Source organism: Schistocerca americana, chromosome 2 (genome assembly GCF_021461395.2).
Source record: "Schistocerca americana isolate TAMUIC-IGC-003095 chromosome 2, iqSchAmer2.1, whole genome shotgun sequence".
Lineage (NCBI taxonomy): Eukaryota > Metazoa > Arthropoda > Insecta > Orthoptera > Acrididae > Schistocerca > Schistocerca americana.
Window position 1 is genome coordinate 668,430,933 of NC_060120.1, and position 72,089 is coordinate 668,503,021.

The 72,089-nt window shown below is 42.0% G+C and overlaps 1 protein-coding gene across 1 annotated transcript; it reads left to right on the forward strand.

The window, feature by feature from the left end:
- The first annotated feature begins 48,606 nt into the window (after positions 1–48,606).
- On the forward strand, positions 48,607–54,274 carry LOC124594318. The gene is made up of 4 exons (XM_047132680.1): positions 48,607–48,871; positions 49,027–49,138; positions 49,246–50,859; positions 54,255–54,274. Exons 1-4 carry the CDS (start codon positions 48,719–48,721, stop codon positions 54,272–54,274), a joined length of 1,899 nt encoding a protein of 632 aa, XP_046988636.1. The 5' UTR covers positions 48,607–48,718.
- Positions 54,275–72,089: the final 17,815 nt, after the last annotated feature.

A 72,089-nucleotide genomic window follows, 5' to 3' on the forward strand; every position in this document is an offset into this window, starting at 1 on the left:
GTCGATGTGCCGCTTGGACTAGAAGCAGCTTATAGACCAAGGTCAAAGATATTGTGCCTACGCAAGGGTCCAGGTTTGCCACATCTAGGCATCTAGGCATATCTCACAAAACGATCGTGCAGATAAAGGTAGAGAGAATCTAACCGACACGGAGGCTTCCCGTGAACAATTCGCAACTGAAACAGGAAAGAAGTACACAACATACCCACCGTCACACACCGCAAGGTGTCTTAGGGAGAAAGGATGCTGAAAATGAAGTGGACTAATAAAATAAGAAACGTGGAGATTCTCCATACAATCAACATGTGAGATAGATTTGACAACAAGAAGGGATAGGTTGGTAGGAAGTGTGTTGTCAAGGAGTAACTTCAATAGTATTGGAGGCCTCTGTACAGGGTAAAATAAGTTGCGGAAGAGATTCGAGTATATCTGACAAATAACTGAAAACGTTGGGTGCAATTGTTACTCTGAGGTGAAGAGGTTGGCAGGCGAAGACTGGCGTAGAGGAGGTTAAAGCATTTATAATAGTGAATGAGCATAGCCATCCGCTAGGGGTATGGGAAGGGAGGAGGCGGAAAGAGAGGGCAGTTGCCTCCTCTCGAAATAGGTGGTACAGACTTATTTCAGAAATGTAGAAGTGACTGTGATTTTAGAAGAAACAGATTTAGCACAGACGAACGCCAAGGGAACATTGTGACTTTAGCGATCAATTTGTTACTGGGCTATGTTCGGTTGTATTCACGGGCAGCTAGACCGTGTCCTCGGTGCGGCGGCGGTAACGGCGCTTCCCAGAGGTTTGCCGCTTGTTCGCACAGCCCTTGTTGACCCAAAATCCCACGGTGAGACCCGTAACCAATGCTGCGCAACTTAATCACAATGGTTCTTACCTTTTGTCCGTGGACACAAGAAACCCTTTTCTGAGTCCACATTCAGTGCAGAGAAATTGTTGTAGACCTGAAAAAATGACTGTTATACTGTAGATCTATCCATCTACACTCCTGGAAATGGAAAAAAGAACACATTGACACCGGTGTGTCAGACCCACCATACCTGCTCCGGACACTGCGAGAGGTGTTGGCCGTCGAATGGCGCTAGCTGCGCAGCATTTGTGCACCGCCGCCGTCAGTGTCAGCCAGTTTGCCGTGGCATACGGAGCTCCATCGCAGTCTTTAACACTGGTAGCATGCCGCGACAGCGTGGACATGAACCGTATGTGCAGTTGACGGACTTTGAGCGAGGGCGTATATTGGGCATGCGGGAGGCCGGGTGGACGTACCGCCGAATTGCTCAACACGTGGGGCGTGAGGTCTCCACAGTACATCGATGTTGTCGCCAGTGGTCGGCGGAAGGTGCACGTGCCCGTCGACCTGGGGCCGGACCGCAGCGACGCACGGATGCACGCCAAGACCGTAGGATCCTACGCAGTGCCGTAGGGGACCGCACCGCCACTTCCCAGCAAATTAGGGACACTGTTGCTCCTGGGGTATCGGCGAGGACCATTCGCAACCGTCTCCATGAAGCTGGGCTACGGTCCCGCACACCGTTGGGCCGTCTTCCGCTCACGCCCCAACATCGTGCAGCCCGCCTCCAGTGGTGTCGCGACAGGCGTGAATGGAGGGACGAATGGAGACGTGTCGTCTTCAGCGATGAGAGTCGCTTCTGCCTTGGTGCCAATGATGGTCGTATGCGTGTTTGGCGCCGTGCAGGTGAGCGCCACAATCAGGACTGCATACGACCGAGGCACACAGGGCCAACACCCGGCATCATGGTGTGGGGAGCGATCTCCTACACTGGCCGTACACCACTGGTGATCGTCGAGGGGACACTGAATAGTGCACGGTACATCCAAACCGTCATCGAACCCATCGTTCTACCATTCCTAGACCGGCAAGGGAACTTGCTGTTCCAACAGGACAATGCACGTCCGCATGTATCCCGTGCCACCCAACGTGCTTTAGAAGGTGTAAGTCAACTACCCTGGCCAGCAAGATCTCCGGATCTGTCCCCCATTGAGCATGTTTGGGACTGGATGAAGCGTCGTCTCACGCGGTCTGCACGTCCAGCACGAACGCTGGTCCAACTGAGGCGCCAGGTGGAAATGGCATGGCAAGCCGTTCCACAGGACTACATCCAGCATCTCTACGATCGTCTCCATGGGAGAATAGCAGCCTGCATTGCTGCGTAAGGTGGATATACACTGTACTAGTGCCGACGTTGTGCATGCTCTGTTGCCTGTGTCTATGTGCCTGTGGTTCTGTCAGTGTGATCATGTGACGTATCTGACCCCAGGAATGTGTCAATAAAGTTTCCCCTTCCTGGGACAATGAATTCACGGTGTTCTTATTTCAATTTCCAGGAGTGTATATTTCTCTTGTGATCAAAACCGCAGAAGTTAGAAAGAGAAAAATGTCATTTTCTGGGTTCGAAAAGAGGAGAAAATGCGAGAAGTGTTAAGGTAAAGTAGATATTCTCTCCAGATGTGATACATTCTAGATCTCTACGGGATGTAACGCAGTGCAGCAAGCAAAGTTAAAATTCAGCAACCCAGCGTGGCTGAAAAATTATGCGTCGAACTGGCGAGATCTCAGATACATCCTGCCCTGTTAAGTTCTCTTCCTATCCTGTGCCAAACTTTTCATCTCCGAGTAGCACTTGCAGCTTACACCCTCAATGCCTTCTATTATTTGCTGGATGTATTCCAATTTCTGTCTGTCTCAACAGTTTTTACCCTTTACAATTGCGTCTAGTGCCGTGGAAGTTACTGTCTGACGTTTTAACAGACGTGACATCATCATGCTCCTTCTTCTTTTCAGTGTTTTCGATACATGTCTTTCCTCACAGATTCTGCGAAGAACCTCCACTTCCTTACCTTATCAGTCCACATAATTTCAACATTCTTCGGTAGCACAATATCTCAAATGCTTCGATTCTCTCCCGTTCTGGTTTTACCACAGTCCATGTCTCACTACCATACAATATTGTGCTGAAAGTACATTCTCAGAAATTACTTCCTGAAACTGAGGCCTATGTTTGATACTTGTATACTTCTCTTGGAGAGGAATGGCCCTTTTTGCCAGTGCTAGTCTGCTTTTTCAATCGTCCTTGCTCAGATCATTATGGGTCATTTTGCTAGCGCTACAGCTATGAAATTTTCGCTGCTGTTTTATGACAGCATAACCATCATAAAAACAAGAGTACAACTTGGGAAAGATGTTCCTACTGAGATAGCCACGTCTCAAACAAACATTTATAACTATTCCTACTGCAGTTCCATCACAAACAAGACGCGTAGACAACAACTGCGCTTCAGAATTCGTCTGATTGTTGCCACCTGGGAGTTGTCAGGGAACGAAACTGGCTAATTTTGCCTCAGAATTTATAGGGGAAAAAAGTTTGTTTAAGAGGAGACCAAGCGAGTAGGAACTTTTCTCCCACCTTGTATTATTGCTTTTATGATTTCTATGAAGTAATAAAGAAGCATTTAAAATTCGTACCTCATGGTCAAGCATTTTTAAAGAAAAAAAACATTCTAGAGCAAAAGAAGGAGTTTTGACGCTATTTATAAGAGAAATATCCTTAAATCTCGTAAAGTATTAAAGCCAGAGGTGGAATTTTAATAATAAACTCGCGGTTCAGATGTCTAATAACGTCACGTAAAACAGTAAGTAAGGTATTGTAACTTTAAAGACACATGCTGATTCAACTAAATTTATATGTGTCCCTAAACTTTCTACGAACACTGTATTGACACATTTGTCGAACTACAACAAGTATTTCGATGTAGATATGTCTGCAATACTCGACTCTTTCACTCAGAAGATGAAATCGACAGCGTTGATTCAAACATTGTGACTGATTCCAGAGACAATACAGAAGCATTTTTTTCTTTTTTTTCGAGTCATCGGTCTTCTGATTGGTTTGATGGACCCGCCACGAATTCCTCTCCTGTGCCAACTTCTTAATTTCGGAGTAGCACTTGCAATATACTTCCCAAATTGTTTGCTGGATGTATTCCAATCACTGTCTTCCTTTACAATAATTACTCTCTACAGGTCCCTCTAGTACCATGGAAGTTATTCCCTATGTCTTAGCATATGTCCTACTATCATGTCCCTTCTCCTTGTCAGTGTTCTCCATACGTTCACTTCCTCACTGATTCTGCGGAGAATATCATCATTCCTTGCCTTACCACTCCACCCAATTTTGCGTTCCAAACCTACATTCTCAGAAACTTCTTCCTGAATTAAGGTCTGTGTTTCATACTAGTGGAGATGTCTTGGCCAGGAGTGCATTTTTTAACGGTGCTAGTGTGCTTTTTCTGTTCTCCTTGCTCCGTCTTCCGTGGGTTATTCTGCTGCCTAGGAAGGAGAACTCCTTAACTTCATCTACTTCTTTATCACCAATCATGATGTTTCGTTTCTCGTTGTTCTTATTTCCACTGCTTCTCATTACTTTCGTCTTTCTTCGGTTTACTGTCTGTCCATATTCTGTACTCATTAAACCGATTATTACATTCAACAGGCCACGTAATACTTCACTTTCGCTGACGACAGCAATGTCATTAATCTATCTTAACAATGATATCATTTCAGCTTCAAGTTTAATCACGCTCTTGATGCGTTTCTTAATTTTAATCATTTCTTCGACATGTATTTTGAATAGCAGGGGCGAAAGGCTATATCCCTGTTTTACGCTCCTCCGAATGCGTGCAGTTCATTCTTTGTCCCAGTCTCTTGGTTTGTTGTACATATTGTATATTACCCGTCATTCTCTATAACACACCCCTATTATCCTAAGAATTTCGAACATCTTGAACCGTTTTACATTGTCCAGGTCAACAAATCCTATGAAAGTGTCTTGATTTTTCTGTAGTCTTGCTTCCATTAGCAACCACAATGTCATAAATGCCTCTCTGATGCCTTTATCTTTCATAAAGCCAAAGTGGTCGTTATCAAACACATATTCCAGTTTCTTTTTCATTCTTCTGTATATTATTCTCGTCAGTAACTTGACTTCATGAGCTGTTAAGCTGATCTGCGATAACACTCACACTTGTCGGCTCTTGCAATCTTGGGAATTGTGTAGAAGATGTTTTTCCGAAAAACTGATGGTATATCGACAGTCTGACTCATTGTACACACCAACGTGAATTGGTTCAAATGGCTCTGAGCACTATGGGACTTAACATCTATGGTCATCAGTCCCCTAGAACTTAGAACTACTTAAACCTAACTAAACTAAGGACAGCACACAACACCCAGCCATCACGAGGCAGAGAAAATCCCTGACCCCGCCGGGAATCGAACCCGGGAACCCGGGCGTGGGAAGCGAGAACGCTACCGCACGACCACGAGATGCGGGCAAACGGGAATTGGCCGAGCGGTTCTAGGCACTTCAGTCCGGAACCGCGCCGCTGCTACGGTCGCAGGTTCTAATCCTGCCTCGGGCATGGATGTGTGTGATGTCCTTAGGTTTGTTAGGTTTAAGTAGTTCTGAGTCTAGGGGACTGATGACCTCAGATGTTAAGGCCCATAGTCCTTCGAGCCATTTGGACCATTTTGGACCAATGTGAATTATCGTTTTGTTGCTACTTCCCCCCCCCCCATGACTTTAGAAATTCCGATGGAATGTTATCTGTCCTTTCGTTCTTAAGCCTTCCAAAGCTTTTTTAAAATTCTGATTCTAATACTGGAACCCCTATTAGTTCTATATCGACTCCTGTTTCTTCTTCTAACACGTCATCTGATAAGTCTTCTCGCTGATAGAGGCGCTCATTGTGCTCTTTACACTTATCGGCTCTCCCCTCTACATTTAACAGTGGAATTCGCACTGCACTCTTAATGTTACCGCCCTTACTTTTCATTTGTCTATACACTGACTCAGTCCCTCCGGCAATCATTTCTTCGATATCCTCAAATTTTCGGTGCAGCTTCCCTCCACTTCCTATTTACACTGATCAGCCAGAACATTACGACCACCGACCTACTATCGATAAAGCCCCTCTAGGCGACAGCAGTGATACCTGGCAAGAAATGACTGGTAGTCACACACACGGATGGTGTGTATAGCATCAGTGAGTGTGCTGTCGGTTTGTAGAATTGGGAAGGTGTGCGATCCTTGACCGAGGGCAGATAGTGATGACTTGGAGGTGCGGCACGAGCATTTAGAAAACTGCACGACTTGTCGGATGTTCGAGGAATGCTGTGGTGAGTGTCTTCAACACGTGGAAAATCCAAGGTGAAACTATGTCCAGATGTCGTGAGGTTAGGCCGCCAACGCTTAATACCGATGGGGGGGGGGGGGGCGGAGGGGGGCGTCGTAGGCTGGACAGACTGGTAAAACAGGACAGGCGGCGAACTGGGCACATGGGCACAGCAGAAGTGTGTCTGAACACACAGTGCACCTAACACTCCTAACAATTGGCTTCCCCATCCGACGACCCATACATGTGCCAATGTTAACACCACGGCTTTGCCAGCTGCGGCTGAAATGGGCATCTGACCATCGCCACTGGACGTTGACGTAGTGGCAGAGCGTTGTCTGGTCTGATGAATCTCGATAATTTCTTCATCATGTCGATGGGAGGGTGCGAATTTGCCGTCTTCCAGGGGAATATCTCCTTGACATCCTGTACTGTGGGACGGAGACAGGCTGGCGGCGGCTCCATTCTGGGGAAAAACCACGTGGGAATCCACGGGTCCAGTGGAGCTCGTGCAAGGCACCAAGGAGTATCAAACGCTTGTTGCAGACCATATACACCCCTTCATTACAATCATGTTTCCCGACGCCAGTGACATTTTTCAACAAGATACGCCACGTCACAAAGCTAGGAGTTTGAGGAAGTGATTCGAGGAACACAGTGACGAGTGCCAGTTGATGTGCTGAGTACCCAACTCGTCAGATCCGAACCCGGTGTAACACATCTGGGGTGTGATTGAACGTGGTGTCAGACCTTTTCGCCCCCTCCCCTCCCTCCCTCCCCCCCCCCCCCCCCCACCGCTTTTCCGAAATTTACGGGAATTATTTGACTTGTGTGTGCAGATGTGGTACAGATTCTTACCAGGGACCTACCCACGCCTCATTCCTTCCATCTGACGACGAATCGCCACTGTTATCCGTGATAAAGGTTGAGAACATAATGCTTGTTAGGTAGGTGATCATACTGTTCTGGCTTTTTTCTTTCCTAAGCGATTTGTATTTCTGCTTTCCCGAATTTTCCTGAACATTTCTGTGCTTCTTTCGTCGATCAGTTGAAGTATTTCTTCTGTTACCCATGGTTTCCTCGCAGTTGCCTTCCTCTTACCTACGTTTTTGTCTCCAACTTCTGTGACGGCCCTTTTAAGAGATGCCCATTCAACTGAACTGCCTCCTGAGTTATTAAGTATCGTGTATCTATAGCCTTAGAGAACTTCCAACGTATCTCTTCTTTCCTTAGTACTTCAGTAACCCACTTCCTTGCGCATTGATTCTATCTGACCAGTCCCTTGAACTTCATCCTACTCCTCATGATTACCAGATTGTGATCTCAATCTACGTTTGCCCCCGGGTATGCCATAGAATACAATACCTGACCGTGATGATGTAACCAAAATCGTCCTGCATCTCCCGGCCTTTTCCTAGTATACCACTTTCTCTTGTGATTCTTGAACAGAGTATTGCCCATCTGAAATTCATTACAGATCTCAATCTTTCTCCCCTCTCATTTCTACTACCAACCCCATATTCTCCTGGAACGTTTCCATTTCCTCCCCTACAACCACATTCCATCGCCCACGACTATTATATTCTTATCTCCCTTTACATATTAATTTACTCTTTCAGGGTCCTCTAGCTCTTCATTTCCTCCTTGCGACGTGGGCATGCATATCTGAACCATTATTCTCGGTGTTGGTTTGCTGTCGATTCTGTTGAGAACAGCTGTATCACTGTACTGTATACATTAGTTCATTATCTGTCCTCATTATCTGGCCCTACGTTTTGTACTCACCTCTTTAGATGACTGCCTTTTCCAAGTGGTGTATACCGATACGCAGCAGCATGCAGCAGCAGCAGCTAAAGTTTATTGTTACTAAGAATGAATTTAATAAAAATGAGTTTGCTTGGGTCCTTCTAACTACTAAAAAACTTACAAGAAGTGATTTCAAAAATTATGTCTATTTAAAAACTTCAGAACTCATCATGACCAATAATAGTTTAACAAGAATTAATAATGGCGAAATGCCTGACAATGACATAAGTATCAGTAACGGTTGAGTGACAGAGATTAATAAATTATTTCAGTTTCATAGTTACATTAACATTTAATAACCATGGCATATGTATGAATTAGGTGTGAAGAATAATTGTTATTATTTGGAAGATAAGGAGGCTTCTTTAAATGACAGTCACAACATGAGATTATTGCAAACTGAGACTCGCAATCACAAGCCTAACCCTGCAATTGCGCTTTACGCTATGCTTGCAAATTTTACCTTGAATTCATTCTTCAAGCGTAGCTAAGCCATCTAAATCTCTCCTGGCCATATAAATGAAATCAGGCCTTGAGTGTGGTAAGATCTGCATTACCGACGTGAGGGCAGCTTGACACGTCTTCTGTCTCCGATCTCTCGACCAACACTACTGAAATTTTACTCTCGCAGACAGACCTCGTCTCACAACAATGCTTATAATCGTGCTCCCTTGTTTCGCCCTCAGATTGTTAGTATTGATATCTAAGTGCTCATTTATTTCCATTTTTACGCAATGCAAAGAACAGCCTTAAACTGGCTGCTTTGTTTTCGATACTCAATGTAATATTTAATCAACTTAATGGAGACTTCTGACACACTCTTTACGACAGAAACAAAGCATCACCTTTTGTAATTCTTAAATACAAAAGCGACTTTTTTGGACATACAGTGAATGACGACCCACGGAGATTAGCATTCCGGATCTCAGAGCGAAACAAAGTGGTGCATCATTTTTCTAAGAACGTATTTTGAAATGTGGCCAGGAAAAAGTAAGCCTTCAGAAAAATGCTTGCAGTTCCTACATAATTTTCTTTTTCACTTAAAATTACTTTGTGTTATCCAGTATAATGTTCAATAAGTGTAAGCAACAAGATTCTATCAAAAATGATTGTTTGGGGAAAATTAAATGGTTCAAATGGCTCTGAGCACTATGGGACTTAACATCTGTGGTCATCAGTCCCCTAGAACTTAGAACTACTTAAACCTAACTAACCTAAGGGCATCACACACATCCATGCCCGAGGCAGGATTCGAACCTGCGACCGTTGCAGTCGCGCGGTTCCGGACTGAGCGCCTTAACCGCGAGACCACCGCGGCCGGCTGGGGAAAATTAAATTTGTTTTACAGTGGCTAGTTTACCCCATATTTCTCTACACGGAAGTGCACTGAGATGATAGAAGTCATGGGCACCATATGCAGATACAAAGATGGCGGGAGTATCGCCTACACAAGATACAAAAGGGCACTGCATTGGTGGAGCTGCCATTTGTACTCAGGTGATTAATGCGATAAGGTTTCCGAAGTAATTATGCCTGCGCGACGGAAATTAACAGACTTTGAACGCGCAATGGTATTTGAAACTAGATGCATGGGACATTCCTTTTCGGAAATCGCTAGGGTATTCAATATTTCGAGATCCACAGTGTCAAGAATGTGCCAAGAATAGCATATTTCAGCCACTCTCACCACTGACAACGAAGTGCTGACGGCCTTCACATAACGACCGAGAACAGCGACGGTTGCGTGAATTTGTGAGCTAACAGACAAGCAGCACTGCCTGAGATAACCTCAGAAATAAATGTGGGACGCACGTTGAATGTATGCGTCAGAACAGTGCGGCGAAATTTGGTGTTATGGGCTATGGCAGCAGACAAACGAGTAGCTTTGCTAAGAGTACGACATCGGCTAACATGCCTCTCCTGGGCTCGTGACCTTATGGCCTGGTCAGATGAGTCCCGATATCAGTTGGAAAGAGCTTATGGTACAGCTGGAGCGTGGCTCAGATCCCACGTGGCCATGGGCCCAGGTTGTCGACAAGATAATCTGCAAACTGGTGGTGGCTCTGTAACGGTGTGGGCTGTGTTCACATGAATGGACTGGGCCCTCTAGTCCTTCTGAAACCATCATATTCGGCTACTTGGAGACCATTTGCAGTCATTCGTGGATTTCATGTTCGCTAACAACGATGTCATGTCACTGGGGCACATTATCCGCGACTGGTTTGAAGAACATTCTGGACAATTCGAGCGAATAATTCGACCACGCAGATCGCCCGACAAGAACCCCATCGAAAATTTTATGGTCATAATCGAAAGGTCAGTTCGTGCACAGAATCCTGCATGGCCAACACTTCCTTAGTTGTGGACGGCTATAGAGGCAACATGGCTCGTTATTTCTGCAGGGGACTTCTAACGACTTGTTATGTCCGCGCCACCTCGAGCTGCTGCATTACAAAAAGGTGGTCCTACACGATGTTAGGAGGTATTCCATGTCTTTTATAACTTCAGTGTATTTTGCATATCCTAATGGAGTATGATTATCTATTAGGAATCAATGTAATCTGCCGGCAAACCAATGTTGTGCGCATAGGTACAACCACTTCTAGATACTAAAAATTTTGTATGCCCCCAGCTGTAACAATACGAGTCAAGATAGATGTAACGGAACTTGAATAGAGTATTAGCCTCTATTGGTTTCGGTAGAGAGGTCGATCTTTCGGTCCTGTCTGTATATTATATATAATATTGCATGAATAAAGGCTGGGCGATTGTAAAGCTATCGTTAAAAACGCACGCCGCGCGATTTGCTACGATTTGGTCGGTCATAATAATAATAACATGCTTTTGAATACAATTAAAATACAACGGCGATACCTGTTTAGTGTTATTGGAAATAATATGTAGTACTTTAATACGTAAGGTAGCCGATCCTATAAGAAGAGGTAAAATTGGGCATATTGAGGTGTTTTGCTTTATATCGACGAAGCCGATGATACGGCGTCATTTTTTCGTTTGCTCTTAGAAATAAACAAGTAAAGATGTGCTAATTGTGCGTAGTGAAAAAATATACGGGCGACTTTTAAATAACTACGGTATACAATCAGAGTAAAAAAAGGACATTTAGTTACACGAAATCGCGGATAGCGAAGTGTGATCATTAAATTGAGTACACCTACAGGGCGGTCAGTTCCGGGATAAATCTATATGCTTCTCACGAGAGACGCGGTATTGAGACCGTTTTTTTTTTAATTATATCGTGGAGAGCGGGCTTCAATTTATGAAAAGGAGAAAAACTGTATCATTATCATTGACTATTGGTGTCAAGCAACGAAAACTGTTCATCAAAGGGTTTAGATGCAACTTGGGAGTTAGGGTTCAGGCACTCGCATATACTCCACATCAGAGTGTGAATGAGTGGTGAATGCGAAATAAAACTGTGAACAAAGTTAAGTTAAATAAAACAGAAGAAACAAGACAGTTTGGTCGTATCTGTTAGTATTCCATAAACTGTATTTCTTCTCGTTGTACGAAGCCTTTATAGACGATCTTTATGACAATTTGCTTCGAAGGGATCTCGTTACGAGTTAAGTTTTGGGGACCTGGTCAAGAGAGAGTAGTTCGTAGATCCTAACTACTGCAGCTATTCTGGAATCAGGTGCTACCGTGACCGTTGTGATTTGTCAATGACTTAAGGTTACCATATCTCATGCTCTAAGATCGACGCGCCTTTCCACTTGGTATAACGGTGCCTCACGGCAACAACGACAACGCCGACGACGAAGGAAGATCCGGTAGACAGCGATATTTATTTCTTCGAACATGACGTTTTCAAACTGATCAAATAAGCTACGTCAGTATGGCAGTTTTAGAATCTTTTCCACTTTTCGATAAACTGCTGCAGATGACCGTGTGATTGAGCCGAAGCAATCTCTTCAGCTGTTAAATAACAAACGTGACCACGAAGCTTCTCCCTTTTTTAGCAATTGTTCGAGATGCACAATTACGTCAATCCAAGAAGAATGGGATGGGATTGTATAGATTATCTTGGTACAGAAGTGAAGATGAAGCATGCGTGATGAAGGCGGGCTTTTCAAGAAAGCCACTTTAGCTGTCAAAAGACGCACGCATTTGTCTCGATACGTCGATAGTGAATCCTGCGAGCGACGATATTAAATTTAAAAAAGAAGGATTTTTGGAGACTGCTGAGACAGCTCGTGATGAAGCTGCCACATCTGTCACCGAGGCGGCCGCCGGGGTCGCAGACGCAGGCTGTGTGTGACGCGCAGCCGCCAGTGGGAGCCAGCACGTGCCTGACTGATGACGGCCGCGACACCAGCGCCAGGGCGCACGCGGTGGCTGCAGGGGCAAACAAGCACGGTGCTACATCGAACACTCTTCGCGACTCAAAGGGGAGTTGGAACAACCTATCTCAACAATGTTAAATTCCGTGACTTGGCTTCCCTGTATTTCAGGAACCACTGTAGCCATTGACATGAAACTTTTACATAACATTAAACTGGATGTTCTGAGTCTACCGAACTACAATAATTGCATTTCAGTCACTGATTTCGGAAATACAGTCTTTTAATCACACGGTTAAAATTTTGTTTACTTTTTTGTACGTTGTCCTAAATAATTTTTATTGTAAATAACATAGTTCTATTAGTTTAGTAGACTCAGGATATGTATGTTATTACTCCCTGAAAACTTGAATACTCTACTCGAAGTGGGGCTGGCCGGTGTGGACGAGCGGATCTAGGCGCTTCAGTCTGGAACCGCGCGACCGCTACGGTCACAGGTTCGAATCCCCTTGGGCATGGATGTGTTTGCTGTCCTTAGGTTAGTTAGGTTTAAGTAGTTCTAAGTTCTAAGGGACTGATGACCTCAGAAGTTAAGTCCAATAGTGCTCAGAGCCATTTGAACCACTTTTTTTACTCGAAGTGGTTTCTGAGATTTAGGGGAAAATGCAACAGAAAATGTAAATTTTCAGGAACTGCTGCTAAAGTTTCAAAACTCATTTAATATATGCTTAATTTTTTATTTTTAGTCGCTCAGAATCACCTTGCACTGTACTGTGTACCATCTTCTTGATCTTTTTCCAATTTTTTTTCTTCTTTTCTCCTTTCTGGATTCCTTAGTGGCCAACTGTGCTGCATACTCTGCTTTATCAATGTGAACCTTGTCTATCCGTTCAAGTTCTCTGATGCGGTTTGCTCCAGGGTTAATTCCCATATGCTGTAGCACTTTCACCCTATCAATGTTGCCATCATTAAAAGCAAGAACAGCATCACTGACCCACCACTTTAGTGTTTTCATTCCAACAAACATAATTTTTGGTAAGCGATTTCATATCGGATTACTGAACGACTCGCTGGGATTTTGAGTCCGACCATGCAGACACTTCCTCAGTAATTCAGGATCTACCTGGTCTCTGTAAATAGGTTTTGTAGCATCCATGACTACTGCTGGGATGGAATGTTTATGGCGGTGTGAACTGTTTGTTTACTGGGCAATGCCGTAATTGCATCATGAATCAGGTCCAGAAGGACAAAGGTGGAGTTTTGATTTTTCAGCAGTTGACAGTCTGTGGAATAAGGTAGCCCATACTGCCTGCTTCATTTTCAACAAATCCTCAGTATTATTTCTAATGGCCATCCCATAATTCATCAATCATTTTGTCTGTCAGCCTGCCTCTTATGGGTTTACTATCAGAAAATTTCTTGTCTCTCGTACTTTCTTTCAACTTCCTCAATTTGGCGCCCATCCTCATCTGGACATGACCTTTATAACACAGCAATCCACAGCCTTCTATACAAAAAATTACCGATTTTATTGGATCACGAAGTAACTCACGTAAAAATTTAACATTTACAACCTGTGTAGATTATATATTTAAAAAATACTTCCATGTGAGTTTATTTATTCGGAAAATTGCATATTTTATAATGAGATAAAAATCTGAAAATGTGAAGAAAAGATTTTTCCCGTTATAACTCCTTTAAAGCCGAGTTTCCGTGGCTATGAATTACTTACACGTGTTTTCCTCTACCACTACTCGCCTATCTCAACTACATCTGGATACACCCTACTTGCACAATGACATGCCAACTTACGTGTAAGTTAAGAAAGTTAAGAGGCGTTTATCTTACTTGCGCAATGTCCCGTTACCCACCATCGCTTACGAACTTCAACAACTGGCAATATGTGAATCTCCTGTAATTCTACTATGGCTGGAATCTTTGCTTGTTTGCGTGAAAAATTAGCGGCATGTCGTAATAATGGGCTTAGTCTTCAACTAAGTAAATAATCTGTAAAGTGGCAAAACGTTCGTAACAGTGCTACAGGAATCTAATTCTGGTACTCAGAAAATCCCTTTAATGGCTTATTTGTAACAGAGTAACACACCATCGTCTGAAGTGATGAAACACATTAAAAGTATCCTAGATAAAGGTGGGAACTCGCTGGCTTTCACAATACTCCTGTGGAAGATTCAACATTGTAATTGTATTTTTTATACTGATAACAAGTATGAGGATGAAATAGAAATTTATTTGTAGCTTTAGTGATTTAAAGGTAATCTTGACCCTCATTAAAGTCCTATGTAAAATTATAACAGTATTCGAATTATTGCTGCCATTAAGTAATGACTGTTCGGCACGGTAGTACAAATTCTGGGTACTGTACAAAATTAAGTACTGTAATGGTAAAACAAACGTAATTTGTGACAACAGCGAGTTATCGTGACTTCGACTAACTCTAAAAATAGAAACATAGCTCACCTGTTGAGACGAAAGCTTAACCTTCTGCTATGCCTTCAGTGTATTGCAGACAACATAAACCTTTTTTGCACTGTATTGTACACCACACAAACATTTTAAAATAGTGCTCTTAGGAATGCAGTACGTAAATTACAATGTCTCCAACTGCCAGATTATTGCAGTGTTACTTGCGATTTAATGCGAGCTGGCAAGGCATCTCGCATACGTGTATTAGACTTTTGAATAGAGTCGAAATATGACTCAAAAGTATTTCTAAATTGGTTTTATAGATTCGACAGTGATTTTCAAATGAAATGTCGCCCTCGGCTTATTAGTGTATTAGGTGTAAAAATTTTGCAGATGGTTGGAGCAGCGACTGTAGTATGAAATTTTCTTGTACAAATAGTAAAAAGCCAATCAGATGCGAATTGGAAGATTTATTAAAACCCGTTTACCATGGATTCAACGTTTATAAAAACATCTTTAGAAGCAAAATATGGACAATTGGATTACATGTTGTGGTAGAGGTAAAATTCCTACAAGATGGCTATTTTCATACTCAACATTTTTATGCCGTTTTAACTTCTTGAATTTCACTTTAATCTCTTCAGCTTAAAGCTGGACAACTTTCGTACGAATAACTACACTTACTGCCATCTTGAAAGTCGCGTAAGCAGCGCCTCCATCTTCTGTGAAAACACTGACTTGCAGGTAAGTGTAGTTGAGGGGGAATGCACGTGTAAGTAATTCATGCCGCCGGAAACCTGGCTTAACTGAATTGAGACAGAAATTTTCCCTTTACGTTGATTTGTCTATTTACTTTTATTACCATCATCTATGTAATCTGAAATATGAAAATTTTATATGTGCGTAAATTTTGTGATTTAAGTAATTTTGTAATTTAAGTACTACGGTCAGAGAAATTAGTTTCAATGTAACATGAGACGAAGAGGGAGACAGAGGCAGTTAAGGAATTGAACTATTGCACCGACAGGCGAGTAGTGGCATTTATTAGACAGATTGGTGGCTTGATGCACGAAAAACATCAAAAGGGACGCAAACAATTCATCATCTGTATGGAATACTGCTTAACGTGAGAGTCTAGATTGTTGCTGTCGGAAGAGTAAAGTTTAAATTGAACTGTTGAAGTGCATATGCACCCGGCGAGCTGTAGCAGAACTCTGAACACAGAATAGCAGCGTCCCCACTGAGTTCTGTCGTCAGCACAGTCCACCGTGCTGTGGTTGGGCAAAACACTCCATCTGGTCTGTACGTGCTTAAGGATTATTTACTTATTTGTGGTTAAATGGTTGAAATGGTTCAAATGGCTCTGAGCACTATGGGACTTAACATCTGAGGTCATCAGTCCCCTAGAACTTAGAACTACTTAAACCTAACCAACCTAAGGACACCACACACATCCATGCCCGAGGCAGGATTCGAACCTGCGACCGTAGCGGTCGCGCGGTTCCAGACTGAAGCGCCTAGAACCGCTCGGCCACACTGGCCGGCCTGTGGTTAAATACCTGTGTCATTTACTACAACAGTGTCTGAATCAGCGAACAATCACAACAGCATAGTTTTGCTTACATCATTGTACGATGTTTACATACCCAGACTAATTCCTTCTTTCGCATTTTACATCACCAACCTACGTTGGATGTATTCCAATCTCTGTTTTCTTCTGCAGTACTTACGCTCTACAGCTCTCTCTACTAGCATGGAAGTTAGTCTGTGGCACCTTAACAGATGTCCTATCATCCTGTCCCTTCTTGTTACCAGTGTTTCCCATATATTCCTTTCCTCGCCGATTCTCCAGAGAACTTCATTCCTTACCTTATCAGTCAACCTAATTTTCAACACTCTTTCGTAGCTCCACATCCCAAACGCTCCAGCTCTCTTCTATTCCGTTTTTCTCACACCTTCGCATGAGCTAGATATTTTACAGCCTCACCAGTGACTTTTTCTTACTTTGTGCTTGTACCACAGCTGACTTTACAATCGGCTCTGGTTGTGTCTTTACAATATGTATTCTGCAAAAATTGAGAAGAATTGCAACACTGTTACCTAAATCTTTTTTTGTCTCTATGTACACGTATCTCTGTTGTCAAAACAAACAACATGTAGTATTCAGAAGAGAAGAAAGTTTGAAATTTAATGTTCTGCTGACAGGAAGATATTGTTGCAGTTCTATGAAACTGTGAGGCATCGTAAATCCTAAGAGAATAGGTGGCTGTTACTCTTGCGGATGCAGGATGATGAAGCATGGGGCACGAGCGCCGTGGGCGCCAATGAGACAGCGTTGGCGAACTACGGGTTTATTAGCTTCAGCATAGAACTGAATTGTCGTCTCCGCGACAGCAATGAGGAGGGCTGCGCACCACGCAGAGTGGAACCCACCAGCGCGCAGCTCAGCAGTTTTTCCAGACCGTTGGGGAAGTCACGGGAGCTCACCCAGCAGAACGGCGCTGTGCAGGGTAGCCCGCCTAACTGGTTGCAGGCGTTGCTCGTGCGGTTTAGGACGCCGAACAGCTCGACGACGCTTTTGAACATGGCAGGGGGTGGCCCAGACAGTAACGAGCAGCTCTGCACGGGACGGAGATACTGGTGCAGAGTTACGGCGTGACCTCATTGCCAGAGGAAGGACGTGGACGCCAGTGTCAGCCCACAGAAGCGAGTCGGGGGCAACAGCTGTTAGTGCGTCTCCTTAGTACAGCGACGGTGTGCTATTGTGCCAGACAACATCAGTTCAGTCCCAGTGGACCGGTGCTTGAAGGTTCCATGTCTTCACATCAGCAGACTAGAGGCTGGCAACTCGCAGCAGCTGAGGCCGGCAGACCAGTCTGGCAGCAGTTAGGAACGTTGTACTCACCTGAACACACCATAGGTCCTGCTTCGATGCGGGCTCTCTGCATCTGGAAGATGGAGGGGCTCAAGTGCCCCAGTATCTGTAGTTGCCTGTCGGAGGTAATGACGGTAGGTCTTGGCAAGGACAACTTACATGGCCTCATTTTCTAGGTTCGTCAGCGGTCTTCACCGCACCACTGTGTCCCAGCTATGCCTCTCGACTCTTCAGCTAGGTGCTTTCCTGCGATATCAGCAGTCTGAAATACGTTCTTGTGTAAGATTAATACACGTAAGTCTTACACAGGAAAGTTTTTCAGCCTGCTGATAATTATGGTACCTTGCAGCGCCGTCAAAATTACCTTATGTTCCTTCCACAGTGAGGTCATATTGCTGAAGCGATGTGTGGTAATGGTCTCTGTTGTGTGCCACGATATTGCAGTATCAGCTCTCCTGCCTGTTTATCATTCAGGTCGTGAGACTGTTCTAGGACATGCTTTGCTGTGGTTCGGTGCTGGCTGTAGAAAACTTCAAAACATTTTTACTTTTTCCCAGTATATTTTTCTGCGACCCAGCATTCTCCTTCAGTTTAGAAGATTTACCTCTAATTTTTCTCAGTTCGCCTCTGAAACAGTGTTATTACATACATGTTACATGGAGCGTTATCCACTTTACAATTGTTTTCCTTTTAATGTTTTGCTTCTTAATTCTATGTTGTCTCTGTTGAGTCCTTATACTACTACAGGTATTCAGTTTTCAGCTTATACTTTCTGTTCATTTATTCACACTAGTTAGCCATTCAGACATGCACTGAAAACTCAAGGGGATGGACACTATTACATTTAAAGATAGAGTTCCAAACTGATGGCAGAAACATGTCAACACTGTTAGTCGTAATAGTGGTGTTATATCGTTGTTTATACCTATATTGCTGCATATGCCGGAATAATTTCTCCACGGTATTTCTTCCGCTTTTTGGTCCTGTAAGTTCGTCTAATGAGTATAACAGGTCTCAGTTCAAAGTGTTGTTTAGCAATCTGTTAATAATGTATAAAGGGTGACATTAGTAAATTGAAAGACTATCGCATATTTAAAAAAAAAAAAAGGAACCTGAAAGGCAGAAGAACAGCGGCCAGAAGGAATAAGTTTTCTACAAAGTACTCGGAGTACACAGCAGACGCCACAGGAAAAGCATTGGTTTGTACGTTGGCTGCAAATGTTAATTGTGTCACGTGGAGAGCCGCGAGGCAGGGCAGTGGGTTGACGGTGCCTATATGTGGTCAGGAGAGGCCCCCACAAGGCGGTGTTCGGAAGCGCCAATATAGAAGGGGCGAGCGCAGTCTGTAGGAAAGTTCAGCGCAGACAGCCGTCCACGAGGGACGTCTGTTTACATCAGGCCCAAGTCCTGCATCTACATCTACATCTATATCCTTACTCCGCAAGCCACCCGACGGTTTGTGGCGGAGGGCACTTTGAGTACCTCTATCGTTTCTCCCTTCTATTCCAGTCTCGTATTGTTCGTGGAAAGAAAGATTGTCGGTATGCCTCTGTGTGGGTTATAATCTCTCTGATTTTATCCTCATGGTCTCTTCGCGAGATATACGTAGGAGGCAGCAATATACTGCTTGACTCCTCGGTGAAAATATGTTCTCAAAACTTCAACAAATGCCCATTCCGAGCTACTGAACGTCTCTCCTGCAGAGTCTTCCACTGGAGTTTATCTATCATCTCCGCAACGCTTTCGCGATTACTAAATGATCCTGTAACTAAGCGCGCTGCTCTCCTCTGAATCTTCTATATCTCTTCTATCAACCCTATCTGGAACGGATCCCACACTGGTGAGCAACATTCAAGCAGTGGGCGAACAAGTGTACTGTAACCTACTTCCTTTGTTTTCGGATTGCACTTCCCCAGGATCCTTCCAATGAATCTCAGTCTGGCATCTCCTTTACCGACGACCAGCTTTATATGATCATTCCATTTTAAATCACTCCTAATGCCTACTCCCAGATAATTTATGGAATTAACTGCTTCCAGTTGCTGAGCTGCTATATTGTAGCTAAATGATAAAGGATCTTTGTTTCTATGTATTCGCAGCTCATTGCACTTGTCTACATTGAGATTCAGCTGCCATTCCCTGCACCATACGTCAGTTCGTTGCAGATCCTCCTGCATTTCAGTACAATTTTCCATTGTTACAACCTCTCGATATATCACAGCATCATCCGCAGAAAGCCTTAGCGAACTTCCGATGTTATCCACAAAGTCATTTATGTATATTGTGAATAGCAACGATCCTACGACACTCCCCTGCGGCACACCTGAAATCACTCTTACTTCGGAAGACATCTCTCCATTGAGAATGACGTGCTGCGTTCTGTTATCTAGGAACTCTTCAATCTAATCACACAATTGATCTGATAGTCCATATGCTCTTACTTTGTTCATTAAACGACTGTGGGGAACTGTATCGAACGCCTTGCGGAAGTCAATAAACAAGGCATCTACCTGGGAACCCGTGTCTATGACTCTCTGAGAGTCGTGGACGAATAGCGCGAGTTGGGTTTCACACGATCGTCTTGCTGATACCTACAGAGCAGATTTCTATTCTCGAGAAAAGTCATTATACTCGAACATAATACGTGTTCCAAAATTCTACAACTGATCGACGTTAGAGATATAGGTCTATAGTTCTGCACATCTGTTCGACGTCCCTTCTTGAAAACGGGGATGACCTGTCCCCTTTTCCAATCCTTTGGATTGTAGTAATCGCTCTGGCTCTGCTAGCGCTCATACTTAGCCGCGTTCCTCCCTCCATGGGATTTTGCCATCAGGAGTACTGTACCATCATTCATTATCCTATGCTTGCTCAGACGAGCAATTAAAGATTTATAAGGAGGTTGTTTGTGTTGTTGCCCCCAGATGATAATTACACGAAATATTTGTCAGGATTTGTAAGCAGTGGGTCCTTGAAGTGCAGAAATACGCGAGCACCGAGAAGTAAAAAAAGTTCAAACAGTTTATTAACAAAAGGCTCATAATAAAACACGCACGCTAAGTGCACCCTTCATCGCTGTGTCTAACATCCTAACACCGGCTAATTAGGGTCGTATCGAAAGGCTCCATGGTGAGCTAAGAAAAGAGACGTATTCGCGCCCGAGGCCACGCTAGTTATATCGGCGCGCTGCCGGCGGTAGTCATTCGCTTACTCCCCTGTGGCGCACTGAGCCGGACGCATGTCTACTGAGCAAGCAAATTGTCGGCATTCCAAGATAGGTCGACTGGCGAGTGCGTGTTACGTACTGTACGGCTACGTGCAAACTCGTAGACCCTTACATCACTCTCCCCAGAGAAAAAGAGCAACCATAGGTGGTTCAAAACGACCTCCTGGGCGTTATGATTCTGTTTCACCATTTGTGGCATCAGAGGGCATTGCAACACGTAATTCATTTGCAGACACAGTAACGTTCGGTACAGAGAAGAGAGTTTTCAGGATGAAAAATGCTGTTGACAAAAGACAAATTAGTAAAAGCAATAAAAACACAATACTGACAATCAAGTATGCATTAACATAACTGCATGAATCGAAGGACTTAATTCTATTTGCTGCTTCAATGAAGTTTATGTCATTATTGGAAGAAATTACATTTTCGTGGAGATCCTTAGTTAAATTATTGTCTTCAGAAAAACTTGATAAAGAATGCTTTCCATCTGTTAATATGTATGAATCATTGTAATAAACTGATAACATTCCATTAATGGCAAATCTCCAGTTGCATGAAAAGTAGTGGCAATACACTAGGCGGGTTCTACGCGCTACAGTCTGGAACCGCGCGACCGCCACGGTCGCAGGTTCGAATCCTGCCTCGGGCATGGATGTGTGTGATGTCCTTAGGCTAGTTAGGTTTAAGTAGTTCTAAGTTCTAGGGAAGTGATGACCTTAGAAGTTAAGTCCCCTAGTACTCAGAGCAATTTGAGGAAATAGACTAGGCATATCAAATAATTCACATGATAAATCACAATGTGCGGCATTCAAGATTAATCCACTATTATTCAATTTGAGTTTAAAGGGTAGCTCAGGTGTATCATAATTTTTACATGTAAATGTGACATCAAGTGTGGAGTTAAGTGAGAAAATTATACCTTCAGAACATCGTTTAAGAAATGGATGATAAATATGAGTTAAATTTTTTGGGCAATCATCTCTTGGTCTCACAGCTGTTCACTCCACTATCTAAGAATACTGCCTATTCAGGGCAAATTAAGTTATGACTACTTTTAGACATATGCAAATCGTTTTCATTTAGGGACATGAAATATCTTCCATCCTTGCTGATCAGTAGATAATCATTTACTACATACTATATATGAATACCTGCCTGTCTCCATTTCACATGGTAAGAATAAATTTTATACATTTCAAATTACGCTTCGATCTAGCAATGGATATAGACACAATAACCGTTAATTCATCTTCAATCATTAAAGAGTGTGTTATGGTTAACTTGTAGTAAGCATATAAATTGTAAGAGTTAACAGGATGAATCACAGTATATGTTGCACCTAGCTTTCGTTCAGTTGATAGTAGGATCTGCAAAATTGTTCTGGATCTAGTAGTGCACTGCTCAATCATTTGAACTACTTTCTAAGGTTATTCTCAAGTTAAGGGCATAAATTCTAGCATTTGATAAACTATCAGTAATCCTTAACAAAAGAGTGTTTAAATGTAAGAGTGCACTCACAGCATTTAATCCTTGGAATAGTTCTCGGATATTTGAGTTTATTTCATTACGAATTACGTGGAAATGTGAGATAAATTGCTTTACGATCTATTCAATGAAAACTGTGTGGTAAGTAATGGTTCTTTGCATATTCTTTAATATGATAATTTCATTAGAGAGATTAGTTGAATTTGTACTGGACTGTTGTTCAAGAGCTAATATTTTGCCTTTATCTTCCAGTAGATTTCGACTAGCTAAAGTATCAAATACAGTACGAAGGTTACTCCCTCCAAAATCAAACCAGCCACATTTACACTTAATTAAAGGTTTGTGTGGCAAAAGCCTTAAAAAACAGCTGGTAAGGGTTAAATGTCGGGTGTGGTCACAGCATTCAAAGATTGGTAATCAACATAAAAACGGAACTGTGGTTCTCCAGAAATTGATTTCTTCTTCTTAGTTTTATAATTCCGGCTTCTAATTGTTCTTTAACCATGTCTTCTACCAACTCTCTTTGACTGAATGGTATTCGGTAAGGTTTCTGTGTGATTGGGGCTGCATTCCTTGTATGAATACGATGCTGAACTAAATGAGTGACAGGTAAATTTGCAAGTTCTCATAATTAACCTACATACTCCAAGAAAACAGGCGCTAAAGTCGTCTGTTCATCAGCTGTTAAATGTTCTATCTTCTTCCAAATCTTGCGCTTCAGTTCATTATTAACTTCGTCTCCTCATTGCAATTTTGCGGTGCTGTTACAAAAATCTGTGTTTATAGCTGCCACGTTTTTACCTCATCTGGAATCTGTATTACGTCACTTTTACTTACCATCGACACTTCAGCAACTTTCTTTCCTCGTGGCAAAATAACATCCTCATTGCTCATATTCGTTATTGTAATCGGGACTTTTGTGACATTCTCTCTCACCATCGTAGCGACATCTACACTTTAGCAACATAACTATGCATTGCATCCAGTAACTCACATTTTTCGGATCGCTCAATTAATAACAAATTTCTTTCCATGCATCGGGGAGACTTAACTTCAACGTAGATTGTCTTCCCATTGGGAATTTGCTGAGGCTGATCAGTTTGAACATCGACTCGGACGGTTTGAACTGATGCATCCTTTGGGTGGTCCATTCCCATGACGTCAATATTGCTGCTCCTTTGAGTACCATCTGAAGAATGATTTCCTAGGTTGTAGTTCCTGCGGCCTAGTCTGATCTTTCTTTCTGCCTCGTTATCGGACAAGAAATCAAATCCAAGTACACAATCGTAACGCGTTTCGTTATTTGAAACTACTTGCACCCTTTTTGTGTATTTATCTTTATCTTTATTTTCACCTTCATCTTGGCCTTGGCCAAGAATTAATCCTACGCCAACTTCTCCATGCTTACGTAGTTTTACTCCGTGTAACCCTAGCACTTTTAATAGCGGCGGTTTCAATTTATCCCGTTTTTCTATGCAACACCACATTAACGAGGTCTGTGCTCCTGTGTCAATAAGTAGTTTGATGTTTCTTCCACGATATACAGCACCTACCACGAACTCATTTTAGGTCAGATTTTCACTGGAACTAACAGGAATCTGTCTCTGGCAGGGGGCGGAAGGAGTGGTGGCCCGTATGCCCCGGTGCTCGTTTAAAGACCTGGAAGATTGTCTGTTGTTCGCATTAACTTTCTTCTTGTTGCGACAATCTCTCGAAACATGACCCTGCATCCCGCAATGATAGTAGATTCGAATCTCTTCACGATCCTTACGCTTGTGACCCAGCTTATTGCATCTGTAGCATTGTACTGTTGTGTTGAAAACTCTGTGTTCTTGTTTCTGCATCTCATTCGGTCGTCTTCGTGCTTCAACGAAACCAACAGCTGATTCTACTGCTTCCTGAAACGTTTTACATTGTACCAATCTAACAGCTTTGTTTACTCCCTCTCCGTGCAACCCACGAATAAATGTGTCCAAGGCTCTCTGTCGGCTTCGAGCAACTGAATGCGATATTCATTTTCATCTTCTACTAACTCGTACGCTTGAGCGTTGATGTTTCGAATTCTGTCGGAAAACTGCTCGACAGGTCCGTCTCGTCACATTCGCAAACTGTAAAGCTGCTGTCTGTAAAATCTGATCACATTTTTACGTTTAAATCTCTGAACAACAACCGATTTAAACTCATTGTAATCTGTTTTCACGCAAGTGGGCTCCGCGCTAATGAAATCTTGTGCTGCTCCCTGAATTCTTAATTTGGAAACCACTAGTTATCGGAATTTGTCCATAATCCTAACAGGGCGGCACCTTCAAGTTTACGAAAAAACACTTTCACATCGTCTTCGGGTTTCCTGCTAAACACTGGTACTGATGGCAATACTGAAAAATTCTTTATTGTTGTTGTACTTGTACTGCATCAACTATCATATGACAAGTCCTTCGAAACGTTACGCTCGCTTCATTCTGCTTTTAACTGCCGAATCTCTTCTTGCAGTTCATTAGGGGGACGTGGACATGAATGGCGTGTGTTTTTATGCTTCACTTTCGGTGAGAGTGAAGATATACGTACCTAAATTTCACGAAATGTAGATTCGAGAAAATGAGAAAAGACTACTCACAGTGCTTTTGACTCACCGAATGCCTCTTTCAGAACATTCAGGCAGTATATTCTTGCTGGACAGCTGTTTCTTTATCTTCTACAGTTTTTCAGGAGTCTTTTTCTTACTCTGAACTCTTCAATGGTGGCCTCCGCAGCCTCTCAGCTTCAACTACTCGCTGACAATCTATGGCTGTCGGAGGAACTATCATATCATTTCCTGGTTTGATGGCCAATTTGTGCGCTATTTTTATCGTGCTAATTGCACCATCATTGAAACAGATGACAGCATCAAAAAATGGTTCAAATGGCTCTGAGCACTATGGGACTTAACATGTGAGGTCATCAGTCCCCTAGAACTTAGAACTACTTAACCCTAACTAACCTATGGACATCACAAACATCCATGCCCGAGGCAGGATTCGAATCTACGACCGTAGCGGTCGCGCGGTTCCAGGCTGTAGCGCCTAGAACCGCTCCGCCACCCTGGCCGGCGATGAAAGCATCCATCACACCCATTTTGAGTACCGTCCTTCCAACAAACACTGTTTTTGGAACTTGTTGCCATACACAACTGTTAAAACTTTTTTATGGTTCTGTGTGTGGCCATGTAGACACGTGCTAAATAATTTTTTATCTGCAAAGTCTCTGTATATTGACTTTATTGTCTGCATGACTGTGGCAGTGCGACAGTGTACTGGTGTACAGACTTTTGTTGAAAGAGCGTTTAAGAACAAATAGATAATTTGAAAGTTGATAGTGCACACATTTTTGGAAACGGGAGAAATTTCTCTTTCAGATGGAGATAATTTTTTTTCTGTTCTTCAGTCATTTTCACGTCCAGCTCCCCTTAACAACAGTTTGTAGATCGACAATATTGCTCTGACTGGAATGCGGCATTTCGTCTAATTTAAGGCCAATGAGTCACTCAAGTGTAAAATAAAAATCCATCACTGCCTATCATATTCTAGCCAAACTGGAGTAGTCCAACCTGAATTCCAGCGTTGGATCCCTCCGCGTAGTCGGAAGATGTTCATACTGCTGCTGCGCGAGGGTACCCATCATGTTTCCATCATTCATTCTTCCTTTTACAGATTGAACAGTACAGGCGAAAGACTACATCCCTGTGTTACACCCTTTTTAATCCGAGCACTCCGTTCTTGGTCGAGCACTCTTATCATTCCCTCTTGGCTCTTGTACATATTGTATGTTACCTGTTTTTCCCTATACGTTACCCCTACTTTTCTCAGAATTGCAAATCCTATGACCGTGTGTTGATTTCTCTGTAGTTTGCTTCCATTATCAAACGCAATGTCAGAAGTGCCTTTACCGTTCCTAAAGCCAGACTGATAATCATCTAACACATCCTCCAATTTCTTTTTCCATTCTTCTGTATATTATTCTTTTCAGCAGCTTGGATGCCTGAGCTTTTAAGCTCATAGTGCGATAATTCTACACTTGTCAGTTCTTGTAGTCTTCGGAGTTGTGTGGATTAATATCATTGTACATATTCCACTGTTTAATGCAGAGGACAGGCCCGATAGGTCTAAAGGGTACATTGAAGATCTCTATGAGGGAAAGCTTTGTTTGATGTAATATAAGAAGAAACAGGAGTCGATTTAGAAGAAGTAAGGGATCCAGTAATAGAATAAGAAGTATAAAGAGTTTTGGATGACTTAAGATCAAATAAGGCAGTAGGGATGGATAACATTCCAACAGAGTTCTAAAATCATTGGACGAAGTGGCAACAAAACGACTATTCACGCTGGTGTCTAGAATGCGTCAAATACAGAGAGTGAAAGGCTATTTAAAATTAGTTCGGAAACCAGATGGCAGTTATAAGAGTCGAGGCGCATGAAAGGGAAGCAGTGGTTGAGAAGGGAGTGAGAGAGGGTTGCAGCGTATCCCCCACCTTATTCAATCTGTTTATTGAGCAAGCAGTAAAGGAAACAAAAGAAAAACTTGGAGCAGGAATTAAAATCTACGGTGAAGAAATAAAAACTTTGAGGATTGCCAATGACATTGTAATTCTGTCAGAGACAGCAAAGGACCTGGAAGAGCAATTGAACGGAATGGACAGAAGCAAAACGAGGATAGTGGAATGTAGTCTAATTAAAAAGGTGATGCCTAGGAAATTAGATTAAGAGATGAGACACTTAAAGTAGTAGATGAGATTTGCTATTTGGGGAGCAAAATAACTGATGATGGTCGAAGTAGAGGATATAAAATGTAGACTGGTAATGGCAAGGAAAGCGTTTCTGAAGAAAAATCTGTTGTCATCGAATATAGATTTCAGTGTGTTTTGTGAAAGTATTTGTATGGAGCGTAGCCATGTATGAAAGTGAAACATGGGCGATAAATAGTTTAGATTAGGAGTGAATATAGGCTTTCGAAACGTGATACTACAGAAAAATGCTAAAGATTAGATGGATAAATCACGTAACTAATGAGGAGGTACTGAATAGAATCGGTGAGAAAAGGAACCTGTGGCACAACTTGACTAGAAGAAGGGATCGGTTGGTGGGACACGTTCTGAGGCATGGAGGGTAAAAATCGTAGAGGGAGACCAAGGGATGAATACAATAAGCAGATTCAGAAGGATGCCGTTTGCAGTAGTTACTCGGAGATGAAGAAGCTTGCACAAGATAGAGTAGCATGGAGAGCTGCATCAAACCAGGCTCAGGACTGAAGACCACAACAACAACAACAACATAGGTAATTTTGTTATCTGGTACAACAGACTTCAGTCATACTTTTGTCTACTGCCTGTAGGAACGACTTTTCTACTTAAAGTATCTGCATTTATATGCATGTTATGCGTTTTAGCAAAATAATCAAATGCACTAAGTTTCAGTGTCCATCTCATCCAGTCTGCTAGAAAGATCTTTCAATCAACTTTTGACCATACCAATAGTGGCAAAAATAGGTGATCCCTTCAATAATTATTAAGACCTCCTTTTCAGGAATGTCCTAGTTCTGCTCCGCCCTATTTGGTTGTTTAGATGCTTAAGCCACTAGGTGTTTCTCATCATATATATTTCATCCAAAATACAACTAATTGCACTAATGATGGTATCACATGGAAAGATGAACTCTTTTTCGAAATCAGGAAATATCAGTACTAGATCTGATATCAATGTTGTTTTCAGAGTTTCAAATGCTATTTGACACTCTGTCGACTTTTCAGATTTTATGCTTTCCTTTATCATGCGATTCAGTGATTCTCTGATTTCAGCAAATTTTTTGACAAATTTATGATAATAATTACATAAGCTGATGAATGATTGTAACTGCTTTGTCTTTTATGGTGTTGTTTCTAATATTAATAATACATTAGTTTTTACACTTCCTCCAATAATTACATGTCCAAGGTAGTTAACTTCTGCTAGTGCAAAGTGCTACATATTCATTCTGAGTGTCAGATGTGCTGTTTCTAGTATGCTGCATAACTCCTGTTTCACCTGATACTCCCTATGAAAATACTGTGATGTTGTCTATGTACACCATACATTTCTTAGGCTTTATTCCATGACATACTCTGTCTAACAATTTCTGAAACGCCACTGGCGCATTATTAAGTCCAAGTTGCGTTCAACAGTACTGATGATTGCTCCAGTTTTTGGTCTATCTTCTGGGACTGATTTAGGCTGACGGTATTAGGTTCTTAGGTCCATCATTGAATAATACCTGCATTAGCCTAAATTGACCTTTCTTTCGCTAATATTGGGGATGTGATATGTGCCAGCGATAGTTTTCACATTTTCAACAGATGCTGTACCTCTTAGTACCACCTGATCAATTTTTCAAGGTGCACAGAATTTGTATCTCGTAGTATCATCCTATAATTTTTTTGGGGATGACGATGGAACTTGTCTTCCCCTTCGCCTCTCTTTCCGGGGGGACTGTCACAATGTTCTATTATTCCTTCGGTCATTTCTGATCAATGAATTCCTCCACAAATTTTTGTGGATTCCATGGAATGTGGTAAAGCTTTCTACAGACTGGACTATTGTTACCTATGGGTATATGATACTGCGTGGCAAGTGTCACTGCCAACAGACTGCTGCTATTAAACAAATCCATAAATCATAGTAGCAAAGCTTCAATTACTTGACAATCGCTTCTAAATGACCTACTCTAATGAAGATGAACTAGTGGTTTCCTTGTGGCTCTGGTGCTCATATTACCTAAAAATATCTTCCTCACACAGAACATCTAAAATTCAATCATTAATTCCTTTCTTTAATATTCCTTTCTTTAATACAGAAATAAAAGTCACTTAAAAATGGAATAAATAGGAACTGCAGGGAAGCTAAGGCGAATAGTTGGAAGAAAAATGTGAAGAAATCGAAAACGAAATGATTGTAAGAAGAACAGACACAGATTATTGGAAATCAAAACAACCTGAAACTAAAAGCAAGGGTGGTAACATAAACGCGTAGTGGTAATTCCACTGTTAAATGGAGAGGAGAGAGCAGATGGATGGAAAGAATATACTGAAAGCCTCTGTGAGGGGGAGCACTTGTCTGATGACGTGACAGAGAGAAAAGGAGTTGATATAGGAGAGGTAAGGGACACAATACCCAGGAAGACTTAAGATCAAATAAGGCATAAGAGATAGATAACATTCCATCACAAATTCTAAAATCAATGGGGGAAGTGGCTACAAAACGACTGTTCACACTGGTTTACAGAATGTTTCAGTCTGGTGATATGCCATCTGACTTTCTCAGAAATATCATCCACACAAGAGTTCAAGAGCCGATAAGTGCGACATTTATCGCTCAATCAGCTTAACAGCTCGCGCATCCAACTTGCTGACAAGAATAATGTACAGAAAAAAGAAGTGTGGACGTGTTAGATGACGATCCGTTTGGCTTTAGGAAAGGTAAAAGCACCAGAAAGACAAGTCTGACGTTGCAGTTGTTAGTGGCAGCAAGAGTAAATAAAAATGAAGACACGTTTATAGCATTTGTCGAGTTTGAAACGCGTTCGATAATGTAAAATGGAACAAGGTGTTTTAAGTTCTGAGGGAAATAAGAGTAAGCTATAGGGAAAGATGGGGAATATACAGTACGTACAAGAACCTAGAGGGAATAATAAGAGTGGAATACCAAGTACAAAGTGCTCGGATTAAAAAGGATGTAAGACAGGGATGTAGTCATGTAGTCTTTATCCTCAATTGTTCAATCTATATGTCGAAGAAGCGATGACGGAAATAAAAGAGAGGGTCAAGAGTGGAATTAAAATTCGAGGTGAAAGGATATCAGTTTTAAGATTGTTATCCTCAGGGAAAGTAAAGAAGAACTATAGGATCTGCTGAATGAAATGTACAGTCTAATGAGTACATAATATGGACGGAGAGTAAATCGAAGAAAACGACAGTAATGGGAAGTAACAGAAATGAGAACAGTGAGGGACTAAACAGGGGGATTGATGATAACGAAGTTGATAGAGTTAAGAAATTCTGCTCCCTTGGCAGCAAAACAACCTATGGCGGACGGAGGAAGGGGTACATAAAAAACAGACTAGCTCTGACAAAAAGGGTACTCCTGGCCAAGAGATATCTACTACTATCAAACATAGGCTTTAATTTGAGGAATAAATTTCTAAGAATGTACGTTTGGATAACAACGTCGTATAGTAGTGAAACTTGGACGGCGGGCAAACCGGAAAAGAAGAGAGTCGAGCCATCTTAGATGTGTTGCAACAGAACCATGTTGAAAATTAGGTGGACTGATAAGATAAGGAATGAGGAGGATCTTCGCAGAATCAGTGAGGAAAGGAATATCTGGAAGGGACAATATCGTAGGACATCAGGGAAAGCTTCCGTGGTACTAGAGGAAGCTGTAGAGAGTAAAAATTGTAGAGAGAGACAGGGATTAGTGTACATCCAGCGAATAACTGAGGACGTAGGTTGCAAGTGCTACTCATAGATGAAGAGGTTGGCACAGAAGAGGAATTCGTGGTGGGCAGCATAAAGCCAGTCAGAGGACTGATGACTCGACCAAAAAAAAAAAGTGAGCGCTGGTATGTCTTCATACCTATATCCACTGTCGGTAGAAATAAATTTACATTATCTTCGTTCGTCGGTGCCTCTAGGTAGTTTACTTTTAATCCCCTCTGCCAGGCACTTAAATGTGATTTGCAGAGTATCCACTTAGATGTAGGTGTAGGTGTAGAATCGGCGAATTTGCGGGTGCTCTCTCGCTTTCCATCTGTCTTTTCTTCGAGCAGAAGAGACATTTCGTTCTCAACACTCATCTGCCGCCTCTTACGTAAATTTGTGACGCTAGGATCCGTACGTTCGTTAATCTGCACGGACGTTACACGTTTCTATGAAGCATTTGAGGGAGCTTGGATCTCCCTCTTACCTGAGGCACTTTCTGATAAAGTGATATAGATTCAACTTTAATATTGTCTATGGAATGAGGCACAATGTCTGAAGCAACACCGTCGATTTTTTCTTCCGTGTGAGAGTCGAGTACTGCAGACGAATCTACATCAAAATATTTCTTGTTACAGTTCGCCAAATGTATAAATGTAGTGTTTGCAGAAAGTTTAGGGACAAATATAAATTTAGTTGAATCCGCATGTGTCTTTAAGGTTACAACATTTGAGTCAGTGTTTTACATGATGTTATTAGATATCTAAATTGCGAGTTTAATGTCAAAATTTCACTGCTCTGGCTCTAACACTTTTGGAGATTTAAGGATTTTACCTTATTGTAACGAAGGTTGAAATTCCTGTCTTTCTGTCCAAAGCTGTTTCTTTCTTTAAAATTTTAAATGCTCCTTTTTTACGGCATAGATATCATAAAAGTCATAATACAAGGTGAGAGAAAGAAAGTTCCCGCTCGCTTGGTTGCCTCTTAAACAAACATTTTTCCGCTATAAATTCTGAGGCAAAATAAGACAGCTTCGATCCGTGATAGCTCCCAGGTGGCAACAATCTAATGATTTCTGACTGGCAGTTGTTGGCTGCGTCTTGTGACGGATCTGCAGAAGGAATAGCTATAAATGTTTGAGGGGTGGCCAATTGAGTAGGAACATTTTTCCGAGGTTGTATTGCAATTTTTAATGATTTTATGCTGTCATAAAACAGCAGTGAAAATTTCATGGCTGTAGCACTATAGTTTCCGAGAAAGAAAATATTTTAGTCAGAAAAGCAGAATTTTGTTTTTTCTGTTTCCAAATGGCTCTGAGCACTATGGGACTTAACTTCTATGGTCATCACTCCCCTAGAACTTAGAACTACTTAAACCTAACTAACCTAAAGACATCACACACATCCATCCCCGAGGCAGGATTCGAACCTGCGACCGTAGCGGTCGCGCGGTGCCAGACTGTAGCGCCTAGAACCGCTCGGCCACCCCGGCCGGCCTTTCTCTGTTTACAAACCGGAAATACATACCATCTACAAACGTATTAAAGCAAGAGTAGTTAAATTTGAAGTGAAAACCCGTAATTAAGATGATTAATAACATTGTATCAAAACCTGACTGAAGTGCTATTACTTCATGAACACATGAGCATTCATGTGGACTGACGAAGTTTAGACCTCTCCTTAAATTTTGTGCAAGCATTGTAGCAGGCCAAATTTATTATTCTCGAAGACAAAGAAGCGAAAATTATTTGTAGATGAAAGCAGTATTTTTTAAATCCACAAGTTAACCCATTGCCTAACTTAGTGAAATGTACCCACGAAAGCCAAGTGATCATACAGAATCCATTTCTTTGGTTTCGCTGAGACATGTGGTCCTGCTGAAAGCTTTCTTTCTCTTGTATGTCTCCAGCAGGAGTTTAGTGAAATATCACACCTTTATTAGTGCTATTTTTTCACCGGACCCATGAAGAAACGCACTATGGAAAACAGATGCATGTAAGATGAAACTGCTATAACAGATTTTATTTTCGAATGAGTAACTGGCACGAAAAGGATAAGAGAACTGGAATGATCGTGTGCCATTGATAGTTGGGAGGCCCCGTCCGAAGAAGTTCGGCCACCGGTTGCAAGTCTTATTTCAGGTGGCGCCATCTTGGGCAGCTTGCGCGTCGGCGTTGAGATAATGAGGAGGACAGCACAACACCCAGTCCACAGGCGGACAAAACCATCATCCCGGCCGGGAATCGAACCCGGACCCGCTGCAGGGTGGACAAACTCGTTATCGCTCAGCCAGGCAGCCGAACGGGTAACAGAAATTTTATAATTTAATGGCTTACCAGTGTCGCTGTCAAAAAAGACGAAACACAAAATCCGTTGTAATAAGGTATGGTAACTCAGTGGAGTAACAGGTTGTGAAGAAACTGTCCTTTAGTTTTCGCGGACTGATCTGACAAAAGTACTGAATCCCCAGTATTAAACTTTGAATGTGAATATCATCCCGCCTGCACACAGTTCTAATGATTTATGTGCTGTCGTCTGAAGAATGAGATCCCATAGTAAAGCTGGTACCTCACGACAGAACCACAAGCTAATGACACGCGCTGGCAGACGCAACCATGAACCAGAGACTTCGAGGAAGACATGCCCGGAAGAGGTTCCGTACGCCACCGCTGCTGGAAGTCTACATTCGTCAGAGCACAGCGCCGCACTACCCGCTCTTTCATAATTCACAATGAGAGCAGCCTCATCGTAGTTCAAATCCAGGAGTGACTTGTGTTATGCAGGTCTACCAAATTTCGTAGTTAAAGATAGAGTGGCATTTGACTGTTATCATTGTGTGCTGCGATTTTATGAAATTACATAGTCCGTCATATGGACATGGATGCTTTCCAAATTAAGTATTCTGTATTGAAGTGTTTTACTAGAACTGACGCAATGTTCCTTATACATTGTAGCATCCTCTCGACCTCCTTCAAACCTACTGAACTGTTGTCTAAGCCTGCTACGATATACAGGCTTTTAGGGATATAAGTGCAGTTATTGTGATCTTTGGTACCTTAACATGTATCCACTTCAATGTGTCAGTTGTTTTCTCTATACGTGTAACAGTCTTCCTTCAAGCATGTAACATAATTTACAACCTGATGTTTTCTGCACACTCGAATCTGCACTACTAATTGTGAAACGTCCCCTTTGAAAAATTATACAAGACTGTGCTTAAACTGACACACAATATTTTTAGCGCAACGCAATCTGACTTTCAAAAATCCCTACAAAAGAATGGCCGTGACTAACATTAACCTATACGTTTCACAAATCACTTACCTCACAAAAATCTTGGTTACTCGAGCTACTGCAATACAGCGAGCGCCACTACTGCCAGCTAACTAAAAGATTTAAACTACTGAAGGCACTAACTACTGATAGGCATAGTTAACAAATGAAAGATTTTAATAGAGAACAAACAATGTATTTACCTTAATAGTCATCAAAAGTCATAATATATATAGCAGTTCATGACATCCAGTCTTACAAATTTCAAAACTCCGCCATTTCTCTCCCCACATCCACCACTGCTGGCGGCTCACCTCCAACTGCGCAACGCTACGCGCTGTTCACATCCAGCTGCCGCTGCCCAACACTACAATGGCAGACAACAATGCAAACTAGCCACAGACTGCACACAGCACAGCCAGTGATTTTCATACAGAGCGCTACGTAACGTTGCCAATAAGAAAACATAAACAGCCTACTTACAATTGGACTACACCTGTCAGTATAGACTTCCAGTTTTGCGTCCAACTGTCGACACTTCAGCACTTGACCTGCTGCCCAGGGGAGAATGTGCAACAATATCTTGCTCTTGCCACATGTACTTGCAGGCAAAAGCAACCTAGAAACATACTACTTCTAACAGCTATAACTATTAGTATGAAAATTAAGTAAATACTGATGTAATATTCGTCAGTATACTGTCCTCAGTCATTAATACAAATATTACACTTAAACTCCTAAGGCGCTCTATACAAATTTAACTGAAAAAATTAAGGATCACTGTAAATAAATTACTATAGGGAATGTGTCGTCGTGATTGATAATGCATGAACTAGAATTTGAAGGAATTAATTGCCTCAAACACACCTGCATTTTAGTTTCTCAACCATTAACGTCAGGTAATTTATACAGAAGCTGTTTGTGTCATTGTCCAGAGATCGCGGAATCACACTAAAATAAGCAATACACATTGATACCACAGATCTTAGCGATGTCTCGCTACTGTCGGCACCGATGTATGAGAGGCGCTCCAGAAGACCACACCCTCAGTCTCAGCATTGCAGCGCCCTCGTACTGAGGTCAAGATAGAGCCAAGACTGGAAGAGCTCTATCCAGTTCGTGGCCTCAGCTACAACAGTCATCATCATGGTACTGTTGTAAATGTCGAACATTGTAGTTCAAGAGAACAATTTCTTACTTAGTACATCAAGTGATGCTTACATAGTCGCAGTTGCTGCCGGTAAACCTTTTGAGGTATGAGGTCGTGGTGCACAAAAGTCTTCTGTTCCTAACGTTTCGTCCAGAACTGTGCTGGACATCCTCAGAGACGTTGCTCCTCGGTTGATTCTTGCCAGCTCAAGACTCAACGTCTAGCACAGATCTGGACGAAACGTTAGCAGCAGAAGAGTTTCGTGAACAACGACCTTATGTCCCAAAAGGATTACCAGCAAAAATGTCACCTGGTAGTGAAAGCCTTCATTCTGTGATCAATTACACTTGTTAATTGTCGAGTGGCAAAGAAGTGCGTCCAAGTTAGGCTCTGAGCACTACGGGACTTAACATCTAAGGTCATCAGTCCCCTAGAACTTAGAACTACTTAAACCTAACTAACCTAAGGACAGCACACAACACCCAGCCATCACGAGGCAGAGAAAATCCCTGACCCCGCCGGGAATCGAACCCGGGAACCCGGGCGTGGAAAGCGAGAACGCTACCGCACGACCACGAGATGCGGGCGTCCAAGTTAAATAAACGTTTTATTCATTTATGTCATAAAGTGAACAAATATTTCATGGGTTTTAGTATGATGTGACAATTCACCGAGAAATCGAAGAATCCATATTTCTGATCGGACGAAAATAGTTTCGTCTGGTCACAATAGCTTTTACTTTACGTTTGTGGACTTCTTACTGTGAGCGATACTTTGTGTAAACGGCATAGAACAATGCACACAATGTTATAAGCATCTGATGAGTGCATAGTGCAGGGAAGTACAAAATTCTGCTATTGGAAAGCAGCTTTATCAACTTCATCTTGTCGTAATTTTTTTTTTAATCTTTATTAAGTTGAGATATTGGGTTCCCAGGTGAACAGAACTGAGTATACGAAATATTTTCTCCATCAGCTGCTTTATTTACGCTTTTCTTGGAGTGTGATGAGTGTTTAATACAATGCGAGTAATAATGGAAAAAATATTGCTCGAACAGGGCAAACACATGATAGCGAGTGTCGAAATATGCGTAACAGTCTCTGCTTTGACAGCTGTTATTTACTGCTAGAACGTTATGAATATATGACAGTTTCGCGTCCTGATATATTCGACGGTGGCAGGTGATTTGCAGATGTATGATCGATGGCGTACCGTATGCTCGAGTGTCCGATGAACAGTTTTGGCTTCGGTACTCTTTTCAAAAATAAATTATACACTTTGAGCTGCGTATGCTGTAACAAAGAGCTACATAAAGCAGTTTCTTGATGGAATACTCTCCGTACTAAAGTGCACACGGGTCTACAGTTTCCAGGAATCAAGCAAGTTTTGGACTAATTGACGTGACTTGCGCAACCTATCCAGTCGTTTATGGCCAACGGAGTTGTATACCGAGAGTTAATATCAGTAACAAATTGTTTTCGAGTGCTTGGAGACAATAGCGAATTTTTTGCATGAAGCTGGCCATCAATGCAAGCAACTAAAGAAAATATATAATCTGCGTAATTAGTAAAATCTGACACCACAATGAAATACTTATTGGAATCTACCTTGAGCTGTTTAACTTGGAACGATTGTAGATGTAACTGGGAAGACACACAGGAGACACATTCACTGGAGAGTCGTAAGTAAGTGAACCTTGCCTAGGAAGAAAGTCGCCTACTCTGAGTTGTGAGGGTTGCACGTCAGTCTTGGAGGGTGAATAACTACAACGAAGAGGAAAAACAGAGGAGATTCGTAGAAGAACCACACGAATCTTGGGCTGCTACAGCTCTCTCGATATAGACGCGGCAAGTTAAAATCCAAATTTTCATTTCCGTTATTTGGCTGGAAGCGGAAGGAGTGTAGACAGCATAAAGTTTCTGTTCATCAGACATCACGAGTGAAGTTCCATACCCTTCCGGAAGTGGGAGGGGGAAGGAGGAAGGGGAAGTGACACAAGTGATGATTCGTTTGGTTCTTTAGGAACATTAAGCCGAACAGTCGCCTTGACCGAGAAGCCAAATGTCATGCTATTTGATTCTCTTTCATTATCGTTGGCACGTTACCAAGCTGTGGACGCCGTCACTAAGCAGTTACACATCTTGCCAGTTTTTATACCCAAGGAGCCAAAATCACTCTGTAGTGAAAACCTTACACCAACAAAAGTGCTTTGGAGTATGTATAGTAATTATGGAAAGCTCCGACAGCAGACGCTTCATATTGTTTTAAGAAATGCTTTACTTCCCCATACATCTCACGCAATGGCTTTTAAGGTGAAGGAATGGAAACTGGGATTCATACGCTCATAAGCTCTACTTTCTCCGGCACAGCCACAAGGGGAAGAGCGAGGATTGGGAATGAAGTTAGTTCTATATTTACTCACTACCACATATTGTCATTTGTGAGGCATACACGTACAATGCGCAATCATATCCCATGGTAGCATCGGGAAAGAGCGATACTGGCTCGAAAGTGAATGAGTGGCGAGAATGTGCTGGTGTACAAAGTGCGACTTAGTGCCCCCTGTCACAACAGTCCCCCTTTCCTTAAAAGTTCTTTTGGTCTCTCTCGAAGAGATGTTGATCAATATGGTTTTTAATTAGCTGCCCTAAGCAGACCGCGTCGGGAGGCTCAGCGAGATAAGTACCGAGCTAAGCAGCCGCAGCTGGGGGTATCAGAAAACTTTCACAGGATGCAATTACCTGCTGCAGGAAGCTAGTCTCCTCCCCCTCACTCCCTCCCCCTTATGCCCTCCCTCCTTGCCCGCTTCTCTTCCCGCCTCACATGGACGCCGGGTTTTGCATCAAAGAGTGACTCGTCCAGCAGCTCCACATGTGCGCCACAGGAAGACGAGTATCGAAATCTTTATTAAATTCCAGAATTCTGAAAGGCATGATGTCAGCAACTATTTTCGTTAACCAAATTATGCAATAAATTCCAGAGAACCGTTGCAATATTAATTTTGTTCATTACTTGATAACTAGTTTAGAGACTAAACTCATTATCAAATCACCTAATAAGGAATGCATTAACAAACATTACGACAGCCACATGCATGTTCATTATTGAAGAGCCAAAGAAACTGTACAGCTGCCTAATATCGTGCAGGGCCCCCTTGAGCACGCAGAAGTGCCACAATTTGACGTGGCGTGGACTCGACTAATGTGTGAAGTAGTGCTGGAGGGAAATGACACCATGCATCCCGCGTGGCTGTCCATAAATCGGTAAAAGATCTCTTCTGAGCAACACGTTTCAAGGCATCCCAGATATGCTCAATAAAGTTCATGACTGGGGAGTTTGGTGGCAAGCGGAAGTGCTTAAAATCAGAAGAATGTTCCTGGAGCCACTCTGTAGCAATTCTGGACGTGTGGGGTGTCGCGTTGTCCTGCTGCAATTGCCCAAGTCCGTCGGAATGCACAATGGACATGAATGGATGCTGGTGATCAGACAGGATGCTTACATACGAGTCACCTGTCAGAGTCGTATCTACACGTTTGAGAACCCACATATCACTCCAGCTGCAAACGCACTACACCACTACGAGGACTTTACGAACTTGAAGAGGCCTCTCCGACATGCAGGGTCCATGGATTCATGAGGTTGTCTCCATACCAGTACGCGCCATCCGCACTATGCAATTTGAAACGAGTCTCCTTCGACCAGGCAACATGCTTCCAGTCAACAACAGTCCAATGTCGGTGTAGACGGGCACAGACAACACGTAAAGCTTTGTGTCATGCAGTCATCAAGGATACACTGTAACCTCCCCCTCACTTATCGACCTTAATGACAGTGAAAAATTAAACCGCGTGTACCTAATGGAAATTTGGGAAAAGCAATCGTCACCGAAGTTAATCTGTCGGTAAAGAGGGAGGAAAGGGTTACATCTAAATGAAAGGAAAAATGCAAATGAAACTGGTGGAAATTAATTTTGAAAAGGGGTAAAGTTAATGAAGAAAGTAAATGTGCGGCCGTTACGTTAACAATTAACTAGCGGTAATTAGATATTTGAGATTTGGGGGAAATTATGGTCGCCAGTCCTAAGGACAATTACTATAGTAACTGAAAAAGAAAGGTAATTACACATATAATTAGCACTAGAAGCGTGGCAACTGAAGGTTGACACGTGTAGTGTGAAAACTGAAAGTTTGTCAGAAGTAATAACTTTCGCTGCACTCTGACTTAATTTAGCAAAAGAATTAATAAAACTGGAAAACTGAAAGTTAATTTAGTGACTGAAATTAATAAGAAGCTTTCTTTCTTAAGCACATCGAAATTCAGTAAAATACGGTTAGTCTTGGACTACCTCAACAATCATTTCAAAAGCTACTTGAATCTACGCAATTTATAAATAAGAGATTTAGCTTTGAACTTGAATTAAATGATTCTGAACAATTAACAATAGTAAAATTTAGTATGTACCAAGCTGAGCTGCAGTCACAGGTAAGCTAAAATACGGTAACAAAACTCGCACTCTTAATTTGTGCTTGCGTACTCTAAATATTGTAGCCAGCTATGAATACTTAAACTGAACTTTGAAATTAAAGCAGTGAAATGGAATGATTGTACTTTAATGCTGGCGTCTGAATTTCAACGACACTCGGGTTCATTTCGGAAAAGGAAGGGACCCTGCTTGGTAATGCAATTGGGACAATGAGCAACAAAAGTTCATGCTAAGTTGCTGTAATTTTGCGAGGCAAATGGAACAGTTTGAAAAGTTGAGGTCTGCCATACAGTTCTGAAACTTTACGTGCTTTTAGTCTTCCTTGTTGGTTGATTGAAGGTTTGTAGTCGTCGATCGAGGAGGTGGCGACAGTCACTCATCGTCGGCCGTCGCTGTTGCAGAAGCTGGTTGTTGGCGCGCCTTCTTCTCGACACGGTCACCAGACGAAACGGGCTCTTGATGTGCGCCAGCTAATGCTTCCCGTCCGCGACACCATGCCAGGAACTATTATCGCAAGTCGAGCGCAATTACATGCTGCCAAACCCCGAAAGCGCGGCAACTCGCGGGAGCTTCACACAACACACCTGCTCCACTGCACCACCCCAGCCAGACCCCCCTTCTCAGCCCGCGCTCCACGCGGCAGAGATAACACTACCAAAGATCCTACATACTTTGATTCTTCACACGACCTATCGATGTAATCGTTCGATAGCAGTTTTCCCTAGGCAAGACCCAGCGTAAAAATACAAATAATATTTACGAAACAAACCAATTATACATCGACATAAATGCATAAACATATATATATACAAATAGTAAAACAATTACAATATGTAAAGACACAGAAATGTCACATATTGAGGTAACAAAACAAGGAAAAAAATTATAGTACAATAGATGGAAATAGGAGGATATGCATTTCCGGCGTTACAACACGAGTTGGCCTTTGGCTCCGAAAGACCATATCGATGATTTTTCGTCGAATAGTTCACACACTAACAGTTGTTGATGGCCCAGCATTGAAATCTGCAGCAATTTGCGGAAGCGTGTAAGTATTCTGTTTATGTTTTCTCTATGTAAGTAGGCTGTTTATGTTTTCTCTATGTAAGTAGGCTGTTTAGGTTTTTTTATTGGTAACGCCACATCTGTATGAAAATCACTGGCTGTGCTGTGTGCAGTCTGTGGCTAGTTTGCATTGTTGTCTGCCATTGTAGTGTTGGGCAGCGGCAGCTGGCTGTTAACAGCGTGTAGCGTTGAGCAGTTGGAGGTGAGCCGCCAGCAGTGGTGGATGTGGGGAGAGAGATGGCGGAGGTTTGTAATTTGTCATGAACTGCTATATTTATATATGATGATATCAAGGTAAATACATTGTTCGTTCTCTATTGATATCTTTCATTTGCTAACTATCCCTATCAGTAGTTAGTGCCTTCCATAGTTTGAATCTTTTATTTAGCTGGCAGTAGTGGCGCTCGCTGTATTGCAGTAGCTTGAGCAGCGAAGATTTTTGTGAGGTAAGTGATTTGTGAAAGGTATAGTTTAATGTTAGTCAGGGCCATTCTTTTGTAGGGAATTTTGAAAGTCAGATTGCGTTGCGCTAACAAAATATTGTGTGTCAGTTTAAGCACAGTCTTGTATAAATTGTTCAAAGGGGACGTTTCAAGCGTTACACTTCTGTCACGTTGAACGATTCTCTTCAGTCGTCGTTGATTCCTTTCTTGCAGGATCTTTTTCCAGCAGCAGTGATGTCTGAGATTTGATGTTTTACCGGATTCCTGATATTCACGGTACACTCGTGAAATGGTCGCATCGAATAATTCCCACTTCATCGCTACCTCGGAGATGCTGTGCGCCGATTCTAACACCACGTTAAAAATCACTTAAATCTTTATAACCTGCCATTGTAGCAGCAGTAACCGATTTAACAACTGCGCCACACACTTATTGTATTATAGAGGCGTTGCCGACCACAGCGCCGTATTCTGCCTCTTTACGAATCTCTGTATTTAATACGAATGCCTACATCTGTTTCTTTGGCGCTTCAGTGTCGCTAATGTGGGCGCCCCGGTGGTCACGGTCGCCTGCGGTGGACTGGATGGCCGAGCGGTGACCTCTCCAGTTGTCAGGATGCTAGGAAATGACTGTGGACGCGTCAGAAACGCCAAAGAAACATTATTAATTCATAACACCTTTATTCCTACCGAGTACAATATGGCTTGGTGATATCAACGACCGCCGGCCGGAGTGGCAGCGCGGTTCTTGGGGCTACAGCCTGGAACCGCGAGACCGCTACGGTCGCAGGTTCGAATCCTGCCTCGGGCATGGATGTGTGTGATGTCCTTAGGTTAGTTAGGTTTAAGTAGTTCTAAGTTCTAGGGGACTTATGACCTCAGCAGTTGAGTCCCATAGTGCTCAGAGCCATTTGAACCATTTTTTTCGTCCGCGGTGGACGGGCGGAATGGGCTGCAGTCCCCCAGCGTCGTCGCTCACGCGATTGTGACGGCGGATGCACAGGGCCTAGGCCCCGCACGATCTCGACGACGGCTCACTGATGTGGTCAGCATTGGCGGCGAGCGAGTCTGCCGCGATATCTGCTAATCCTGGGCTGATGATTGACAGCGGCAGCAGAGAGGACCAGAGCTAGTTCTGTCCCCTCACGTCTGCTGCAGGATGGGTCGCCCTTACTGCAACATCTCCTTAATAAAGATTAACATGTCGATCCCCGAACTGAGCGCTACGCAGCGACCCAGTACACATCTAACTGCAAGTCTAACTGCGAGTTTCTTGCCGTATTTAAAGGAAGCACAAGCGACGTCCTGACGTCATGCTCGTTTGTAACGAACGCATTCGTTCCACTTATGCTGCTGATTCATCTGTCGTACTCGCCCCTTAGATGTTCTTGCGACAGAGTCACGTGTTGTTGCGGCAGACTTACGCGAAGTTGTGAAATGCAGTACAGCAGACGCTATACCTCTGTCTTGCACTCTACGAAAGTCTCCGTCTAACATAAAACCGCGTGCTAAGCAATTCTCTCTCACCTGTTGTGCGTAACCAGGCCACTGCCCCTGCGTGACGACACATTCCTATACCTCTTGGCTAACCTACTGCCTCTGGCTCTCGGCATAGGCAACGAAACTTTTACAATATTCCACGTTTCCAACTCTTTACTATTCCGTGACACTACATTAAACACATCTTGAGTGTGAAGTAGCAAAGGATTGAACTTCATTCAGTTCGTTAATTCAATCTTGCACTACTTTATACTAAAGATGTGTGTAACTACAATGTGTGGCCGTCGTAATGGATGTTACTTCGTAGCTTATTGAATGATTTGATAATTAGCTTAATCTCGAAACTAGTCACCAAGTAATAAACGAAACTCATACTGTAACTTTGAGGTTCTCAGCAAGTTATTGCATAGTTTGGTTATCGAAATTCTTCTGCATCAGTATCTGCATCTACTTGGATACTCTGCAAATCACACTTAAGTGCCTGGCAGAGGGTTCGATGAACCGCCTTCACAATATTTCGCTATTATTTCATTGTCGAACAGCACGCAGAAAAAATGAACACCTGTATCTTTCCGTGCGAAGTCTGTTTTCCCATATTTTATTACGATGATCTTTCCTCTCTATGCAGGTAGGCGTCAGCAAAATATTTCCGCATTCAGAGGAGGAAGTTGATGATTGAAATTTCGTGAGAAGATTCCGCCGCAAAGAAAACGCTTTTGTTTTAATGATGTCCACCCCAAATCTTGTATCGTATCTTTGTGGCTCTCTCCCTATTTCGCGATAAAACAAAAATGGTTCAAAAGGCTCTGAGCACTATGCGACTTAACTTCTAAGGTCATCAGTCGCCTAGAACTTAGAACTAATTAAACCTAACTAACCTAAGGACATCACACACATCCATGCCCGAGGCAGGATTCGAACCTGCGAACGTAGCGGTCGCTCGGCTCGGCGCCTAGAACCGCACGGCCACTCAGGCCGGCTTAAAATAAAACATGTTGCTATTGTATGAACCTTCTCGAAATACTCCGTTAATTGTATCTGGTAAGTATCCCACACCGCGCAGCAGTTCTCCAAAAGAGGACGGACGAGTGAAGTGTACGCAGTCTCTTTAGTAGATTTGTCACATTTTCTGAGTGTTCTGCCAATAAAACGCAGACTTTGGTTTGCCTTCCACGCAACGTTTTCTATGTGTTTTTCCCGTTTAAGTTTTCTGTAATTGTAATGTCTAGTTATTTAGTTGAATTTACGGCTTTCAGATTTGACTGCTTTATCGTGTAACCGAAGTTAAATGGATTCCTTGTAGCACTCATGTGGTTGACCTCAGACTTTTCGTTATTTAGGGTCAACTGCTAATTTTCTCACCATACAGATACCTTTTCTAAATCGTTTTGCAATTTGTTTTGTTCTTCCGATGACTTCATTAGTCGATAAACGACAGCGTCATCTGGAAACAACCTAAGACGGCTCCTCAGATTGTCTCCCAAATCGTCTATATAGACAACGAACAGCAGAGGGCCTATAGCCCTACCTTGGGAAACGCCAGAAACCACTTCTGTTTTACTCGATGACTTTCCGTCAGTTACTACGAGCTGTGACCTCTCTGACAGCAAATCTCGAATCCAGTCAAATAACTGAGACGATATTCCGTAAGCGCTCAATTTCAATACAAGCCGCTTGTGTTGTACAGTGTCAAAAGCCTTCCGGAAATCCAGAAATACGGAATCCACTTGACATCTCCTGTCAATAGCACTCAACACTTCGTGCGAGTAAAGAGATAGTTGTGTTTCACAAGGACTCAAAAGCCTTCCGGAAATCCAGAAATACGGAATCCACTTGACATCTCCTGTCAATAGCACTCAACACTTCGTGCGAGTAAAGAGATAGTTGTGTTTCACAAGGACGATGTTTTCTAAATCCGTTTTGACTGTGTGTCAATAGACCGTTTTCTTCGAGGTAATTCATAATGTTCGAACACAATATATGTTCCATAATCCTGCTGCGTATCGACGTTAATGATATGGTCCTGTAATTTAGTGGATTAGTCCTACTACCTTTTTTTGAATATTGGTGTCACATGTACGACTTCGCAGTCTTTGGGTACTGATCTTTCGTCGAGTGAACAGTTGTATATGACTGATAAGTATAGAACTATTGCATCAGCATACTCTGAAAGGAACCTAATTGGTATACAGTCTGGTCCACAATATTTACTGTTATTTAGTGATTTAAGTTGCTTCACTACTCCGAGGTTATCTGCTTCTATGTTACTCATGTTGGCAGCTATTCTTGATTTGAATTCTTGAATATTTACTTCGTCTTCTTTGGTGAAGGAATTTCGGAAGGCTCTGTTTCGTAACTCTGCTTTGGTAGCACTGTTGTCGAGGTTTTTCCATTATTGTCGCTCAGAGAAGGCGTTGATTGTATTATAGCGTTAGCGTATTTTACATACGACCAGAATCTCTTTGGATCTTCTGCCAGGTTTCGAAACAATGTTCCTTTGTGGAAACTATCATAAGCATCTCGCACTGATGTCCGCGCTAAATTTCGAGCTTGTGTAAAAGATTGCCAATCTTGGAGATTTTGCGTTCGTTTGAATTTGGCGTGCTTCTTTCGTTGTTTCTGTAACAGTGTTCTGACCCGTTTCGTGTACCAAAGGAGATCAGCTCCGTCATTTGTTGATTTGTTTGGTATACATCTTCTGACTGCTGTCGCTATTGTTTATTTGAATTCAAAACACATCTGGTCTACTTGTTAATTTGGAAGGAGTGGAGATTGTCTCTCAGGAGGGCGTCAAGTGAATTTTCATCTACGTTTTTGAATGGGTATATTTTTTCCTCTATTTTTGAAGGATTAAGATGTTACGGCGTAAATTCAAGCGACGGCACGCCAGTCGGGAACGATAGGGAAGAGACGACTGTGAGAAGACGTCAGCCAATGGCACGCTGATCGACTCCTCTCCAGGACGACAACGCGACAGCAGCGGCCTCTATGTGAAGAGGACATAAGCGCCGCGCCCGACTGGTCGTGGCTCAGTTGAAGACCAGCTTCAAGACTAGCAAATTGGACAGAAGCGTCAACACTAGTTACTTTGCTTGTACATTCTATGTAGCTCAAACTTGGAATTGTTATACTGAAGAAGCGAAATTATTTCGAATGTCATCCTTTGCTTGCGACACATCTGTGTCATTCTCGAAGTATTGTCATTTACTTTTTGTAATAAAAAATCATTAATACAATTTGTTTGAATATTGTCTAGCGATCCGAGAAACCATATTTCCTAGCCACTCCATATTTGATGACTAGGCTGGATTTAACATTAATGATTACGGATAATTAAATGGAAACGCTTAGCTACAGACAGGTGTTGTTGAGATACATCAGTGGGGACAGTTGAAAATGTGTGCCTCGACCGGGACTCGAAACCGAGATCTCCTGCTTACATGACAGACGCTATATCCATCTGAGCCCTGTGGGCACAGAGGATAGTAGGACTGCAGGGATTTAACCGTTGCATGCTTCCCGTGAAACCCACACTCCCAAATGTCCACAACCTACAATCGTAGTGTTCCTAATAGATATTTGCCCATTCACTCATTACTCGCGCCAAAACCATGATTAATTAGTTAATTTAAAGAAATGAAACCGATCAATTTATGGGGGACTAACAAGCAAGTAGTACAAACAAATATAACTCAAACGCGCGCTTTAGCACTGAGAAACAATGACAGCAATAATACACTACAGTTCAAACATTTGGCTAGCAAAAGGGGGTGCTTGACATTAGTTACAAGAGGACCAGTAACATAAAATTGGACATGTCTGGTATGTGGAGAATGGAGGCCCATTAAGTACTAATATTCTATGCAACGAACACAGAACAATTGATCAATCAGAGAAGTCCCTGGGGATAATCAAGATACTGACGGTGAAAAATAATAAAATACCATTTAACAAATTGAACATTACACCAATATTAAAAGTATTACGTTAAAACCAAACTTCAGACAGGGAAATCATGGAAGGGGCAGGTACAGACGGCCAGGTCTGAGTAACTTGGTTTAGAATAACGGGTACTTCTAGTTAAATTAACGCCCGATTGCTACGAGATAGAAACTCAATTTATGAGGGATGACGTAGCAAGCCAGGAGGCCGCAACGTCTCAGAGGTTACGGTGAGACGGGAAAAGGCGCGCCTCCCGCGCGCACGTACACAGACGATGCGGGACAGGCTACGCCCGGTGGACCGGTGGGTAGCAGGTAACACCCCGGGGCAGCATCTCCAAATGCTACAAACAGGTCGCAAAGCACAGAGCATACAAGCAGGCATATAATTCACGCTTAATAATCATAGATCATGTTGTGACTTGGCAAGACAGCCAAGCCACTAGGAGAGGAAGCCGAAAGGCACGCGTTTAAGCTCACGCAGGCTGGCGTGAGGTCTGGAACAGGTAAGGGAATTTTCTAGTAGCAAAGAACGTAAGTAACTACTGGAATACTTAACTTTAATTCATAATTGGTGAACATCGGTCTGACGGTACATGTATCACAAGATAAATAGCAAATGATAATGGCGCCTTGCTAGGTCGTAGCAAATGACGTAGCTGAAGGCTATGCTAACTATCGTCTCGGCAAATGAGAACGTAATTTGTCAGTGAACCATCGCTAGCAAAGTCGGCTGTACAACTGGGCGAGTGCTAGGAAGTGTCTCTAGACCTGCCGTGTGGCGGCGCTCGGTCTGCAATCACTGATAGTGACGACACGCGGGTCCGACGTATACTAGCGGACCGCGGCCGATTTAAAGGCTACCACCTAGCAAGTGTGGTGTCTGGCGGTGACACCACAGATCATATGGAAATGCTCAGACCAAGACAAGAAACTCAATGTGAGCATGGACCTAGGCCCCAACCAAACCTTAGATATTACAACAAGATTATTACAATAAGAATTACTAAAAGTATTAATCAATATAGCATGTTAATTTAATAACCAAGAAATCGCAGGGTACTCAAACAAATTATCTTAACTGACTTAAAAGGAAACAAGCATATCCTGTGGCTAACACTCAAACAGCTACAATAATAATTATATTTAGAACAATAAATACCAAATTTTTTGAGAGGGACAATCACCTCGGTTACGGAACTTTATTACCCAAATGAGCCAAGATTAAATGGACCGCTAGCGTTTCCTTACCACGGCCATAGGCAATTTTATAGTCGTTACATCAGTCAGGGAAGCAGCAACTTCCCTAAAAAATAAGACCCAATTTCGACTTCAGTGGTCACTAACACAAGTGGCGGCCTAGAACATGTGAAACAATTAATTTCAGGCCCGACTGACAAGATAAACAGACTTTTTCCAAGTTGCAATTAAAAAAAATTAAAACACATAAAATATGGTACTCAGATAATTCCAAACAGAGGCCCAAAAAGGTAAATTTAATTCTTGAGGCTGAGTGATGGAGAATCACAGGCAATCCAGCGTAGAGGGAGCAACTTCAGCACAGGAGTACATATGCCAATCAAGTAACGAGTGCCTTACCCTCAAAGGGCAGAACAAACGGCACCAGAAAATGAACAGCACTCTTACACTCACATCAGCAACTATACCTCCTAAATCCAGGGTAAACCGGCTCCGTCGACATTACGCCCAAGTGCCGCAGACGAAAACAATTCTACCGACCACTTAGACAATTTCCGAAAACAGGTCATGTACGTCAGTTGTGCCTCTTATCTTTCTCTGTCTGACTGCGACCGACTGCCTGCCCATGTGGTCAATAATCCGCTCCAAAAAACTACAACCAAAGATTCAACTAACAGGCGACCGAAGCGCCACCCAGCAACGCCACCTAGGAACAAGGCCTCACATCGTGAGTCTAAGGAACCTGTGACGTCACGGGTAGGGGTCTGAGAAGCTAGGAACCGACTACCGACACACGTGATTCGTAGCGTTTCCATGTTGTACTTTGTGCTGTTCGTGAGTGGTTATTTGATCTATACTCAGTTACGATGCCCCGAAGGTGTTGTATGCCGAATTGCAGGGGCAATTACGATAATGGACCTAAAGTCAGTGTATTTTATTTTCCATCTGACGAGAATTTAAGACGAAAATGGTTATCGGCTGTTCACAGACAAGACTGGACACCGAGTAAGCACTCTGTTGTAAGTATCAGTGAATTTGTTTGGTTAGTGTGTCGTAGTTACTTGAAATGTAGTACAGCTGAACAAAATACAGTAAACAGAAGAACATATTTATAATCTCATACCTCGTTAATTTTCGTTATATGTTTTAAAGAGAACTGTATGCTTGTTTTTAGATATGTGAACTGCATTTCAACAAGGACGACATTTTAAGCAGTACCAGTATGTATGACCCGAAAACTGGTATACTCTTGACAGCACCGTTGGATCGTCGACGCTTGAGAAAAGGTGAGTTACGAAACACGCTCTTAGTAAAGTACAGTGTCATAAGAACTATCTTTATTTCACTTATATGCTGTGAGATCGGTTTCATACTTCGTTATTAATTTTTTCAGATGCTATCCCATCGAAGTTGCCTGGATGCCCATCTTACTTGTCGAGTCATCAAACTGCAGTACGAGAGGACCCAGAAATTCGTAGGGGGCGTTTAGAAAATCGTGCTCTTCAAATTGCTATCCAAGAAAGTGTGGACACACATGCGAAAATGATTGATGCGATATCGTTCGATAGTTTAGAACAAATGAAAACAAAGTTGAGTGAATGTGAAAAGCACAGTGACTGGGTAGTGATAAACAAATCTGACAGTGTGAGACTAGTGTTACTAAAGCATAATCCTTACCCAAGAATTTTTTGCCACGTAGTTATAAGCAGTGGTTTATTACTCAGTGTCTTCAATAATGATATTGAAGTGAAATGTATTGGAAACATGAAATTTCCCATGAAAGTAAACAACATACAGGTGGTAAGTGATGTTCTTAAGAACATTTATCTTCTGTATAATAGTTCTGAGGCTCCTGTAGATAACATTTTGTCTTTAATTGACCAGTTATTGCAAAATTTATTAGAAAAGTTGCCAGGAAACGAAACTAAAATTACATTTTTGAAGGAACAGATTTCATTTTTGAAGTGCAGAAGTTCAACTCAATTTAGGTATGATACTAACTCTATGATAATGTGGTCATTAGTACATTCTATAAGCCCACATGCTTACAAATTTTTGAGGAACACTGACAGTTTTTCTATGCCTAGTCCTAACACCCTTTCAAGGCTTTGTAGTAAACTCTCAACAAATCCTGTCATTGAGCAACAGGGTCATCAGTTTATGAGCTACATCACAAATAAAGTAGGTACTTTATCCTCAGATGATAAAACTGTGCTCCTGTTGATGGATGAAATTCATCTGAAGTCTCAGCTTGATTACAAAGCTGGAAATGTTGTAGGATGTGCCTTTAACACTGAAAAATTTTTGTGTGCAACCAGCGCCTATGTTTTTATGGTTCAGAGCATGGAATCACCTTACAAGGATGTGGTATCTATTCTGCCAGTTCATACTATTCAGGGTGATGTTCTGTTCTCTTACATTAAAGCAGTCATTGTTAAATTAGAAGCAGTTGGATTTGAGGTGGTTGGTATAGTAGCAGACAATAATGCAATTAATAAGAAAGCAATGTCTAAGTTTTCTACTCCTCCAGATGTGAAAATAAAGTATGATCACCCTGTACAGTCTTCTCCAAATCGCCCATTGTATTATTTTGTGGACACTGTCCATATTTTGAAGTGTATCCGCAATAACTGGTTTAACCAAAAGGAGCAGATCTTGTGTTTTCCTGACTTCAGTGACAGTTTGAAGGGAGGTTTGTCTTCTGTTGGAGCACTGAAAGAATTGCACTTGATAGAAAAAGATGAACTATTGCAATATGGCAGTTCCTTAACTTTGAAGTCTCTATTTCCTAACTCAATTGAGCGCCAAAATGTCAAGTTAGTGTTGCGTATTTTCAGTGATACGACAGTTGTTGCTTTGGGCACATTTGGTTCAAAGAAAGCAATTAGCAACTGGGAAAGTACTGCAACATTCATAAAAATAATAAATCGTTGGTGGGATATTGTAAATGTAAAAACATTACTCAAGGGACAGAGGTTAAGAAATATTTTCCAAGAACCTGTGACTAGTAAATCCCATCACATACAAGAATTCTTACAGTGCTTCATCTCATGGTTATGTTCTTGGGAAGAGTGTAGTGATGAAAGAAAACTTGCTCGAGAGACACATAGCGCTTTGAAACACACAACTGCTGCTTTGATAGACTTCAGTGACTACTGGCTTTCTGAGAAAAACAGATCATATTTGCTGTTAGGAAAAGTACAGACAGACAGTTTAGAGGACAGGTTCGGCAAATACCGCCAGCTATGCGGGGGAAATTATCATGTTTCTCTAAGACAAGTTTTTGAAACTGAACAAAAACTAAGGGCACAGTCTATGTTTTCCCTTGTGCTTCGGTCGAAAGTAGTTGGGGATGTTGTTATTAAGACCACTGATATTTTTTCTACTCATACTCAAATTCAGGGATTAAAAGAAACATCAATACCAGAATTTTTAAATGTAGCAGTAGATGAAAATGATGTTGATGGAATAGATGAGAATACTTGGCCACTGTTGCATTACATAGCAGGTTACTGCTCACACCAAGCTATTAAAAAAAACCATTGTGAATATTGTAAGGCATGCAGCTTTACTGTATGATTACATGATGATGGCGTCCTCTTGGGTAAAATATTCCGGAGGTAAAATAGTCCCCCATTCGGATCTCCGGGCGGGGACTACTCAAGAGGATGTCGTTATCAGGAGACATCCAGTATTGATTTAAGTGTCAGGAAGTCATTTCTGAAAGTATTCGTATGGAGTGTAGCCATGTATGGAAGTGAAACATGGACGATAAATAGTTTGGACAAGAAGAGAATAGAAGCTTTCGAAATGTGGTGCTACAGAAGAATGCTGAAGATTAGATGGGTAGATCACATAACTAATGAGGAAGTATTGAATAGGATTGGGGAGAAGAGAAGTTTGTGGCACAACTTGACCAGAAGAAGGGATCGGTTGGTAGGACATGTTCTGAGGCATCAAGGGATCACCAATTTAGTATTGGAGGGCAGTGTGGAGGGTAAAAATCGTAGAGGGAGACCAAGAGATGAATACACTAAGCAGATTCAGAAGGATGTAGGTTGCAGTAGGTACTGGGAGATGAAAAAGCTTGCACAGGATAGAGTGGCATGGAGAGCTGCATCAAACCAGTCTCAGGACTGAAGACCACAACAACAACAATTCCTTACTACAGATGAAATGAAGCAGGGTGGTGATGATTTGATTATGGTAAAAGACAGAGGAGGGTTGACATATCCTGCAGATGATGTAGTAGTGTGTGTGACATATGTCTATTTAACTCTACAGAAAATTCTGAAAGACCAGGAAATTTTATTTTTAGAACAGGCAAATCAGAGAAATGTACTTGTGAAGGTAGCATCCCACAACATTCCCAGCAATCTTTTTTATGGGTTTCACTGTAAAAATAAACACTCAATTGATTCAGTCATGAATTGCATACTGTTTTGCTGTGCAAATATTTTGCTAAACAATTACACCAAGAGGAGAAATGATGTAACTACTGTTAAAAATGTAACTGTGTACAAAAGATTGAAAAAATGTTAAATTATACTGTTTGGGGCTTGGGAAGATGATGTGAAATAAATGTTTATTTCTATTTTCTGTTTTTATTTCATGCACAGTATCCCATACATCTTGTTGGTAAATGTTATGTATTGGACCCCTTCTGCTCTCTTCGAAATGGTGCAGCCGTAAACATGAGGCTTTGCTACAGATTAATTTGTTACCACAAATTCTCTGTGAAACCCCAATCTCATAGAATTAGGGGAATAGTCTTTTCTGTTCATCAGTAAATATATAATTAATGCTGCTCCTGCTCTGTGGTTGACAAGTTTTTGTATATATTTTTGTCCAATCAGTAAATTAATTATTCTCACTAGGAGAACAATTCATTGCTAGTATTAGCATGCTAGTCTGCCATCATAAGTAAATATTAATCTGCAGAACAGGTCCAGTCTGTCAATACAACCAATATTTCGGGGAGGGGGGAGGACAATACATAACTTAAGCCATTCTTCATTTGAGAGAAATTGATAATGTTTTTGGAGTTTGGAATAGCAGTGCTTTTTTTCCTCTGGGACAACATTAAATAGTGAATAGTAAAAGAATTTAATTGTCATTTAGCTATTGCAGCAATAGACAGTCAAATTACAAATGTTTAAAAAGTATACAGCATGTATACAAAAATTACTTTACACAAATTAAAAAACAATGTTACAACAGATTTTCCATAAAGTAAAATATTCAAGCTAAAACGATTTGTGTAGTACATCTTAAATTGAAATCATTAAGGAAATTATGGTACACTCACCGAGCAGTTATCACTGTGATATTTACACTCATACATTCAAGTGAGTAGGGAGGATTTACTGATAACCAACTGTACTACTTGTGCTTGAATAAATCAAATAAAGCTTCTACCCATTCTAGAGGCAGTTTGTTGAACAGCTTCATACTCACTACATTGCTGTTCCATGATTTAGATAATCTGCAGTAAGGTATGTGAAGATGCACACTATTTCTAGTTCTGGCATTACTGAAGATTGGGATACCACTCATCTGCTTTCACAAATGGCACTATAGATGACATTTTAAATTTTTACAATGCTGTATTACCCATTGCCAATGATCAGTGTATCAAATGACAAGTATTTTAATTAAAAGATGGGGATCAGTATGTGGATGGGTGAATATAAATGGATCAGTTTGTACAGTAAAAAGTAATAATAGGTTCTTAAGATATGTCGTTACATGAAGCCGATGGGTGGTGTCCCATTCTTCAGATAAACCTCAGTTCCATGAGAGTGTAAATCCTGCCTAAGCTGGTATTCTGTTAAGTTAGTCTTTGTATACAGTAGAACAGTGAAAATGTGCAAATTTATAACAATTAATATTTTCAAGCTGATAAACAATGGCTTACAGTGGGCAAGTTTGTCAGAGTTTGTAATGATTCTAATGTGTGATTCCCATGTCAATTTATAATACCTAATAACTTAACACTACCTAGTCTTCTACTGGCAAATCTCTTAAACTAAGTAGTATGTAGAAGGTTCAGTGAAGTTTACACAAGTTTCTGTACGGTAATGTTTTCTTAAGTATAAAACTGTAGATGACTGCCAAATGAGGTATCTGTCATACGAAACTAGAATTTGACATAGATACAAGTCCCAGAGTACCTGCTTCGATAGATTGTCAGTCTTTCCAATTGCGGTACCTCATTTTCAATTAAATTATGCAAGGTGACATACACGGTGAAAATAGTGCTGTCAGAGTTATGGAATTAGAAATTCGCATTTTCAAAACGCGAGTGACGGAAATTAAAAAGTATTTTCACCTTTGGAGCTATAGTTTACGAAATTTGAACAATGTAATTCTCCTGTGAGAATGATTAGCGTTTGTTTACAGATTTGTGTATAAAGCAGTGAGTAGTCTACCAGGAAACTGTTTAATGTTTTCATATACGTGGCGTAGAGCCTAACAAGCCGCTCGGTATTTCGGACCCCTAGTCGTGACGTCACGAGTCGCGCTGTGAGGCCTTGTTCCTAGGTGGCGTTGCACCCAGCGACTAGACGGAAACGGATCACGCCAGTAGGCAAATATGTAAGGACAGAAAACGAGCAGACACGACTCTGTTTTGACTGTCGATTACCATAGCACAATCAGTCACGATCACTAGCAACATAAACTTCAACCCTGACCTACAATGTTTATATGTAAGAAGTATTTATAACAATAGGACAACATCGGAGAACGTTTCCTGATTCCTTAGACACCATACAATCCTGAAATTGTGTTTTGGATTCATCTAAGAAGTCCATTTTTGTATCGTTGTAAACACTTAAATTCAGTACCCCATATTTTCCTACAGTGAACCGACGATCGATAACGACTAATATGATAAAAAGATAATAGTTTTACTGGGGGACTTATTCATTGTGCTTACTACAAAACTGTGTCAAATGCCAACAGGAAAATTTACTACGCTACACTGTAATTCATTTAAACGACTGTTTTCAAGTGCAGCATTCACACAACTAATGGTAGACAACGAAATATCATGCTTTACATATATAACCATAACCTAAGCTCATCAGTTGAATTAATATGAATAAAATATTAATCATAATATTAGACATAAACTGAACAGAACTTCGAAAATATAACAGATTCGTAAAACCTAAGACCAGTTTTCACAAAAATTCCTTTAAAATGAGTCATTTAAAGCGCCATTTTACATCCGCTTTAAATTTCGTAAAAATGACAATTATTTTACTTTGCTAAGATGGCAGAACAAAAGGTGGAAGGGACGGCTGACCCAAATATAATACTTACAAAATTAATATACGTTAAGACTTATTTTACATACGAAAAATGAACTCTTTTCTATGAAAACTAATATAAATTAAAACGGTCTAGTTATCAGGCAGCTTAATTTCACTGTGAGGTACGTATATATACTTCGTTTTTGTCACATCACGTTCCTTAAACTGATGGGAAGAAGAATGCTTACAAATAGATTTTTTTAGCAAGGCCAAAGGGAGTTCGTTTTGTCCAATAATCCCCATATTTTTGTGATTTTCTACCAAAATTGGGATGGCAGCACTGGAGATTCATGACCGATGCCTGTTCATGTAACTGATACTGTGTACAAGTATTAAGTGTAATTATGCGCTAAGGGTAACGTGTTTGATTAGTAATCAGAATGTTATGGGTCCCTGGTTCGAGCCCAGCGACTGCTTAAATTATTAATAAAGTAGTGATGGCGGCCGAAAACTTCGCACGCATGAAGTCACCCTCACTCTGCCAATGACACTGTCAAAGTGGGAGGAGAAGCGGACAAAGTTTCAGGGCACTTCTTTGCCCTTGCGGTCAGGAACAGCCACATTCGGAGCTCTGGGAGGGGATTGTCAAGAAAGAGATAGAATAATCAGCGGAACGTTCTACGAGATGGAGTGTGGAATGTAAAAAGATTGACCATAATGGGTACGAGTCGCAGTGTAGAACGTCAGACAACTGAACGTAGTCGAGAAGCTAGAAAATCTGAAAAGGGAAATATATAGGCTCCCTCTAGATATAGTGGGGATCAGTGGAGTTGAATGGAAAGAAGATAATGATTTATGATCAGACGAATATATGTTAATATCAACAGGCAGCACAAAATGGTATAAAGGGAGGTAGCATTCTTTATGGGTAGGAAAGTATGGCAGATAGCTACTGTGAACAGTTTGGTGATAGAGCTATTCTCATCAGATTCTCATCAGCCGAGACACCATAACGAAATATGTACATTCCTACGTCACTAGCAGAAGATGAAGAGATAGAAAAAGTATATGACGATGTCTAACGGGTAATTCGATATGAACAAGGAAATGAAAATCTGTTGTTTCCTGTCTACTCCTCAAATATGGTGTGCCTAGGAAACCTGCTTCTCGGATCGCTAGACAACAATTCAAGCAAATCGTATTAATGAAGTTTATTACAAGAAAATGATTACAATTATTAACTTTGTGAAATACAGATAGGTCGCAGGCAAAGGGCGACAGACAAACAAGAGATCTCTTCAGTATATACAACCCTTAATACAAGAGAAGTAATACAGCTCCTAAGTCGCTGCTATACGCGTGCCTGTTCTTGATGCCACTGTGGAAGTGGCGAACTGGGCCGCGGCCAGGCGGCGCAGCACTTATTTCCTCTTCGTGTAGATGGCTCTGCCATCGCGTTGTCGTCCTGGAGAGGGGTCGGTCAGCGTGCAACAATTGGCTGACGTCTTCTTCACCGTTCTCTCTGCTTTCAAGTTCCTGCGTGAAGCGCTGGCGCTTGACTTTACGCCGGAACACTAACAGTCACGGGGCATGGGAATGCGGCTGCAGAGGAAGGAATAAAAGAAAGTATCAGGGGAGAATATTGGCTATGTAGTAGGTATAAGAGAGGAGAAATTATAACTATGTTTTGCAATAAATTTCTGATGGTAATACCGAATATTGTGTTCAATAATTACAAAATGAGGAAGTATACTTGGAAAAGACGCAGAGACACAGGAAGATGGATTACAATATGGCCACACAGAAATTCTTAAATCAGATATTGGATGGTAAGGTTTACCCAAGGACAGATATATATGTTCAGAACATAATTTACTTATGATTAATAGAAGACTGAAGTTCAAAACAATCGTGTTGACGAATCCGTGTGGGATAATGAAGTGCTGAGGAATAGCGAGATGCGATTGGAGTTCGCTAAGGTTGTGGATATCGTGATAAGGAATTCCACAGTACTCAGTCCGGTTGAAGAGAGTAGCTGCAAATGTTCGACAACCAGGCACAGTTAACTCCGCAGAAGCCTTGGGAACAGGAGAGATACTAAAACTGATTGACGAAAGGAGAGTACAAAAATTCTCAAGAAAAGACACAAATGCAGCAACATAATTCACCTAGGACTGAAATAAATAGGAACTGCAGGGCAGCCAAGGCGAAATTTCTGCAGGAAAAAGTGAAGGGAACGAAAAAGAAACGACCGTCGAAAGGACTGAGTCTGCACGAATAAGAGTCAAAACCATTTTCGGTGAAATTAAAAGCAAGAATGGCAACATTAAGAGTACAATGGGAATTTCACGGTTAAGCAGAGGAAATAGCAGATAGATGGAAACAACAAATTGAAGAGCTCTGTGAGGGGGAGAGCTTGTCTGATGATATGACAGGAAAGAAATCCACAAGGAGGACATGGGCGTTGCAGTATTACAGTCAGAATTTAGGAGAGCTCTGGATGATAGGCAACATTCTATCAGAATTTCTAGAGTCGTTGCGGAAATAGCAATTGAACGACTATTCATGTTGGTGTGTGGAACCTATGACGGCGACATACCATCTGACTTCCGGAAAAATTTCATTCACACAATTTCGAAGATAACACGGGCAGATAGGTGGGATAACAGACTCACAATTAACATCTCATGTATCCTGGCTACTAACAAGAAAAATACACAGAAGAATGATAAACAGTTGAGGCTCTGTTAGATGACTATCAGTTTCACTTTAGGAAAGCTCTGACTTGACTTGAAGGTAGTTTTGACTTTGCACTTGACAATGCAAGCAAGACTGAAGAAAAATCATGATACTCTCATAGAATTTATCGACGTCGGAAAAGCTTTCGACATTGTGAAATAGCACGAGATGTTCGAAAATCTCAGACGAATGGGGAAAGCTACAAGAAAGACGGCTGAAATACAGTATGTACAAAACACATTAAGGAACTATAAGATTCGACAACCAAGAATGAAGTGTTCGGGTTGCAGTCTTTGACCCTTACTTTTCAAACTATACATCGAAGGACCAATGACGGAAAGAAAAGGGGGGTTCAGCAGTGGGATTAAAATTCCGGGTGAAAGGATATTGATGATTAGATTTGCTTATCATATTGCTGTTATGAAGAAGACTTATAGGCTTTATTGAATGTAATGAACTGTCCAATGAGCACAGAATATTGTTTGAAAGTTAACTGAAAAACACAAATGTAATGTGAAGCAGCATTAACTAAAACAGCGAAAAACTCAAAATCAAAATTGATGGTAGCGAAGCAGATGAAGTAAAGGAGTTATGCTACCTTGGTAGCAAAATAAGCCATGACAGAAGAAACAAAGAGGACATAAAAAGCACAGTAGTACAGGCAAAGAGGTTGTTCCAAGTCAAGAGCAGCCTTTTGATACCAACATAGGCCTCAATCTGAGGAAAAAATTTCTGAGAAAGTACGTCTGGAGCACAGCACTGTACGGTAGCGATTCATGGACAGCAGGAACACCGGAAAAGAAGAGAATCGAAACGTTTGACATGTGGTGCTACAGCAGTATGTTGAAAATCAGGTTCAAAATGGTTCAAATGGCTCTAAGCACTATGGGACTTAACATCTGAGGTCATCAGTCTCCTAGAACTTAGAACTACTTAAACCTAACTAACCTAAGGACATCACACACATCCATGCCCGAGGCCGAATTAAAACCTGCCACCATAGCAGCAGCGTGGTTGCGTTCTGAACCGCCAAGAACCGGTCGGTCACAGTGGTCGGCCTGAAAATCTAGTGGATTGGTAAAGAATGAGAAGGATCTTCGTAGAATCGGCGAAGAAACGAACATATGGAAAATACTGACAACGATAGGGATTTGATGACATGTGTTATGGCATCAACAAATAACATCCACGGTACTAGGGGCAAATGCAGCGGGTAAAAACTACAGGGCAAGACAGAGATTGAAATAAGTCCAGTAAATGATTAGGGACGTAGTGTGCAATTGCTGCTCTGAAATGATGAGGGTGACGCAGGAGAGGAATTTGTGGCGGGTCGCATCAAACCAGTCAGAAGACTGATGGCGGAAAAGAAATGGAGACTGGGTTTGACTTTTTGCTTGGTAGGTGGAACACAATGTCATCACGATTGAACCGTGGAAGCAAACCGCTAGGAACAGACTGCTGTCAGATTAAGTAATTCATCACGTTATGAAATCCCAAAGTTTGATTTGTAGCGTGATCTATAGGGGCTCAGAATGTAGTTGTTTACTTGCCTCGGGCTTAACAGACACTGCAAAATGCGGTAATGGAAACTATCGATAAACATTCATCTTGAAGAAGTAGTCTCACGTGAAAGAAGTTTTATTCATATCTTGCACATGTTGTATATCGTATATGATCACAACTGTAGAGCGTATTGTGTATGATAACAACTATAGACACAATGTCTTCGACAATACAGCATCGTGTATAGTTTTAGTATTCGGATAAAACAGCCGCAGAACACGAAGAATTCCATTCACGACTATCGTTCCACTCGTCACGTGCGAGCATCTTGTCATACTCAGTAACCTGGTGACAACGTTATGGTGTCAAAAGCAGTACTCGGTAGGACAGCCGCACTCAACCAAATTGTGCGCGACCCTTGGCTGTTAGAGCCACTGTCTCCTTGGCACTCGATGCCTGTTTTTGTGAAGCTTATACAGTGTTGCGTAGACGTAATACAGTACTGGAATCCTACTAAGGGACGACATTAGCTGGATATAATTGCGCTACATAATGTACTTCATGGGAAAGCCACATCCATGAATTTAATGGAGATGTAGAGTTGTGAGCGGCGTGGGGTTGCTATTCTGTCATTCTGCGCAATGGATTAATCTAGGATGTACCTTTTACCCTGTGGCTCCTACAAGATGCAATTTCCACCCCCACACCATTACAGAAGTCAGACAGACGCTCCTAATGTTCTAAAGAGAAATGCCTGAAAAACTTTCTTCTGGAGTCGTCCACTGTAAGGAAATCACACAAAAAAATCACAAAATTTCTTACGTAACTAGTGGGATACTTGGGTATTGGAGTAGTGCTAGTTAGTGTAAGAAAAAATGAAACTGATGAAAATTATGATTTATTTTGCAAAAAATCTGAGAAATCACAATGGCACTTTTAGTTATGAACTGAAAACATTATTTCCTGGCTCTTTTCGGAATGTGAAGTTACCTCCTAAGGATAGGATTCGCTAATGAAATTTCTATACAATGTTTAAGATTGTTATTGACTTGGCAGAATGGCTGAGAGCCGCCACTACTCAACTTGAATAATTATCCGTTAGAATGTTGCTAGGTACGGTTGAGGCCGTAGCATGTGAAATGCAGTGAAGGGTACTGTTGTGGAGGAAATTTGGGGCTCGCAATAGCTGTAGCGCACAATACCGTAAGCTGCAATGACTGCTGTCTGCGCCACTCGCTGCTGACAAATACGATAACTCTCGTTCTATCTGAGTTGAACTTCGCCAATCAAACTCTCCCTACTCCTTGGTGAAGTCAAGGACTCCTATTCGCCCCTAGTCCAACTATTGGCGTGGTTCACTGGTCAGATAACCAGTCCACCGCGATGCCACTCAAAAATTCACTCCCAGGCGTTTAACACACAATAAGTGTGGCGGCCAACACAGTGAACAACACTTAATTGCAAGCACTCATTATAGAGTCGCGCTCCGATTTGCTCTCAACAGAGGTGCTCTCCCAGTGAAGTACTGAGGAGAGACTTGTTCCTCGCTCTTTGAGTACATGTACGAGCACGCACACTCTCGTTACGTTTTCTCGCTCCAAGAGCTACAATGGAATGGCCTCTCTCCATGCCAGACATGAAGGGGTATATCTTTCGGTCTCTTCCATTACTCCTTCAGCTCAGGGCATCAGAAATATCGTCTGCCAATCAGCATCTCTCTTCTAAAACGGGAGAATGACGTTTTCGTTTAAGGTGACCAACCCGGAAATCTGTAGCATCGGCGTTTGGCGTTTGCTGTCTCCCTGTGAAAATCTCTGAAATTGCGTGCTATATTTGTAAAGAATGCGTAGGCTGAGCGCTCCCACACAATGTAGCGGAATTTGCTTTTAAGCTGAACACGGGGTCGTTCTTCCTTTCACTCGGGCAAATGCTGTCCGCTCTACGGGCGGCTGAGGTTGACGCGTCCTCTGAAGGGACCAGCCTCCCGGCGTGCGGTCTGCCTCTCTCAAACTAAAAGCTCCTGTGACCATCGTGTCTGGAATGTATGTGTGTACACCAGCCTCGAGTATTTCAACCACGGTGCGCTTACTTGTTATTTGAATATCATTTACATGCATTCGTACAACATTGACTTTATCTTACCGAGTTTGGGTTCGAATGAAGCGTCTTTATGTGTGGAATATGATTGTGAGGGCGGAATATGTAAGCAATGAAGGTCAGGAGACCACGATGTCTTACAGTGTATCATGCTGAAGAGAACCCATCAACAAGTACTCGAACAGTTATGCATACAATGGATGTTAATCACAGTATCGTCGAGTATGTTGTGCATGAGCAACAATTACATCCATGCTACTTACAAAGGGTGCACACTATGAGTGCAGCCGATTTTCCACAAAGCATTGCCTACTGCATGTGGTTCCTGCACCACCGCATCTACATACTCCTGTTTCTACCTCGTGTGCTGTTCACAGTTGCATATAACTTCTCTAGCGACTGTGTTTTGAATTCGTGAAGAAAACCATGTCTGGGCAGATGAAAACCCTCGTGGCAATCATCTTCAGGGACTTCAGCATCCATTTGGTATTAACATGTGAACAGGTGTTCTGGACGGTCATGTGATTGTGCCATGTCTCCTACCACTCAAGCTAATTGGTCTTCCTTCAAAACGTATTGGACCCGTTCTTGGAAGCTGTGCCACTGATTGGCCTTCAGGAAATGTGGTTTCGGCATGATGGTGCACTACTTCACTTCTCAATAGTGTTTCGGAGACATCTCAACGAACTACATGATGAAAGATGAATAGGGCTGAGCCATGGTAAAACTTGCTGTTTTGAAGAGTGCGCCACAGCAGGTAGTGTAAAGCAGTCGCCCTCCATGTCTGGCGGCAGCGCCGCTGTGGCAATCGCAGCTCTGGTGTCTCCTTCTGGTGGGAAAGGGGAAAAGTTGCCTGTTCACCTGCATTTAAGGGGCGCTATGAGCTCGGCAGGAGGTCAATCTGTCAGTGTTGGCGAGTCGGTCAGTTGGTCGGCCAGGTCAGTGTGAGGCAGTCAGTGTCTGTTTGTCATCCGGAGTGCTAGTATGTGTTAGGCCGCCAGTCTGCTCGAGTTTGTTCAGGCAATGGACATTGGGGGTTGGATTAATCGGTAGGTCGGTCTCTTCCCGAGGCAGGGATGTCGGGTAGCCTGAGGGCATGTTTCCTCTGCAGGGGGCGTCCGACCGAGTGGTCGCTTAGTCAATGTCGGTCTGCAGTCTGGAGTGCCAGGATGTCTGTCGTTCGGATCGACTTTAAGGCCGGTTGGATCGATCGGTTGGTCGGTCGTGCACTGAGACACAAGATGCCTTGTCCGTCTTGAGCGTCAGCGCATGCGAGGTCGCCACGTGGCAGCCGGTGGACCGCACCGTATAGCGAGGAGTAGTGGCTTCGCGGCCGACACGAGAGGAACAGGAGTCTACCCACGACATCGGCCTGGCCGGCGCGAGCTGCGGCGCCGTGAGACGGGAGATCGGCGCGCCTTCCTGCGTTCGTTGAAGCGGCTGGCAGCAGACGGTTCGGGAGAGCGTTTTGGGGGTGCTGCGCCAGGTCTTCGCCAGACATCGCAGTTTATTAGAAGTTAAGTGATTGCTGATATGTTGTTTCATTTACTTGTTAAATTCTACTTATTTTCTTGCTCAGTCTCCCGTCCCCAGCTTGCTCGCCTGTCTTTCGTCCGCATTTCTTAGGCAGTTAATCTGTCAGTCTGCCATACGTTAATAGCTGCCTCTGTTATGTTTGTCGAATTCGGTGTTAGAGAATTTATAGAATTAAGGTGTAAAGACAGAATTCCTGAAATATGTTATTATCTTGCCTATCATCTTGCGAGGCGGTATACGTGTAATGTGCAGCAAGTTGTACATTTTATGTAAGTCTGAATTTCGTGGGTTTTATTAAAATAGTCATTTTTAAAAAGTTGCCACCCTCCCATCGTAAGTGTCCTTTTAAAAACAAATTGCATTTAGGTGGCAAATAATTTCTTAGTGTGAGTGTTGGTACAATTTCCATCCCTCTTACGGGGTGCATAGTTAATGTGTTTGTATGAGTTGTTAAAATATTTAGTTTAAAGTAATCTGGTGTGTTGCAGATTTGCACCAGTGTAGTCTTTCAGAGGTTGTTGTGAGTGGTCGTGACTACGGCCGTGTTGAAAGCGAGCGGCAAGCTTCTCAGCCCGAAGGCTCATACCGTCAATATTGTTCTTTCTGCCTGTAAATAAAATTGTAACTTGATATTTCGAGGGTGCTTTTCTGCTAATAAATTTTAAATTTGTTTTTGAAAAGGATTTTATGAATAAAATTCCCATTTGTTAAAGGTAATTTCATTTTCATCACTTACTCCCTGGCAACTACTTCCACGCTTAAATGTGTTAATGTTCTTGATGAATCGCTAGTAAATTAAGTAAATTCTTTAAGAAAAGTTTTTTAAAGTAAATTCACTGTTCAAGGGCGAGGTGGTCCAAGCTCGTGGCCGCCGCGATCGCCGGATTCAACTCCCATGGACTACTTCTGGTAGGGTCGTATGCAAAGTTTAATTTACGAGACTCCTGTAGAGAAAGAAGAAGATGTGCTTGGTCACGAGTTCTGTCCGCGGTACTAGAAATTGAAGAGCCGCCAGGTGGGATGGAGAGTGTGTACCAGAACACGTTTTGTAGGTACAATGTCTGTATCAACGTTGGTGGTCACCACATCGAGCAGCTGCTGCAATGCCTCATTACTGTTCTGTACGTAAAGTACGCAGAATTTTTTTTTTTTTTAAATATGTATATTCGTAATCTTTAAGTGTTAACGCAACAAATATTCTTGAGTGATAAATAAATGTTTCGTTATGTTTCCTTTCGAGTTGTTATCTAATAATTGTACCGCGTCACTCCTAATTCAGTTCCCCAAGCAGAAGTAGATGAGTTGAACATCTGAACCGAAATCGTCCTAGAACGGAAACGGGTTCCTTTTCAAAATATTATGTACTCACTCCTGTCTACAAGGCCAAGAAATCTGTAACGGGAATTTCCGACCACCCAGTATAGAGTAGGAAGAGCACATTGCCCAATAGGAATTTCGTAGGGAACGCCAGATATGATTTCTGTCTTACTCAATGGCTTTCCGTCGATTACTAAGAACTGTGACCGTTGTGACAGGATGTCACGTACCCAGTCGCACAACCGAGACTATTCTCCGCAAGCATGCAGTTTGATTACAAGTCGTTTGTGGGAAACGGTATCGAAAGCCTTTCGGAAATCTAGAATATAGACTCAATTTGAGACCCCTTGTCGATAGCATTCATTACTTCGTTTGAATAAAGAGCTTATTGTGTTTCATAAGAATGGCATTTGCAAAATCATATTGCACATCGACGTTAGTGATATGGGTCTTAAAGTCAGCAGATTCCTATTTCTTTTCTTAAGTACTGATGTCAGCTGTGCAGCTTTCAAGCCTTTAGGTACGGCTCATTCGTCGAGCGTGCGGTTGTATACGATAGGTAAGTATGGAGCTGCTGTATCAGCATACTCTTAAAGGAACTTAATTGGAGTACTTTCCGGAGCGGAGTACTTCTCTTTATTAAGTGATTTTAGTTGCTCGCTACACCGAGGTTATTTACTTCGAGCTTACTCATGTTGGCAGCTGTTCTTGACTTGAATAGTAGAACAATTACATCTTCTTCTTGATGAAGGAATTGCGGAAGCCCGTTTTTAGTAACTCCGCTTTAGTAGTTCTCTCACTTCCCCAATCGCGAATGGTTTACAAGGAGAATGATGGTTGATACGATCCTCAATGACCTCGAAATTTACCTCGATATTTTCGCGTCATATACGTAGGAAAAAGCAATATATCGGTTGACTCTTCTAGGTATGTGCGCTTCCTAATTTCAACTGTAAACCACACCATAATGCACGTATTCGTTGTAGTGTCTGCCCCTGGAGTTGGCTGAGCGTCTCTTTGATACTTTCACGCATACCAAATGAACTTGTGACGAAACGCACTGCGCTTCTTTGGATATTCTCTGTTTTTCTTTCATACCTACCTGATACAGATCCCATACTGAAAAGAGCTATTCAAGCATTGGTCGAACGAGGGTTCTGTAGGTTATCTCCGTCGTGGATGGACTACACTTCCTGAGGATCCTTCCAGAGATTCTCTGTCTGACATCTGCGTAACCTGAGATCAGTTTAATGTGGTTGTTTCACTTTAAATCGCTCTGTACGCATGCTTCCAGGCACTTAATTAGTGTGACTGCTTATTTCAGCATTACGCTACATCTGTTTACCTTGAGAGTCGATTGCCTACCCGTGCACCAAGCGTCGATGCTCTGTAGGTTTTCCTTAATTTCGTTGCAAGTTTTTAAAATTGACTTTTCTTTATATAATAGCCAAGAAGATCATCAAATTTCCAATGGTATCCGCTTGGTCGGTTATAAGGAATGGGCCTATAATACTCTCCTGTGGTACGCCCGGATTTGAAGCTTTCCCGCTTTTAAAAATGACATTCTTTCTGCTATGTTTGCTATGAGTTCTCGAATCCACTTACAGAGCTAGTCGACAGTGCGCAGATGTATTGAACGCTTTTTGGAAGGCAAGGGATAGGTGAGGAAGAGTTATCCCAGAAAAACTCACCTAATTTTTTACGAGTATTTAAACTACTGTGACCCATCCGCGTCAGGTTGCTTGAGCGCAATATGTGACGTTTGACTCGAGAACAGCGTCGTGTACGACATGGCATTTCGCTGCTCGCCTCTCTTAAGCACACATAGTACTATGGCTTCGTAAGACTTGAAATTAGCACCTATGCTCCGTATATAAACTCATTGTATAGCTGCTTACTATCATTTATATAAATACACATTTGCTTCACTGTTGGTTACCAAGTATTTCCTTTCCAAAATTTCCTTAGTTAGATGACTCTAGTACAAGTTGCCATAGGTCACTTTTATCACCAAAATTTCAAACTTAGCCTACGGAAGATGTTGACGGCTCGCAACAAATTTAAATGTGATGAACAGATCTTCCAGTCACAACAGGTGATCCTCTATACTCATCGGAAGTGTGCGCTCACGATGCCTTCTACATCCACTTCTACTCATACAGCTACATCTACACGCATACTCCGCAAACCACCATGAACTGCGTGGTGGAGGGTAGTCTGTACTACTACTAGTCATTTCCTTTTCAGTTCCACTCTCAGGTAGAGAAAGGGGAAAACGATTGCCCATATGCCTCCACATGAGACTAAACTTCCTATATGTTATGTTCGTGGGGCTTACATGAAATTTATATTGGTGGTGTTAGAATCGTTTTGCAGCCAGCTTCAAATGCCGGTTCTCTAAATTTTCTCAGTAGTGTTCCTCGAAAAGAACATCGCTTTCCCTCCAGATATTCCCATTTGAGTTCCCATAGCATCTCCATAATACCTGCGTATTGTTAGAAACTATCTGTGACAAATCTAGCAGCTCGTCTCCGAACTGCTTCGATGTCTTCCTTCACCTCGACCTGGTGCGGATCCTATAAGTTTGACCAATACCCAGTAACAGGCAGCACTACCCACCTATATGCGGTCTCCTTTCCAGATGAACTACATTTCCTAAAATCCTCCCAATAAGCCGAAATCGTCCATTCTCCTCCCCTACTACGTTATTACATGCTCGTTCAATTTCATATCGCTTTGCAGCTTTACGCCCAGATATTTAAAGACGCAAATATGTCAAGCAAAACACCACAAATGCTGTATTTGAACATTACGGGTTTTTTCCTCCTACTCATCCGCATTATTTACATTTAGAACTAATTGCCATTCGTCACACCAACAGTAAATTTTGTCTAATTCATGTTGTACAGTCGTGCTCAAAAGTATCAGAACGACCTGAATTGCATTTTGCCTGATTCGAATGCAACCCACATAGTGCGGCTGTCTAGCAGCTCCTCTAATCGCCCCTCGGTACAGTAGTTTGACTATTGAAAATGGTTCAAACAAGTCACCACTAAAAAACACTACTCTGTATCGCAATAACTCAAGATGTAAAGTAATAGCAAGGTACTACAAATATCAGGGAACATCTTACCACGGATAAGACGACTCTTCAGGCTTGTAAGTTCACATTTATTACTATAAATGACATACACGAAATGTTACCACTCTCATTATTACGTCAGATAGGTAATTCACGTAGTAAGTTCGCCGTATTCATGATTTCCTCTTCAAAATAACATACCGTACTTATTATTTAACACAAAATGACAATAAAAATTTAAGTTATTCACGAGCAGCTAGTTGAGAAAATGTAAGAACTTCAAATGACACGCCGGCCAGAGTGGCCGAGCGGTTCTAGGCGCTACAGTCTGGAACCGCGGGACCACTACGGTCGCAGGTTCGAATCCTGCCTCGGGCATGGATGTGTGTGATATCCTTAGGTTATTTAGGTTGAAGTAGTCCTAAGCTCTAGGGGACTGATGACCACAGCAGTTAAGTCCCATAGTGCTCAGAGCCATTTGAACCATTTTTCAAATGACGCGACGAACCGTCTCGTTCTGCATATGGATTCAAACCCAGGACATGCAGAATAAGCAAAGACTTCGTGACTGACGGAAACTAACAGCCATTCCTGACTAGGCATACAGAGAGTGATATACCTCGATTTTAGACAGTATCAGTTAGCAAATATCAGCTTTAAATAACATAACGTAATCATTGTTAACGGACGCGAATTCCTACCCAGCATCTATTGTCCTTGTTAACGAACTACGAGAGATGTTAAATATTGCTTCTTCACAAGTAACTTACTTGAAATGCCGTGAGGTAAAGCTTTGTGTTGAGCAGGGATTCGAACCCAGAACCAAATTGGAGTGCCATCGAAGCACAATCAACTGTGACATATCGGATTTTCTCGGCAGTAGCTAGATGTTTTAACTGAAATGACGAGACGAAACATTAATGTTTTCTTTCCCAGGACTCCAACCTGGCACCTATCGCTGTTATATTCTAGAGAAAACGAACGTTAAAAATGGGTTTTTACACCAGCAGCGACATGTGAGCATGTTTGAACTAGAAATAATATGATGAAGAGTTCAGTGCTGACTGGGAATCAAGCGCCACATATATCGTTGTTGACTGCACACAATGAGACGTCAGCTACCGAATTTTTCCCCACCAGCAGCTCGGAATAACAGCCTTGAATTTACAATGATTTCGCAAACAGTTCAGTGTCTCACTGGGACTCAAAAACGTCAGATACCGCTAGTGTTGACAACGAATGAAAATACATTAAAAACCAAAATTATTGCCCACCAGCATATAGGTGCTCTCATGCTAGAGCTTGATAATACATAATGAAAGCTTTAGTGCCGGGCCAGGATTCGAACCCTTTCACGCGCAGTATGTGGAGATGTCGAGGAATCTGCAGTTTTGAACAAACAACAAATTGCAGTCGAGCTGTATTGTCATGAAGGAATAAAATTCCGCGTTAAGGGCGGTCTGAGTTGCATACCCAGATCAGAATCAATTTTATCGACATACAGAAGCTCAAATAAAAGATGGAATAAGAGTCCTGTGACCCTACATTGCGTTTGTTTCGTCATTAGAAATAAATAACTAGTATAAGAAAGGTTACTGCTGACAGAGTTTCTACGTGACGAGACTCCTGACTTGATTGTGGTTCAACCTAACGTCTACTTGGTAGAGAAGGAAAATCATGTTTAACGTGAATTTCAGACCACAATGCCATTATACCTTCTTCACTTGGCGTAGCCACAAGGCAACAGAATTTGTCTCTCCTTATCAAAAATCGTCAGCAGAAGTTGGAATGGAACACAGAACATAAGTATATGAACCTAGTATCAATCCAAGAGACCACCAAATTCTCTTCTCTAATACTCATTATTCTATCATAACAATGTTACGCCACACTGGATGAGAATTCTGACACACAGACTCCCTGTAGTGGTTTGCAGCATGTTCAGTACATTCATTTACTTGGTCGACCGAATCACGATGAACTAGCTACCTCGGCTACCCAGTGCATACATTCGACTCGTTTGTAATCACCGAAATAAAATCACGTAACTGACACCTACACAGAACTGCCAACAGTGGAGGATGCAGAAATTTAAACATGAAGTGTTCCTTTCGACTTGAGCTACTCTATTGCGCTACCTGTTGGTTAAAAACGTCGTGCAGTGCAAAAGAAAAGCTGTATCTGTCTGTCTCTCAGGAGTCTAGATCCGGCCATATGCATTACCTCACAGCACTGTGCAATACGCAAGTTCTGGAGGAATTGTTGTTGAGTTCTGGAAGTGTTGTAGCTATGTGTCAGATAGTAGCGTAACGGTAAGCGTCGCGCACTGTTGATAAGACGTCGCGAATTCGGGTACATTCACTGCTACATTTTTTAAAACGCCATACTGCTGTCTGCTAAAGTTATCGATCGAATGGAACTTTGAACATAATTCCCTTCACTTCTCAACCCAAAATAGTCGCATGTGGAAAAAGGGCTAACTTCTCCGACATTTTGTTCTTTTCGGGTTTAATAGATGGCGAGTCTGCAGATGCATCTCGAAACTTTTGTATTATGTATGGGGAGAGCGCATCGTTCCAAAATAAGTCCGAAAAGTATTTTCTACATTAACTGTCGTGTGGCAGTGGCAATTTATTCTTCATAAAACCTTGGTTGACAGCTTTAACTCAGAACAAGTTTTCTACATGCATGTAATCAATAAACTGCATGTGCATTGTTAGACTGTTATAGATAACATCAGAGAATTCGCATATATCGTTCATGATTAATTTCTCTCTCATGTTAACTAATGTTTTAACAACACTAAACGAAACCGTACGAAAATTGTGCACTGTATTGTTGTTGTTGTGGTCTCATTCGTCAGACTGTTTGATGCAGCTCACCAGGCTACTCTATCCTGTTCAAGCTTCTTCATCTCCCAGTACCTACTGCAACCTACATCCTTCTGAATCTGCTTAGTATATTCATCTCTTGGTCTCCCTCTACGATTTTTACCCTTCACGCTGCCCTCCAATACTAAATTGGTGATCTCTTGATGCCTCAGAATATGTCCTACCAACCGATCCCTTCTTCTAATCAAGTTGTGGCACAAATTTCTCTTCTCCCCAATCCTATTCAATACTTCCTCATTAGTTATGTGATCTACCCATCTAATTTTCAGCATGCTTCTGCAGCACCATATTTCCAAAACTTCTATTCTCTTCTTGTCCAAACTATTTATCGTCCATGTTTCACTTCCATACATGGCTACACTCCATACAAATACTTCCAGAAATGACTTCCTGACACTTAAATCTATACTCGATGTTAACAAATTTCTCTTCTTCAGATACGCCTTCCTTGCCATTTCCAGTCTACATTTTATATCCTCTCTACTTCGACCATCATTAGTTATTTTGCTCCCCAAATAGCAAAACTCCTTTACTACTTTATGTGTCTCATTTCCTAATCTAATTCCCTCAGAAACAGCCTACTTAATTCGACTACATTCCATTATCCTCGTTTTGCTTTTGTTGATGTTCATCTTATACCCTCCTTTCAAGACACTATCCATACCGTTCAACTGCTCTTCCAAGTCCTTTGCTGTCTCTGACAGCATTACAATGTCATCGGCAAATCTCAAAGTTTTAATTTCTTCTCCATGGATTTTAATTCCCACTCCGGAGTTTTCTTTTGTTTCGTTTACTGTTTGCTCAATATACAGATTGAACAACATCGGGGAGAGGTTACAACTCCGTCTCACTCCCTTCCCAACCACTGCTTCCCTTTCATGTCCCTCGACTCTCATCACTCCCATCTGGTTTCTGTACAAATTGTAAATAGCCTTTCGCTCCCTGTCTTTTACCCCTGCCAACTTTAGAATTTGAAAGAGCGTATTCCAGTCAACATTGTCAAAAGCTTTCTCTAAGTCTACAAATGCTAGAAACGTAGGTTTGCCTTTCCTTAATCTAGCTTCTAAGATAAGTTGTAGGGTCAGTATCGCCTCACGTGCCCCAAAATTTCTACGGAATCCAAACTGATCTTCCCCGAGGTCGGCTGCTACTTGTTTTTTCCATTCGTCTCTAAAGGAACCGCGTTAGTATCTTGCAGCAGTGACTTATTAAACTGATATTTCGGTAATTTTCACATTTGTCAACGCCTGCTTTCGTTGGGATTGGAATTATTATATTCTTCTTGAAGCGTGAGGGTATTTCGCCTGTTTCTTGCTCACCAGATGGCAGAGTTTCGTCGGGACTGTCTCTCCCAAGGCTGTCAGTAGTTCTAATGGAATGTTGTCTACTCCCAGGGCCTTGTTTCGACTCAGGTTTTTCAGTGCTCTGTCAAATTTTTCACGCAGTATTATATCTCCCATTTCATCTTCATCTACATCCTCTTCCATTTCCGTAATATTGTCCTCAGGTACATCGCCCTTGTTTAGACCCTCTATATACTCCTTCCACCCTTCTGCTTTCCCTTCTTTTCTTAGAATTGGGTTTCCATCTGTGCTTTTGATATTCATACAAGTGGTTGTCTTTTCTCTGAAGGTCTCTTTAATTTTCCTGTCGGCTGTATCTATCTTACCCCTAGTGAGATAAGCCTCTACATCCTTACATTTGTCCTCTACCCATGCCTGCTTAGCCATTTTGCCCTTCCTGTCCATCTCATTTTTGAGACGTTTGTATTCCTTTTTGCCTGCTTCATTTACTGCATTTTTATATTTTCTGC

Excerpts from the sequence above, each read along its gene's own strand:
- LOC124594318 (XM_047132680.1), top strand. The coding sequence starts at position 48,719 with ATGCCCCGAAGGTGTTGTATGCCGAATTGCAGGGGCAATTACGATAAT. Across the intron at positions 48,872-49,026 it reads CACCGAGTAAGCACTCTGTT|ATATGTGAACTGCATTTCAA; the intron begins GTAAGTATCAGT and ends GCTTGTTTTTAG. Across the intron at positions 50,860-54,254 it reads TTTCCAAGAACCTGTGACTA|ATTTGTGTATAAAGCAGTGA; the intron begins GTAAATCCCATC and ends GTTTGTTTACAG.